This window comes from Salmo salar, chromosome ssa01, assembly GCF_905237065.1.
Source record: "Salmo salar chromosome ssa01, Ssal_v3.1, whole genome shotgun sequence".
Taxonomy (NCBI): domain Eukaryota; kingdom Metazoa; phylum Chordata; class Actinopteri; order Salmoniformes; family Salmonidae; genus Salmo; species Salmo salar.
The window spans coordinates 136896620-136968708 of NC_059442.1; the positions used below are offsets into that span (position 1 = coordinate 136896620).

Consider the following 72089-nt stretch of genomic DNA (forward strand, 5'->3'; position numbering starts at 1 on the left):
CTAATGTTATTGAATTGAAGCATCTGTACTACAGCATCAGGCAAAGCTAGGAGCCTGGGACTGAACCCCTCCCTCTGCAACTGGATCCTGGACTTTTTGTATTATTATTTTTTAAACTCTGCATCGTTTGGAAAGGTTTGTAAGCAAGCATTTCACTGTATAGTCTAAGCCAGTTGTATTTGCTGCATGTGATAAATAACATTTGAATTGTTTTAGTTTAGTTTGCTATTATCAGAGATGGTTCATAAACCATATAGTAATACAACCAAATATAACTATTTGTGCTATTATATTTGGTTTGTCTCCTAGTCAATCAAAATATCCAGGTCTGATTTTAATTAACATAAGGGGCCATGATTACTTATCATACATTTAATTATCCACCTGTAAGTCATTTTCTGTGTTGTACGTTTTTGTAGGTGCAAAAATGATTTATTTCCATTTCTCAGGCAGGAAAGTTAAGGTGTCTGTATAGCATTTCGAACCAATTAATTGGTTTGGACATCACCAATGCATGTAGAGGTTTTCACAACAGCTACCATTTTAACACGCTACAATGATAGCTGATAGTGAGTGAATACTTATTTTGTTTTATTCATATAATCACATATTAGAGTTAGGAAAAAACATGTAGGGCTAGTCACCCAAGTTATTACAAAAGTAATTCAGTTTTGTTTACCATATTGCTTATTATACCACAAATTGTATAAAGAGGAGCCAGGAGTAGCGTGTCTATTTACTGTGCCCCTACCAATATGGCCGCTCGAGATTGTCTGTGAAACCATAGAAGGCTGTACGTTGGTGACCAATTCTTGCGCGCGCAGCCACGAATACGGGAAAACAAGGAAGCAGACAGAGGGCTTGATGAAGTTCTGTAGATAGAAAACAAGTGAACAAAACACTCTAGCTATTTGAAAAGTCTATCACTACCGCGAAATGAGCATTTATTGGGGAAAATAGTTTTACGTTGATGTCACTTATTATTTTGTGTCCAGCAGTAATACAGGTGAGAGGTAATGTTTATTTAGCTAACAAGCTATGCCAGCTCATCAGGGGTGTATACCGCCGATTCGGTTATAAAACGTTTCTTAAACGGAAGCAAACGAAACGGGGAGGGGCCTACCTGAATTTGTCGAATAGAAACAACTGTTTTGCTCCGTTTGCTTCCGTTTGGTTATTAATTGATAAACGCTTTCCGTGATGAATACACCCCCGTTGAATGTAGCTAGCTAACGTGACTGTCTGTCTGTTTTTCCCACAGAGGTCTTCCCCTGTGTTTGCAGAGGTACTGAATAATTTATCATTCCTCCATGCGGGTCACGACATCGCTCTCCCAGGGTGTCGGACCCCTGCTTCGTGGGCTTGTTGGCTTGGCTGAGCTTATGGCTTCCCTTTGTGACCGGTGTGATGGTGCCATCCCCCTGGGGATCCACATACCTCATGTATTTACTGCCTGGGTATGAGCCTGGCAGAATTGGAGGCCATGCGCGACTGGGTTGGCCGGGCTCAGGCTGGGGACGAGCTCCATCCATCAGGAGTGGTGCGGCAGTGAGCTGTTAGTCCCTCTACTGGGCCCAGTACCCCTCCCAGGAAGCATGGCCGGAGCCACCGCAAGCAGAGCCCATCTGTTGCCAGTCCTGGATGTGGGCATGAATCGGACCGCTGGGACCACCTTGAACGGAGGGTGCATGCCCTGCCTCAGGAGGTTGATAGCTTCGATGGCGATGTTCCCTGTTGACCAGTAATAGGCTGTTCCTGGGGGACGGTGCTGGCACTGTTGACCATGAGCGGGGCTGACAGGCCATCTGAAGCCGCCAACGGGGCTTCATCGCCCCCAGTGGCTCGAGGCTATGAGGAGCCTACTCACTTGGGTAACCACTGCACTGGACATCAACTGGTGGATGGCGATGACTCTCCATCTGTCCCCATCTCTGCTGAGTTCTGCGAGGTCTTGCAGGAGAGCTGGGCCTCTGCCAGTGCGGAACCCATGACTGAAGGCGGGACCCCCCAGAGTCTTTGATGCGGACTTGAAAGCCACATATGGCCCTCAGCTCTCTTGGCTGCCTTACCAACGCGGCCATGCTGCTGCAGGACTACCTGCAGACTCTGTTTTTCTGGCTGCAAGAGGGCACATAGGAGCTCCTCCAGGAAGTGATGGAGGTGTCTTGCCTGCTTTCCCTGCTCCAGCGGGATGTGGCCCGCGCCAACGGACGGGCAACGGTGCAGGTGGTTACCTCCCAGCGCCATCTCTGGCTGGCCCAATCGCGTCTGCCAGCTGCTCTCCAGAGCACATTTGCCACTCACTCCATCACCCCAGGACTGATGACATTCTAGAGCAGACTGATAAGGTTCGTAGGGACTGGGAGACCCTGAGATGGTTCATGCCGCCGCCTCAGGCCCTGGGTCCAAGGCAGACGGACCGTCGCCACCCACCTGCACCTGAACGACGGTGGGGTCCCTCTCCCGCCCAATCGCCTCGTGCTAAGGACCGAAAGCGGGGATGGGCACAGCGTGCGGTGAAGCAACAGCCTGTTTTTCCCACACGGGTCTTCCCCGGTTTTTGCAGAGGTACTGGGTAATTTATCCCTCACTGGGTTCCTATTCCTCCAAGCGGGTCACGACATAAGCTCTCCCAGGGCGTCAGACCCCTGCTTCATGGCCTTGTTGGTTTGGCTGAGCTTATGGCTTCCCTTTGTGACAGGTGTGATGGTGTTAACCGACACTGCCATTGGGACGTGCCTGGGAGACCTAGGCGCTCAGGGCACCAGAGGAGAGGCAGGACCCCTGACACACCCTTCCTCGGCCGCTTCTCTCGGTCTCAAAGGGCAAAGTGGGATGAGGGTGTGGAGTCCCCCTAGGTGTTGTCCACAATGCTCGAGGGGTACCAACTCCAATTTCGGTGCCGGCCCCCGTCCTTCAGGGGCCTTATGTCACCACGGTGGCCGACCCCCTGAAAACCCTGCAGCTGGAGATCTCCTCACTCCTGGACAAGTGAGAACAACAGATTGCTCTTTGTCTGCTATGGTGAGAGAGTCCTGGGGGCTGGGCTATCAAAGCAGAGGCTCTCACTGGATCGTGGACACGGTTACAACAGCGTACTGCCTGGCTGGCATGCCAGTGCTGGGATCTGTGGTGGCACATTCAACACGAGGTGTGACTGCGTCCTGGGCTCTACTGAGACGAGTGCCCCTCGCTGAGATCTGTGTTGTGGCCAGCTGGGTTTCCTCTTGCACCTTTACTAGGTACTATCGGGTAAATGTGGCACCTCCCTCTGCGGTTGGTTCAGCGGTCCAGGGCATCGCCTCCCTTTCGGGGGACTATGGTGGGACCCCCCCACCCATTGACAGCCCCTGCGGCTCAGTCCCACTCTGGGACTTTGCCGCTGGCTGGCCAGGTCCCTCTAGCGTCGACTAATCTGGTACGGGTATACCAAACATAACAAAGGTTACATAAAGGTTACATATGTAACCATGGTTATGTGAGCTATATGGATCACTCCAATCCTCTACGGCGCCTCAAAAATGATGTCGAGAACGTGTGTCGCGGCCATGGGGTCTATATATAGGTGTGGACCCCAGCCGTGACACCGGTGTACACGGGAGTAAATATCAATATATTGGAGGGATCCATATAGCTCACATAACCGTGGTTACATACGTAACCTTCAATTTTTGCCCTCCCGCGTCACTTAATACACAGAAGAGCTCCACTAAACATAAAATCATATGGTTTCTCCGCCTTTCTGTGACCACCGATAACTTCAGAACAAAGTTGACTACAAATACAGTTCACAATGTCTTTTGCAATTGATACAAACGAAGACGTATAAAAAGATGATTCAAATGAAAACAGATGACTGCATTAAAATATAAATACATTAGACTTATAGGCATATTTCAATCATATTGCAATTTATTTAATGTTGAATCAATTGCTTTTATATTTAGCTACTTGTAGGCTACTTACTGTCTGTAATTTGTCTCAATATATTTCATGATGTGTAGCCTAACGTGCACAATTTGGCAAATCTTAATTTAGTACATTATTATAATGTAAGAATTAGAATAGCCTCCTCAATATGTGCAGCCATAGGTGATAACTTTCATTGTGGAATAATTATAATGTTCACGTAAGATTTAAATGGGGAAAGCTGATCCGAGAGCAGCGTTGCATTTTTTTTGACTCTATCAGTATCGACACATGCCTCAAAGACACTTATAGTGAACGTTCTCTTTGCGTGGTGTTGGGGCATCGTTAAAACGCTCGTAAACGAGCCTAAATTCCATCGCTATCGGGAAATCCGGGCCCAGGGTTGTATTCATTACGTCTTGCAACAGAAACCGTTTACCATTTTAAGAACCAAACTGAAGCAAACAGAACGGATTTTTTTTTTTTACTCGTCATCACACGCTGCTGCTACTGTTATTTTATTCCTAGTTATATGTACAGTATACCTCAATTACCTCATACCCCTGCACATTGATTCGGTACTGGTACCCATATATAGCCAAGTTATTGTTACTCGTTTATTTATTATTACGTGTTTTACTTTTATATTAGTTCTCTATTTTATTTCTCTCTGCATTGTTGGGAAGAGCACGTAATTAAGTATTTCACTGTTAGTCCTCACCAGTTTTTTACGAAGCATGTGACAAATACATTTGATTTGAAACGGGGAGGGACCTACCTGAATTTGTCCAATAAACTCGTTTTCATTGCAAAACGTTTTCTGTTTGGAGTAATAAACCGTTTCTGATGCTAAATGTTTTGCAACAGAGTTGGCGTAATGAATATACCTGCAGTGCCTAGCCTCCAAGTTGTGTGCCTGTAGCGACTAGCTAGTTACTCTGTCTGTACAGTACTTAGCTAGCTATAGCTACTTATGTAAGTTATAACTAGCTATGCATATATCGCTTTCTGGACACTAAGTTATATGGTCTATATGAGTTTGCATGTTATTTGAATGCCATTGAAGTTGTCGCCTTCTCCATCCTGACACAGCCCCTGTCTTGTAATGATGCCTGCACGCAGCACTGTTGCTGGTGGTGGGGTATCCAGTAACAAAGTTAAGTATTCAAGACTAGCTGGCGATGAGGATGGCTACATTGACTTGCAGGTGAGACACAGACAACCGGATGTTGCATTACATGCATATCTCTCTAACCTCCCAACCACCTATAGTTAAGCCTTTTTGGGTAATCTCTGTCATATCACATATCATTGTAACCTGTGGTTGTCTTGGTTATTATGAATCCAATCTTTTTACCTTTTATACCAAACAGTTCAAGAAAAGCCCTCCCAAAGTTCCCTACAAGGCTATTGCCCTGGCTACATTCCTCTTCCTGATTGGCTCCTTACTGATTGTAATCGGTGCGCTTCTCCTTGCAGGATCTATAGAAGTTTCGGTGAGTAGCTCACAGACATACATACACTACATAGCCAAAAGTATGTGGGCACCTGCTCGTCAAACATCTCATTACAAAATCATGGAGTTGGTCACCCCTTTGTTGCTATAACAGCCTCCATTCTTCTGGTAATGCTTTCCACTAGATGTTGGAACATTGCTGCGGGGACTTGCTTCCATTCAGCCACGGGCATTAGTGAGGTCGGGCACTGATGTTGGGCGATTGGGCCTGGCTCGCAGTCGGTGTTCCAATTCATCCCAAAGGTGTTCGATGGGGTTTAGGTTGGGGCTCTGTGCAGGCCAGTCAAGTTCTTCCACATCAATCTCGACAAACCGTTTCTGTATGGACCTCGCTGTCCATGTGGGCATTGTCATGCTGAAACAGGAAAGGGTATAGCTGAATTAGCCGAATCCACTCACTTGAAGTGGTGTCCACATACTTTTGGCCATGTAGTGTATATGACGTCATTGCAGTAGCTTGACTACATAAAACAACGGTGCCCTTTGGTGGGCTGATATCCTGGCTTGAAAGAAACAATCAGCAGCAACATCACCTACAGTATTATGTGATGACTTTGAAATTGTCCAGCTCCTCTACACTGCGTGCACAATTATTAGGCAAGTGAGTATTCTGATCTTATCATTGTTTCTATTCACATTTTCGAACTCCAAACCATATAAACTTGAATGCTTATTGGATTTAATCATTTTCAGGTGATATGTATTTGTGTAATGAGGGAGGGTGTGGCGAAAGTGAATAACACCTTATATCAAGGTGTGCATAATTATTAGGCAGCCTCATTACCTCAGGTAAAATGGGCCAAAAAAGAAATTTAACTGACTGAAAAACCAAAAATGTAAAATGCCTTTCAGACGGATGCGACACTCTTTAAATAGCTAAACTATTGAGGTGTGACCACCGGACATTCAAACGTTTTGTTGCGAATAGTCAACTGGGGGCGCAAAAAACGCATGGGGAAGAAAAGGCGCAAATTAACTGCAAAAGACTTGAGAAGAATTAAACATCAAACTACCAGGAACCCATTATCCTCCAGTGCCACCGTATTCCAGAACTGCAACCTACCCGGAGTGTTCAGAAGTACAAGGTGTCAAGTGCTCAGAGACATGGCCAAGGTCAAGAAGACTGAAACAAGACCACCACTGAATTAGATTCACAAGTTGAAGCGTCAAGATTGGGCAAAGAAATACCTGAAGACAGATTTTTCAAAGGTTTTATGGACAGATTAAATGAAAGTGACTCTTGATGGACCAAATGGATGGGCCCGTGGCTGGATCAGTAATGGACACAGGGCACCACTTTGAGTCAGGTGCCAGCAAGGTGAAGGAGGGGTACTGGTATGGGCTGCTATCATTGAGGATGAGGTAGTTGGACCTTTTCGGGTTGAAGATGGACTGAAACTCAACTCCCAAACCTACTGCCAGTTTCTGGAAGATTCTTTCGTCAAACAGTGGTACAGGAAGAAGTCCTCAGCATTCTAGAAGGCCATGATCTTTATGCAGGACAATGCTCCATCACATGCATCCAAGTACTCCACTGCTTGGCTAGCCAGCAAGGGCCTCAAAGATGCCTGAATAATGACCTGGCCCCCTTCCTCACCTGACTTCAATCCTATTGAGAACTTGTGGGCCCTTCTCAAACGTGAGATTTACAGTGATGGAAGACAATACACCTTTTTGAGCAGCATTTGGGAGGCTGTGGTTGCTGCTTCAGTGAAAATTGATCGTGAACAGATCAAGAAACTGACAGACTCCATGGATGGAAGGCTCATGGCAGTTATTGAAAATAAGGGTGGCTATATTGGTCACTGAATATTTTTGAAAGGCCAAAAATGTTATAATTGTCATTTTGTGATACTTATCTGTTACACTTACTCTAAAAATGGAGAATAAACAAGTGAGTTGAGAGAAATTATTTTTGTAATTTAGTGCCTAATAATTCTACACACTAATAGTTGCCTAATAATTGTGCACACTTATATATTTTCCTGAGAAAGACAAAACTCACTTTTCCTTTGTTAAACATTCAGGTTTGAGGTTCAATAACATTTTGGATTGACTGAGAGCATTGTGTTTGTTCAACAATAAAATGAATCCCGAGGAATACAATTTGCCTAATAATTGTGCACGCAGTGTATAAAAACAAAGTAATCTATCGTTGGCCCAGATTCACACACACTGAGGCAAAAAAAGGTTGATCAAATTGGAATGAAGGCAGGATCTTCATTGAATTGCAATGAAGAGTGGGCATTCATTTCCTGATTCCGCTTTGTTCAAGTTTATTTGCCGCTAGTCTGTGAATCTGTGACTGACAGTAGGCTGTTTGAGATTGCGCAGATTGAAAATGTGTCAGCCTGAATGGCATGATGCGCTGTTCCAAGTTGTCAAATGAGGGTTTGTAAGGTCATGAAAAGCAATGGAAATTAATTTCATAATTGTTAATGTAATTCATGAAAACACACTTAAATATGATCAATCAATAAAAAAATGACATATCAGCCATTACATTTTTTAATTTAGCCTTTATTTAACTAGGCAAGTCAGTTAAGAACAAAGTCTTATTTACAATGACAGCCCACTGGCAAACACGCAGCACCACAGACAGGCACACCCTCCCCTAACCCAGACGACGCTGGGCCAATTGCGCGCTGCTCTATGGGACTGCCGATCACGGCTGGTTGTGATATAGTCCGGTATCGAACCAGGGTCTGTAGTGACGCCTCTAGTACTGCAATGCAGTGCCTTAGACCGCTGCGCCACTCGGGAGCCCTTATTAGAATGACCCTTCAGTGCCTGTCTGTGGTGCTGCGTGTTTGCCAGTGGGCTGTTGCCCGTGGAGACAGAGCGCGACATTTCAGCAGCAAATATAAAATGACAGACAGACTAACTAGATCACCAATTCAAAACAACTTGTAGCAGTTCTCACTACTTAATTATAGCTAACTAATCATTCATTTCATTGTTGCCTTTTCACCAGCACTGTAGAGCCTAAATAAAAGCTGGGATTCCCCTCTATTACACAGTAACCATGTAATTACGACAACGTAAAACATATTCTAAGAATAGCCTAATTAACAAATAACTTGCTGTGCATAAACATGTATAGTTGGATACATTGCTTTGAAGTAGCATACCTTGTCCATTTGATCCATGATTTGTTGAATGAGGGAATCATTTTATGAAGACAAGTATTTGTTTGTAATGTTGAAAAGCCTGCACACCCAGGAGCTCTCCAGATGGAGGGTTGACCACATGCTGACAATGTGTGACTAACAGTGCAGATCTATGTGGGGTGCTAAGTGCCTTGATCAAGGGCAAAACGGCAGGATGTGGTTGGTCTACATGGGATCACACAGCAGCCTTCCATTCAAAATGCTTACTTTCTCATGTAGGCTATAGTCATGAAAATTTTGTTAAAAGTCATGAAAAATGTGTATAAACCATTAACAGTGAATAATCAGGTCTCTATAGCATAATGTCATTTGTGAATTTTGGTGGACATAGTCTAATGAACCGACTTGGAAAAAGACAGCTCCTGCACTACTTCCATCCCAAGTCATGCACTGTACAATACTATAATGTAATTGTAAAAGACAATGGCAGGTTATTCATCGCTTTCCTCTTCAGGAACATCCTAAAGGGGATCAATGTATCAGGTCTCCTAGGTTCCTCTACCACCTGGCTGATTGAGCTTGAAGTGTACTCCTTTCCTGGGTGTCTGTGCATTTCACATTCCCCACCCATGTAGATCAGTGACCATTCAATTCCAGATATTTTAAGAGTTTTCATCTCAACAGTGTGTGTGCGCATAACATTAAAAAAAAAACTAAATTAAAACCGATTTACATCATTGCATGCGATGAAACATGTAGTACTGTATGTGGTCATCAGTGTCCATTTCTAGCACACTCTCTCTAGTGTGACATCACTTGGAGAATAAATGCTGTGTGTGTTGACTGGCCATGTGGGGGTCAGTATGCCTACATAGTGCTTCCTCTTACAGCCCTGCCTTGTCAGAGGGTTGTAGTGTGGTGTTGTGTGATACATATGTGCCAAATTGTAATTTGATGGATAGAGTGCCTGTATCTGTGTGTGTGCGTGCCTCTCTGTGAAAGATACTGAAACACAGGCTAATTCGTTAATCAGGCACTGATTGTGATACATAGACTAAATAGGCAATTATCTTTCAGCACCCGGACCGTACAGTTCCAGTCCTCATCATTGGGATCCTTGTGTTCCTTCCTGGATTCTACCATTTACGAATTGCCTACTACGCCTCCAAGGGTTACCGCGGATACTCCTATGATGACATTCCAGACTTTGACGACTGAGCCACCCTTTTGCTCCTCTTAGCTGCATGAGACTGTTTCATTTACCTCGAGTATCTCCCAGACTGAGAAACAGCATCACCAAGTGGCTTAACTTTACTCTCTTTGTTTTATTGCATATCACATGTGCAATGCGACTGTGGCTTTGGCTTTAAACTTAACAGTATTTATTACTGATAGAGTATTATAGATTATGCAAGAGTTTAAGATATGCAAGGCCTGTTATATATTTATGTCATGACTAACTGTTTGTAATGCTCTCTAAAGATGTGTGATTGGTTGTAAAAGTTTACGTCACATATTTATGATAATAATAAAATAAACGATCCAAATGCATGGCTTTATACAAATACGTTATTTTTTTGCATCTTTATTTTTTCAATTAAAATAGGAAAAATTATACTTACCTTCATTTCTTGATAAACATGCTACTTGCAGGATGCATAGAGTGTCTTGCTAGATTGCACTAATGCACCTCATTTAGTCTTGTTTGAATGTCCTTTTGTTTTCAAGATTTTAAGCTGCAAGTAGCTCGTAAGCTTATACACTGAGTGTACATAACATTATAAACACCTGAACTTTTCATGACATCGCTTTCACCTGGTCAGTCTATGATCCATTTATTGATGTCACGTGTTAAATCCACTTCAATCAGCGTAGATGAACGGGAGGAGACAGGTTAAAGAATGACTTGAGACAATTGAGGCATAGATTGTGTTTGTGCCATTCAGAGGGTGAATGGGTAAGACAATATTTATGTGCCAGGGTAACCGGTTTGTGTCAAGAACTGCAACGCTTCTGGGTTTTTCACTCAACAATTTCCCGTGTCCGCCACCGAAATAACATCCAGCCAACTTGACGCAACTGTGCAACTCAATATTAGCAAGGTGTTTTGTAGTCAGTGTAGGTCTTTGCAATATCAGGATTTTACTGAGACTATAATTTGTCGAAGTGCCCCCTCTTGTGGTCTCAATCGAAACGTTTTTTATGACCTGCCCCTGTTCTGGAATAATAGCTTGAAGAAATATTCCCATATCATCTATTGAAATATTTTTGGGCCAAATCTTTGTAATAGAATGGGAAATATTATTTACAATAATCGGTAATGTGCTAAAATGCATTTGCACCAGGCTTCATTACTGTCAGGCAAACTGGAATAGCCTGCAGTTGTTTTTCCAATGGAAATATAATTTTCATAAAATAAAAGCATACATTTTGTGTGGATATTAAATTATTCTACTAGTGTAGCCTATTTTTCATTCAGTCTAATTTCACATATCTTTAATAGTTTATTTATTTGATAAGTTAGTTTTAGTCCATGCAGGAGAGCAACAGGTTGTATCACAACCGGCGGTGATTGGGAGACCCATCGGGCGGCGCACAACTGGACCACGTCGTCCGGGTTTGGTCGGGCCAGACAGTCATTGAAAATAAGAATTTGTTCTTAACTGACTAGCCTAGTTAAAAATAAATAAATAAACATTCAGTTCAAAGAAGGCCAACAAAATACAAATTTAAACTACACACGAACGTGCTAAAAAGGAGAAGAGACTGGAAAGTAAAAAGCACAATTGGTTCAAACCTTTTTCTAAAATTGTGCGTGCGTGCATGCAAGCGCTTGCCTGCGCGTGTGTGGGAGAGCGGGAGAGAGAGGGGGAGGTGATTGGTCAACCAAGCGGCTCAATGAAGAGGTGAGAGTAGAAACCTTCGCTACCGAGCATCAAATGTGCAGGGAAAGTTATTCTGTGCTTTTTAGGGGACTTTCTAACCTTGGAAGTATCGTAAATCTTCGTATACATGTTGGATATTACAGAGGAAATATGATGGATATACAACGCGTCTAGCAACTGTGTTTGAGAATTCAGCGCAGAATGCGCCATCATTGACCTGCTTTAAATTGCATACACTATTCGATGTTTCAGTAAGGATCAGCAAGTCTGTTTTTAACTTGAAACAACATATTTGCCACCTGAGAATAACACGGTGAAACACCTGTAACTTTTGCACTGAGGACTAGAGGAATTACTGAAAGAATACTTCAGACTGACGCACTAAATGGAAATACAACCTGCCTTTATTTGCATTAGTGTAAAACAGGTAAATTGTATTTTGCTAACTCAATTTGTTCCCGGACAACTTCAAGATACATGTTTTTATCTCTTCTGTATGGCTTTTTAAATATTTATTAATAGAACCTTCTAGGCTTTAACCTGTTCAAGGACTCAAATGTGGGTCTTGACCTATCTCAAGTTATTTTACAAGCCAGTTCTTTTTGAGCATCTTTATTTTAGACTAACCTCGACCTTGTACCTGCTCTGATGTCGCAGACATGACAAACAGGGAACTGGGATACTTGTTTAAGAGACCACTGGGTTCATTGTACTCTGAGCCAGTGTTTGCAGTTGACTACCATGCCAGCCTCATATTTATTATTTATGCTCAGGTTTAAAGTCCTGAATCACTGGAGTCACGTGGAGTGAGGTGACTTTACTCTTGCCTAAGTAATTTAGGACACACAAGAAAAGTAATTGTATAACAGCCTATTGTAAAATATGTACTAGCATTGCTGTGAATAGGGGTTGTGGGGGTTATGTTAGTTTACTGTAGATTTGAACCACATACTCCAATCATATACCATTTGATGCTTTTATATTGAGTGAAAAGGGGTAAAAATAGGCTATAAGTGTCAACTGCATCGGTCATGATGGGATTCCAGCCCACTGTCAAGAGATCTACTGGTAACTCTCCTCCAAACAGATATGTGAGAATGTAATCATTTCCCTGATGATTTCTAGGTTCAGGGAAAACCGTCCCTTTTATTATGCTATTACTCAGAAGATGCCCATATACCTTGAGGCTTAGAGAATGAGAAGCCTAATTTGTTCTGAATAGAGCACAATATCTCACCTGTGGGGTTCTGAGTGCTTTGTTTTGACTAGGAACAACCAGTCCTCAAACCACTGCTCGCAGGATCAACCTGCATTAACAGGAGTGTGTAATACAGCTGCTTATCCAGTCACCTCTGATGATCACACAAAGACACCTTTAGAATCTCTTATTTTGCTTGTAGAACATTTCTACATCTCTGTGCAACAAACACATACACATTTACAGAGCTTCTAAAAATACTTTCATGCACGGCATCACTCAGAGGTGTGGGATCTTTGTGACCTCTCTTAATATTGCGGCCAATGCCTCACCCCCAAAACCCACATGTGATAGGCCTAACCTGTCTCTTCCATTTCACATGAATAGAATAAGAGTGAGAAAATCTCTCTCGCAACCATAGTGGCAATGGATGAGTTGGAATCTTTCCCTCTTAAATGCACATCTGGCCAAAGCCTCTATTTTAACAGCATCCAGAGCTTCCTCTCTAGCCAGTGTCCAGGCAGGGTTATGGCCGGGTTATAGAGCTAGGTGAATGGTTAAGTATTCTCTAGTGGCTACAAATCAATCGCTGCCCATTTCCCTGATTAAATGTAGTAATGCACGTAGTATTTCACCAGTAACCCTTTCACTGCCCTCCCTGCTTTCCTATATACTGATAAATCAAAGATAGGCATGTTGACTGGGGCTGTTGTTTTTGCTCTACAAACACTGCAGGAGCGTTGTGTTAACGTCGACACTGCTTATTGGAGGCAGGAAGTGTACTGAGGGAATTGCCCAGAGACCAGGCCTAGGTTGCCACGGTTAAAGAAGCTTCACAGCTTTCTCTGGCTCTGTCTCTCTCTCTCTGTTTCATTCTCTTAGTTATGGTTCAATAATGAGTAAACACCTTTATTAATTAGGCCTAACACTTAACCAAATGAAAAAAACAACAGCCTTTTCCCAATGTTTTCGGACCTTTCACTAGTTTACAACTACTTTCTCTCTCTCTCTCTCTCTCTCTCTCTCTCTCTCTCTCTCTCTCTCTCTCTCTCTCTCTCTCTCTCTCTCTCTCGCTCAACTATCCCAGTATTGACTATTGCTCTGGCTCTGTTTTTCCTCTTGCAGTGCTGTTCCTTTGAAGAGAGATGCAATCTTTGCTTGCTTTAACAAATCATGGTCGTAAAACTGTACATTCACTATGTATGGCTATTGCACCACCCAAATCACCTCCGTTGTCACAGTCCGATTGTACACTCAGGGCTTACTTTGCATTTAGATTAGGATTCAGATTAGGACATCTTAGAATGAGACAGACCTACAGCACAGATGGATTATGTCATCGGTCTCTTTATGAATGCTTAGTTGTCTCTTCTGTGTGGCTGGCCTCCAGAACAGATTATTCTATCTACCTGACCTCCATGCTGGAGAGAGACGGGCATTTAAAAAGCACTGGGAGTAGGGTTTCTTGGAGTAGGGTCTCTTGGGTATTAGTCCTTGTTCATTGTGAGCCAAATACTAGGACAGTAGGTTTGCTGCTTAACCACAGAAACACAGTCAGCCCTGTGTGTACACACCAAGCCCTTCTTACTGACCAGTCAAACCTTTCATCTTCTCTCTGTTTGGGAGGAAAGATAAGAGGCAGCTTGCTTAGTAATGCAATTGAAATAGAGTGACAACAGACGAACACACTCAAAATGGTTATTACCGTAGTACTAGAGACTTCCTTATGATACTCAATTTACAAGACAATCTTATTTAATTGCGTTTGTCATCTGGACTTTGTGCAAGAGAGTCCTGTAAAGTTTTATGGTGAGTGTCAATTTGTACGTAGCCTATGACCTATTTGCAATTGTGTCACCAGGGTGAGTCTTGCTGCACGTATTCAGTTGGTCATTCAGGGAGTGGTCACTGTTGACCTTTTTCTCTCTCTCTCTAATACCGACAGTGAAGACCCATAGAAAATTACTTTCTATACATACTCAACTGTACTTATGCACTATTTACTATTGATACTTTTTACATTTCAATGCATTCAATATTTTTCATTGAAGTTAAAATGCATTTTGAATTGCTATGAAATCCTCTTCAGCTTGATTGCAGCTCTCTTTGGTGGACTTGTTGATTTGTGGGTGTATGCGTAGGATGACACGTGTCCGTGGGATTTGGTGAGTGCCGCTGCTCCCTCTAAGAATAGCCTTTGCTCTTGCGGTCTGCAGTGGCTCTAATTAACTTAGCGTAATAAGCTGGCATTAGTGGTGTGTGGTAAAGCGTGCTGGGGATGGAGTGTTGAGTGGAGTATTAGCCCGTTAAATCGCTCCCTCACACAAGCACGCCACACACGTCTTATGTGGTTAAGGACTCCAGCAAAGCAATCCGTCTATCTCTAGCTCTATGGAGGCATAGTGTAGGACGGGGTAGGCAACTAGATACAGCCGTGGGCCAATTTCTTTCAGAGTGGATGGTCGTCGGGGCAGAACGTAATTATAATACATTTATACACTGCAAATTGACCACAACTAAGCCCAAAAATAGATTGTATTTGAAAATAGCAATAACTTCATACCTTGATTACATTGAGACACGATCATAGATGTCTCTTTTTTATTAGAGGGGTATACTTGGGAACAGATATCCTAAATTAAACAATTTCTTTGCAGAATTCCAGGTGATTTGACCAAAAACTGGGGGGCCCCCCAAAAATTGTTTGCAGTCCGGTTTTGGCACACAGGCCGCCTGTTGCTGACTCTTGCTGTAGGGTTACTGTATAAGTTATAATAGTAGAGGTAAGCTCTGACTTTTCCCCTCCTAACTGGAAACCTTCATCATGGATTTAAGGTGGATCATAAAAACATGCACAATATCGTCTTTGACCTGCTTGAAGTAGCCTACTGCCAGCTTTATGCCACCAGTGACTGATGCACCACATGCAGTACAGTACTGCTGGCTGCTGTGTATCTGCTGACAGCCAACAAGTTCACTAAGCTCTCGGAGAAAACCACACTGATTCTTACTGGAGCTGGTCAGGTGCTCTGCATAACTGACTCTGTAGATTTATGTGACATTTAATGGGCATTGAAGTTATGAGAACCATGTAGGCTGGGAGGGTTTTGGCAGGGTTGTCTGTTGGATATCCGTTTGCGAAATGATATTTGGTGAATTCCAATCTTTAGAAAGGTACTTTAAGAAATCTAAACACATCTTCCATATGTCTATAAGCTAGACACAACTGTCAGTTCTCTCTTGCCCACTAGTTTGGAGAGAGGTGACAGGTGTCTGTTTTGTTTGCAAGATGCAATGTGTGACAAGTGTGTATTTTTGTCAACAGATCAAGTATGCTGGAGGCTGTTTGACTGGCAGCTATGGGACCAAAGAGAGACTCTTTTCTGGATGTTACCATGGTGACGGCACTATGCCTTCTGTGTGAGTGGAGTACTTAATGCTTTCCCTCTGTAATGAACTCTCTGTCATTCGCTCTCTCCACAGCCACATCCATACCTGTCCCTACATTCAGCCATTTCCCTCAGCAGGATTATAATAATGCTTATGTCTTTTTTTGTTGACCCTCATAGGGGTCACTCACGGTCAGAAGCCAGAGGTGCGTGCCAAGGTAGGGGGTGTGGTGGAGATGGCGTGTAGACTGCCACTCCCTTACACGGGTGCGTCTGTGCCCCTGCACGTGGTGGAATGGGTGCGCCAGGGATTCGACATCCCAGTCCTGATCAAATTTGGAGTGTATGCTCCTCGGGTGCATCCCAACTACGAGGGTAAGTCCGTATTCAGCCCATCACAAGCTCAACTGGGATCTAATTTTACTGTGAGACTGTTTCATTTCAGCCCCCTGTCAGGTCCGTCTCAGCACTTTGGTATCATCTGTTGCCCAAGGCTGAGGTTTCCAGACCCAAAACAGTATTTTCCAGAGGCCTTGTCCATTAACACTGTCAAACCCCCTTTCCTACAGTAAAAGTCCATCCAGACTTCATTCTACCTATATCCTTCCTTAACAGCTATCTTCACTCAAAAAACAACAGTAACTTATCCCTTTGTCAGCTTCAGTCCTCCTAACTGCACCACACCCCAATGGTCTGTGTGAGCTGGGGGCTTTGTGTTCGTTGGTCCTCTCAGATTGCATCATGGTCTATTGTCCCCATTCCGCCCTAGGGTCAGAGAACAAAGGCAGTCTATGGGGAAAAGGGATCTTCAATAGAGCAGAAATACCTTTTGTGACGGCTTCTGTCCTTTAAAGTCTCAGACAAAGGGCTTGACGTGGACAGAGGGAGAGCATGTCTGTGTGTTTTAGGACGAACCTAACTAGAGGAAGATCTGTCTTCCAACGGGCCGGTGGGAGTGAGATTTGACCTCTCTCTGATCATTGGAATTTGTGCACGGGTGCAGTGCATTCAAATGTGTGTATTGGCTAGGGCTCAGAAATCACACTATACACCTGTTCAGCCAATTCGTATTAGAATGTTAGAGCGCCAGATGACACACCCATGGCAACCAGACAGGGAAATACGATAACCATACAGACGTATGGTAATAAAGTCACTCAGCAGTTTGTGATGAGAAGACTGAGTGAGGATTGAGTGAACTGAGTGAGGATTCACCTCAGGTCAATAAAAGACACTAGCTCTTTGTCTCTGTCCTTGAAGAAGAACCTCAGTAACGCCAATTATGGCCGATTTGAAGTTTTGCGCTGAATTGCAGCTTCACAAGGACAGGGACAGCAACATAAGCTTCCCAATAGTGGAGGAAGGGCAATACTGTTCAACCTATTAGGTAGATGGTGTGTTGACACTCTTCTCAGGTGTCTTTTGCTAGACAGCCAGGTTGACTCAGGGTTGTATTAGAGGCTCAATGTCTGCTTGTCATATCACACACGGTAACTACATAGACGTTACTCACCTGTTAGATCGACCTGTATTTAACCACATGTTTAACCTGCTTCCTGAATTCAAAATGTCTGTCTATTAAGACATTGACACTGCTGTAGAGCAGACCTGCTATAAAGCCATTCAGAGTAATATGACTTGGTGATGAGGCATCCGTTATCTCTCAATCTTCAGTGCTGTTCTTGCCAAAGAAAAAGCAAGAAAGTAAATCCCTCAAATGTATCTACGAAGCCCTTTTTACATCAGCAGATGTCACAAAGAGCTATACAGAAACCCAGCCTAAAACCCCAAACAGCAAGCAATGCAGATGTAGAAGCACGGTGGCTAGGAAAAACTCCCTAGAAAGGCAGGAACCTAGGAAGAAACCTAGAGAGGAGAAAGTCTGACTAATGTCCTCTGGATAGGTCAGCCCTCTCCCCTCTATTACGGAGGAGGAAGAGCTGAATGGGTCTTTTCAGTGTTTGTTGTGTATATAGAGCAGAGGGGAGGGAGAGCGCTGTGTAGAGAGAGAGAAGTGATCCGGAGAAGAGAGCAGGTTGTTAGTTCTGTACACACAGAAATGCTGATTCAGACCCCAGGAGAGAGAATAGTCAATGCTTTGGGAAATACAGCTGTATAAATACTGTGTAACATAATGATATCCTGTACTCTACATTACTACCAGAGTGTCTACAAAGCAAATCAAAAATACATAAAGAATATCCCCACTGTACTGGCCTGTATATTTTCCACCATCTATGGACCAGCATTGGCTCATATTACGATTATTAGGCTACTGACTGTTATATTGAATGACTAATATTTCATTAAGGCATGCCTACGGCTCCATAGCCGTTTCCAAGTCTCTGAGTTGGTAGCCGTTAGCCAAACTGTGATGATTCAAATATCAAATAATCACAGCGTCTCTTAACAGGAGAACAACATGCAGACATTAGGAACTGAAGGGTTTCAGGAGGTAACTCTATCTGCTTTCTTCTCTGACCGAAACTAGAATACCAGCGCCTGGGAAACACATGCCAAAGGGTGACGACATGTCTCAAGGAAGGGATGGGGACCATAGATTCTGAATTTCATATCCGTAGGCACTTGGAAAGTCCCATCAGCAACAAAACATATTCAGATATTTACACATGCAAAGCTGTGATATTAGATTGAAGGCAGCCTGTGTGCACGTTTAGCATAACTTAGTGATCCAGATCTAATCTGTTTGATTGTTGCCATTCATCTACAAATTAAAACATAACATTATATTGGGTTGTAGTGTATTGAAATAAGTGCATTATTTGAGCAGAGCCATTGTCATGCATCTGTGCTGTTAGTGTAGATGCTTTTCCGTTGGGCTGTCACCTGAGAGCTGAGGCCATTGAAGGATCAAACCTGGCTGGGCTTTGTCTAGTGATGCATTCAGAGCAATGGGGTGTGGTCCAATTTTTTGAGTTGCTGAACTGGACATCCAATGGAAACATATTATTATTATTAGTCACATCGGACTCAGATGTCCCACACTTGTATCTGAACTAATGGGTGTGGGAGAGAGCGTTGTCCTGGATTAAACACACAGAGACTGACATGGCAGTCAACAAAAACATCAGAGTGTCAAAAGAGAGGAGGGACCGGCAAGTGGAGAACGAGAGAAAGAGGGGGAGGAGTGGTAGCCTCGCGAGCAGCTTGATCCTGCGAGCTTACATGAATGGTTCGCTGCAGTGTTAATAAGTCTGGTATATACGAGGCTAGAGGAGTGGTGGAGGGGAGTGACATTTGGTGGTTGCAGAGAATGCCATGATGTGGGAGAATGGCTGCCAAAGAGGAGGCTCACTGGGCCAGTCTTGTGATTGTATTTAAATCAACAATGCCTTCACTGAAACCCCACTCTAAGCCCCACTAAACTCATTACAGAGTTGATTTGTTTGCATATGCAATACCGTGCCTGTGTTAGTGCATACGTGCGTGTCTCTCTCTCTCTCTCTCTCCTCTTGCTTTCTCTCTCTCCTCTTGCTTTCTCAATTTACATATTATTCAAATCTAGAGATGCATTTTTTTCATGTGAACCTTTTCAAATCACAACAGCGGTAGGTGATCCAATCCCTAGTGTGTGTGTGTTTGTGTGTGTTTGTGTGTGTTTGTGTGTGTGTGTGTATATGTGTGTGTGTGTGTGTGTGTGTGTGAGTGGGTATTTTGCTCTGACCGTGACCCATGTGGATTTAGCCCCCATTCCATTTGGAAAAGTAAACAGCATGTGATGTCATAGTCTGTTCCTCATCTGTTATCACAGCCACCACCCCTTTAACTGCAGTAGCTTCCTGATCCCCACTGTGGGCATAGAAACGGTCCCTCCCTGTCGCTGGAGACAAGGACTGTGGTTAATGATTATCTCAACACACCTCAATGACTCAATGTCACAAACACATTAGCGCTACAGTGTGATGCATGCTCGTGTTCTTGTAATGTCTTGTATGTTTATGCAGCAGCTGTATGTGTCTGGATATTCTCCTCAATGCTTCACTGTCTGTGAAGACCAGGCTTATCACGCTGCTAAACTGCACTGTTTCAGTTATTTAGTTACAAATATGGCTTTATTGAATAGCAAAAGAAATGACAACTTAAGAGAAATTGAGTGAGGGAGAGATACGCCACAGGGAAGGAGGGAGGGGTGAGTCAGCAAACACCATTGCCACAGGGTGCAGTCACCTGGCAACCAGGAGATAACATTTCAAAGCTCTCGATGACGATCCCAGTGTGTGTGTGTGTGTGCGCGCGCGCCTGTTTGATGTTTGGCAGTGAAGGCTATATCTGTAGGCAATTGAAGTATCATAGAACATTCCTATCAGTTGTAAAACACATTCTTTGTATTGAACCTCCCTGAAATTCCTCATTATTTCCAATGGTTTGATTGGTTCTGACCCTGTCTCGTGCCCTCTCACCCCTGTGTCCTCCCCTGTGTCTCCAGGCCGTGTGTCTCTGGTGAGGAATACTGTCTTGAGGGTGAAGGGGCTCCTCATAGAGGACCAGGGCCTGTATGAGTGTCGCATCCTCCTGCTGGACAAAACCACAGATGAGACCCGCAATGGCACCTGGACCCTGCTCTCTGTCACTGGTGAGAGGAGGGGCTTGTGATGGGGAGGGGCTTTATTTTAAGGCCATGCAGTCCTACTATCCTCATCGTACCCTATCATATCATATACACACACTCCCTCTGTCTCTCTGTGACCTCTCTCAACAAAACAAGACTGCTCAGACAAACACACCCATATAGGACACTTTCCTGCTAGGAAGACTTTTGGTGGGGTGAGAGAGGAGCAGGAGAGGCGCAGAGGCATTAGGACAGATTAGCCAGGCACATGGCCTGGTCAACGGCAGGGTCACGTCTCAGGCTCATTGTCTAATAAGGTTAAGATGCCTTGGGAGGAGGGCCTGGAGCACACAGCCAGGCAGAACATCTCTCTCTGTCTCCTAAACAAACACATGCTTTACTCATGGTGAGCTGTACAGTAAATGACTGGCCTCTAAGGGATGTTTGCTTACCCCAGGTCAATCGCCTTCAGCCAATATGACTTTAACCTCTATGGGCTAGGTGGGACGCAAGCGTCCCACCCGTGGTGCACTCCATCAACAGCAGGTGCATTTCAAGAGCGGCAAATTTGAATCCAAATAAATGTCAAAATTCAAATTTTTCAAACATACAACTATTTTACACCCTTTGAAAGATAAACATCTCCTTAATCTAACCACGTTTTACGATTTCAAAAAGGTTTTACGGCGAAAGCATAAATTTAGAGTATGTTAGGACAGTACATTTACAAGAGTTGTGTGTAATGTTGTGCCAATTCAAAGACAGGCGTCACCAAAACCATAAAATCAGCTAAAATGATGCACTAACCTTTTACAATCTCCAACAGATGACACTCCTAGGACATTGTGTTAGACAATGCATGCATTTTTAGTTCTATCAAGTTCATATTTATATCCAAAAACAGCGTTTTACTGTGGCGTTGATGTTCAGGAAATCGTTTCCCTCCAATAACCGGCATTCAAGTCAGCACCACAAATGAAATAATTAAAATGAGAAAACATTGGTAAAATATTATATTGTCATTTAAAGAATTATAGATTTACATCTCTTGAACGCAATCAACTTGCCAGATTTAAAAATAACCTTACTGGGAAATCACACTTTGCAATAATCTGAGCACTGCGCCCAGAAAAATACGCGTTGCGATACAGACTAGCCGCCATGTTGGGGAGATCTAAAATCGAAAATACTATGTAAATAATCCATTACCTTTGATTCTCTTCATCAGATGTCACTTCCAGGTATCACAGGTCCATAACGAATGTAGTTTTGTTCAAAAAAGCTCATAATTTATGTCCAAAAATCTCCGTCTTGTTAGCACATGATCTAAGCCCGCCGGACTTCACTTCATGAACGAGGGGAAAAAATATATTTACGTTCGTTCAAACATGTCAAACGTTGTATAGCATAAATCATTAGGGCCTTTTTTAACCAGAACATGAATAATATTCAAGGTGGACGAATGCATTCTCTTTTATAACGTATTGGAACGAGGGTACCCAACATGAACTCGCGCGCCAGGTGTCTAATGGGACATCATCGTTCCATGGCTCTTGTTCGGTCAGATCTCCCTCCAGAAGACTCAAAACACTTTGTAAAGGCTGGTGACATCTAGTGGAAGCAATAGGAAGTGCCAAAATATTCCTCAGCCCCTGTGTTTTTCAATGCCATAGGTTTAAAGGTAATACAACACATCAGATATCCACTTCCTGTCAGAATCTGTCTCAGGGTTTTGCCTGCCAAATGAGTTCTGTTATACTCACAGACACCATTCAAACAGTTTTAGAAACTTTAGGGTGTTTTCTATCCATATATAATAAGTATATGCATATTCTAGTTACTGGGTAGGATTAGTAACCAGATTAAATCGGGTACATTTTTTTATCCAGCCGTGCAAATACTGCCCCCTAGCCCTAACAGGTTAAACTATGTCAAACCTGCTGATTCTGCTTTGTTTTTTGTGAGATCTTCACCTTTACAATCTGTTTAACTCTCTCTATGGAAAAGGGATAGAGGATGTTGTGTTGACTGTCTTTGTTGTTCTTCTGTAGCTCCTCCTATTTTCAGCAAGACCCCTCCCCCTGTCATGGAGGCTCTAGTGGGGAATCCTCTCTCTCTGGCCTGCGTTGCCCACGGTAACCCACCACCCACCATAACCTGGGCTAAAGATGGTACTCTCATTGGAGGAGACAAGGTTGAGGTGAGGAATCATGGTTCGGTCCTCGTGACTAAACATATAACAAAAAAACAAAAAAATCACCCCTACCATCCAACATTGCAATCTATCTCTCTCTCTCAATGCAAACTTTATTGTCCCTGCAGGGAAATTCATTGCTCTCTCTCTCTCGCTCTTTCTCTCCCCCTCTCTCTCTCTGTCTCAGGTTCTGAGCGGGACACTGTCTCTCAGAGCAGTGGACAGGGAGGCAGGAGGACAGTATGAATGTCTCGCCTCCAACGCGGAGGGCAATGTGACTCATGTGACAAAACTTAAAGTCAAAGGTCAGTCGCTATTTGTCTGTTTGTTTGTTTAGGAGTTCCCCGTCTACAGTTTCCCCCTGGGTCATAATGGAAGAATAGAAAAATTCAGTGGAATATTCTGTTCTTATTTTCTTCCAATGGTAATAGGAAGAAGTAGGCTTCTAAACAGCTTCTACCCCCAAGCAATACTGAACATCTAATCAAATGGCTACCCAGACTATTTGCATTGCCCCCCCCCCCTTACGCTGCTGTTACTCTCTGTTATTATCTATGCATAAGTCACTTTAATAACTCTACCTACACGTATATATTTCCTCAATTACCTCAACTAACCGGTGCCCCCGCACATTGACTCTGTACGGGTACCCCCTGTATATAGCCTCGCTATTGTTATTTTACTGCTGCTCTTTAATTTTCCTCTGAGTGTTGAATTGTTATCGCCATCTGGTGGTGGATGTGTGATGTTCAGTTACAGGTGAACCTAAGGGTTTATATGGTGTGTCCATACTGTGGATATTTTTCCTCATAAATTTCACTTATGTAATAAAATATTTTCCATTTATTTTTAAGTCACACTATGTTATGCCGCATGACGTCAATATGACCACGATATGCCGTTTAGATTTGGGTGTGTTTTTGGCAGTGACACCTGTTTGGATTATAATAAGGCTTTGATTTCTGGCTGTAGTCACTTTTTCAAATCCTTATGTAAGCCTATAAAACAGGCCTTCAAACAAATCCTCTAAGTATTTATCTCAATCAGCCATAATCTCACAACATGAATGTCACTGTCATGCTGTGCAGTGTTGCTCTCACCAGATAACTGATTGGAGTTTAGATATCTTGCTAATCTGCGATGTCCTGCTGACTTTTATCATAGAATAGATCAGGGATTTCTTTCCATCTCAAACAGGTCCTCCAGTCATTGTTATCCCCCCGAAGGACACCTCCCTCAACATGACCCAGGATGCCCAGCTGCAGTGCCAGGCGGTGGCTGATCCTCCCAACATGACCTATGTGTGGCAGAGAGAGGGAGAGAATGTCTACCACATAGAGTGAGTTTGGTCTATTTTGACCCGGTTTCTTTATATTGGATTTGTGTGTTTACATGGGATTTTGCAAATGTTGTAATGTTTCTAATGAGGCGTTTGCTCCATTTGAATGTCCTTTAGGGGTTGTGTGTCTGAATGTGTTTTAAGTTTTGTATTTTTTTTGTATTAGGGCTCTGAAGTCCCGTGTGAAGATCATGGTGGACGGCACCCTCCTCATCACCCGCATTACCCCAGACGATTCTGGGAACTATACCTGCATGCCCACCAATGGACTGTTGACTCCGCCTACTGCATCTGCCAATCTCACTGTGACACGTAAGTGTCTATGTGTTGATGCGTTCCTCTCCAATCTTCAGTCCCCACATAATGACACAAATCCTTCCTATCCATAAATCCCATCCAACCTTCAGTTTGTTTCCTGTCTTCCTCTCAGACCCTGCCCAGGCTCTCCTGATGCCACCGCAGACATATCTCCCCACAGGCCTGAGAGGTCTGGTCTCCTGCCCTGTGAGAGCTCAGCCACCCCTGCTCCGCGTCGATTGGACCAAGGATGGACAGCCACTGGATCTGGCCATGGTGCAGATCAGCCTCATATCTCCCCTCATAGAGATAGCCATTAACTGTGTGATGCTGCTGATTTGACCATTTCCATAAGGAATCAATATGTGCTGTAGGCCTACTACTCAACAGAGAATATGTTTCCATTTAACAGAGATGTATACAGTGCATTCTGAAAGTATTCAGACCCCTAGATTTTTTCCCCACATTTTGTTACGTTAAGCCTTATTCTAAAATTGATTAAATAGTTTTTTTCCCCTCATCAATCTACACACAATACCCCATAATGACTAAGCGAAAAGTTGTATTTCTTTTTGTTGCAAATTTATTTGAAAAAACCCCCGGAAATATTACATTTACTTAAGTATTCAGACCCTTTACTCAGTACTTTGTTGAGGCACCTTTGGCAGCGATTACAGCCTTAAGTATTTTTGGCTATGACGCTACAAGCTTGGCACACCTATATTTGGGGAGTTTCTCCCATTCTTCTCTGCAGATCCTGTCAGGTTGGATGGAGAGCGTTGCTGCACAGCTATTTTCAGGTCTCTCCAGAGATGTTTGATCGGGTTCAAGTCCGGGCTCTGGCTGGGTCACTCAAGGACATTCAGAGACTTGTCCCGAAGCCACTCCTGCGTTGTCTTGGCTGTGTCTTTTGGGTCATTGTCTTGTTGGAAGGTGAACCTTCGCCCCAGTCTGAGGTCCTGAGCGCTCTGGAGCAGGTTTTCGTCAAGGATCTCTCTGTACTTTGCTCTGTTCATTTTTGCCTCGACCTGACTAGTCACCCAGTCCCTGCCACTGAAAAACATCCCCACAGCATGATGCTGCCACCACCATGCTTCACAGTAGGGATGGTGCCAGGTTTCCTCCAGACGTGACACTTGGCATTCAGGCCAAAGAGTTGAATCTTGGTTTCATCAGACCGGAGAATCTTGTTTCTCATGGTCTGAGAGTCTTTAGGTACCTTTTGGCAAACTCCAAGTGGGCTGTCATGTGCCTTTTACTGAGGAGTGGCTTCTGTCTGGCCACTCTACCGTAAAGGCCTGATTGGTGGAGTGCTGCAGAGATGGTTGTCCTTCTGGAAGGTTCTCCCGTCTCCACAGAGGAACTCTCTATCAGAGTGACCATCAGGTTCTTGGTCACCTCCCTGACCAAGGCCCTTCTCCCCCTATTGCTCAGTTTGGCCGGGAGGCCTGCTCTAGGAAGAGTCTTGGTGGTTCCAAAATTCTTCCATTTAAGAATGAGGGAGGCCACTGTGTTCTTGGGGACCTTCAATGCTACAGAAATGTTTTGGTACACTTCCCCAGATCTGTGCCTCGACACAATCCTGTGTCGGGGCTCTACAGACTATTCCTTCGACCTCGTAGCTTGGTTTTTGCTCTGACATGCACTGTCAACTGGGGGACCTTATATAGACAGGTGTGTGCTTTTCCAAATCATGTCCAATCAGTTGAATTTACCACAGGTAGACTCCAATCAAATTGTAGAAACATCTCAAGGATGATCAGTGGAATCAGGATGCACCTGAGCTCAATTTTGAGTCTCATAACAAAGGGTCTGAATACTTATGTAAATAAGATATTTCAGTTTTTTTATACATTTGCAAACATTTCTAGAAACTGTGTGTAGATTGGTTAAGATTTTTTTTATTTGATACATTTTAGAATAAGGCTTGTAACGTAACAAAATGTGGAAGAAGTCAAGCGGTCTGAATACTTTCCGAAGGCGATGTATATAATTTTTGGGGCTTGGCACACTTAGCTTTATCCTCAGCTAAGACATTAGTTGCTGTTCATTGTTTACATAATTTTTCACATTAAGCTGAATTATAAAACTGTTGAAGTTCTCTGACCCCTCGCTCTGTTTTATCTAATCAGTACCCAGGATGGACGTTGACGACTGAAGGCTCGGTGTTCATGGCTACTGCCAATGATGATGCAACAGGCATATACACGTGTACCCCCTACAACAGCTACGGGACCATGGGCCAATCAGGGCCCACGACAGTCATCCTACAGGTCAGGGTACACCCAATGTTCTCTAGCAGTTTATTGTACAGTACAGAAATTACGTGGTAAAATGGTAATTGCACATTAATAACTTCTGCAATATTGGTTTGTTTCTTTAAAAAGTTATTGCTACCAATTTGGTAACAGGTAGTTGATTACTAATTTTGTGCAATTTAACTAGACTAGAATGTCCCATTTTTACCACTTAGGTATTTACCTGCAATTTACAAGGAAACTATGAAAACCGCAGTGTAAAATAAAATGCTGCCCAATTAAAAGTCTCTCTCATACTGAAGAGAGAGCTCTTATCTGAGATAGCCAATGAGCATTTTGATGACCTTCTTACACTCCTACTTGTCAGCCTGTTACATGAATTGAGTTTAATGTGGTCTGATTACAATAGCTCCTCTATATCAAAGTTAATTATGTGTCACAATGGGTGGCTTGAGGAATAAGGAGAGGTGGAGTCAGGCGCAGGAGACAGATGATTCCGGGAATAAACTTTTAATACATTTTCACATGGAAAAAATGAAAAGAACGGAGTGCAAGGTGTGCTAAATAAAAAGCACCACCCTCTTACGAACGATCACCAGGGACGCAGCCCAAATACAATACTACGTAACCCCAAGAGGGAAAAAACACAGATCCTCATAACCAACATACAATCCTGACAACAAACAATCCCGCACAACCCACAAACCTAACTAGCTAGCCTAAATACCCCTCCCCACTAACAACTAATACAAAACAGGTGCGTAACTAACCTAGGCCTAACTAACAGAACGTGAAACATAGATCAGTGGCAGCTAGTAGGCCGGCGACGACGACCGCTGAGTGCCGCCCGGGCGAGGAGGGGCGCCACCTTCCGTAGGTGTCGTGACATTATGGAGCTAATCCTTTTGTAAATAGAATAATCTTGGCTAAAGCTGAAGGTAATCAACTGTTTCACTCACTTTCTCTAATTGCAATAAACTCCTTGACTAAATGACACGGCTGGTTGTTTTGTTTTGACCCACAGGACCCCCCGTCACTCAGCGTGTGTCCCCGTACGGAGTATAGACAGGAGGTGGGGAGAATGCTTGTTATTCCCTGCCAGACCACTGGAGATCCAGCCCCTAGTATAACCTGGAGCAAGGTGAGAACACTCCAACAGACCCCACACCAAATGACTGTACTCTACTGACTTCTTCAGTCAACAAGCCAGCACACAGGGCTGTCAACATGTGAATACGATAGTATGAACTGTGGACAAACCCTGAGGCAGAAATAGCTATTATTTAACACACACCTGCAAGCAAGCACCCCTCTCCCGACAAACAGAGACAAACAAACACTTCACTGATTGCAGATTGCCCTTCATCAGCAATCAGCCCAGCTTGTGTGTCTGATCTCTCTCTATTCTCCCTGTCTGTAGGTTGGACCTGCCCTTCACTCTCAGTACTCTGTAGTCTGATCTCTCTGTCCTCCCTGTCTGTAGGTTGGACCTGCCCTACACTCTCAGTACTCTGTAGTCTGATCTCTCTGTCCTCCCTGTCTGTAGGTTGGACCTGCCCTTCACTCTCAGTACTCTGTAGTCTGATCTCTCTGTCCTCCCTGTCTGTAGGTTGGACCTGCCCTTCACTCTCAGTACTCTGTAGTCTGATCTCTCTGTCCTCCCTGTCTGTAGGTTAGACCTGCCCTTCACTCTCAGTACTCTGTAGTCTGATCTCTCTGTCCTCCCTGTCTGTAGGTTGGACCTGCCCTTCACTCTCAGTACTCTGTAGTCTGATCTCTCTGTCCTCCCTGTCTGTAGGTTGGACCTGCCCTTCACTCTCAGTACTCTGTAGTCTGATCTCTCTATCCTCCCTGTTTGTAGGTTGGACCTGCCCTTCACTCTCAGTACTCTGTAGTCTGATCTCTCTGTCCTCCCTGTCTGTAGGTTAGACCTGCCCTTCACTCTCAGTACTCTGTAGTCTGATCTCTCTGTCCTCCCTGTCTGTAGGTTGGACCTGCCCTTCACTCTCAGTACTCTGTAGTCTGATCTCTCTGTCCTCCCTGTCTGTAGGTTGGACCTGCCCTTCATTCTCAGTACTCTGTAGTCTGATCTCTCTGTCCTCCCTGTCTGTAGGTTGGACCTGCCCTTCATTCTCAGTACTCTGTAGTCTGATCTCTCTGTCCTCCTTGTCTGTAGGTTGGACCTGCCCTTCACTCTCAGTACTCTGTAGTCTGATCTCTCTGTCCTCCCTGTATGTAGGTTGGACCTGCCACACGCCCTCAGTACTCTGTAGTCTGATCTCTCTGTCCTCCCTGTATGTAGGTTGGACCTGCCACACGCTCTCAGTACTCTGTAGTCTGATCTCTCTGTCCTCCCTGTCTGTAGGTTGGACCTGCCACACGCTCTCAGTACTCTGTAGTCTGATCTCTCTGTCCTCCCTGTATGTAGGTTGGACCTGCCACACGCTCTCAGTACTCTGTAGTCTGATCTCTCTGTCCTCCCTGTATGTAGGTTGGACCTGCCACACGCTCTCAGTACTCTGTAGTCTGATCTCTCTGTCCTCCCTGTCTGTAGGTTGGACCTGCCACACGCTCTCAGTACTCTGTAGTCTGATCTCTCTGTCCTCCCTGTATGTAGGTTGGACCTGCCACACGCTCTCAGTACTCTGTAGTCTGATCTCTCTGTCCTCCCTGTCTGTAGGTTGGACCTGCCACACGCTCTCAGTACTCTGTAGCAGCTAACGGCTCCCTGCTGCTGCTTCCTCTCAGTAAAGACCACCAGGGGGAGTGGGTGTGCAGCGTTACAAACCGCGTGGCCACTGTCAAAGCCAGCACTCTCATCTCAGTGCTGGGTGAGTGGAACAGACTGACTGACTCATCTTTATTAATGTAGCTACTATGTAAAGTGTTCATTACCAATGTTCTCTCTGTTTTTCAGCACTGAGCAAATTTCAGGTCTGCTGAGTGCAAACATGGAAATAGCTGTTCTATCATGCAGCCAATGTGTGGTGTTCAATGTAGGCCTACATTCCATGAGACTTTTGGAAAAAAACATACAGGGCTTGACATTAACCTGTTTATTCACTTATCCGAAAATCTTGTTGTATTGTTTGATGAAAGAAACCACTTTACAAAAGAATATGCATTATTATTTCCATACCATTATTACAGAGAATCAGACAAATTATGCTACGTTCTGCCTATTGACTACTTAGCTTATTCAAGCCTGTCTCAAAATACAACACTGCCCCTTTAAGACAATAAAAGCTTTTTACCTGACTCGCTTTTCAAAGATGTCTAGAAATGTGCACGTTTTGTGCTCTTGCAGGAAGCAATCACTCCCCTATTGCTGACTACAAATGATCTATAACTGGGCTAATAACTCACTAACTAGTAAAGGATATGAACAAAATGTGGCTACATGCAGCTCTCACTTTGATCTCAAAACAAGTGCATCTACTCACGACCACTCGCGCTGTTAACACAGTCCAGTTCAAAGTAAATGGCACAGATCCATATATGGCAACGGTCTATTTGCATATTGGTCTACTACGGGCTTAGTCATGCATGTTAGTGCAATAGAATCCTACTCCGATGCAAAATCTCTTGCATAGTTAGTTTTGCATGCTAAGTCTTGCATAGTTTGTTTTGTTTCGGGTATGTTGCATTGAAAGTGACTAATATTGCATTGATTCGATCACAATTGCCACAGTAAAGGGAAACGTTGATAGTGTTAACAGGGAAATCTCTAGAACAGTGGTCACCAACCTTTTCTGAGTCAAGATCACTGAGTCAAAATGCAAGCCGGGGATCTACCACTCAGATGTTGTTTTTGCATGACTTAAAAAACGTAAGCCTATGCACCATTAACCTATTAAAAACAGTACTGTAGAAATGAGGTTTGTGCAGTAAGCTATAAACCCAATACATTATCACTGCATATTGGCTTTGCTGGAATTACCCTGCCAATACATTGTTCTGGCCATTAAAAAAAAAAAAAAAAAAATTTGAGCTAGGCTATATGATCATAAATCAAATTTTATTAGTCACATGCGCCAAATACAACAGATGTAGACCTTACAGTGAAATGCTTACTTACAAGCCCCAAACAATGCAGTTTAAAAAATACAAATAAGAAAAAGAAGTAACAAGTAGTTAAAGAGCAGCAGTAAAATAACAATAGCGAGACTATATACAGGGGGTACCGGTACAGAGTCAATGTGCGGGGGCACCGTTTAGTCGAGGTAATTGAGGTAATATGTACATGTAGGTAGAGTTATTAAAGTGACTATGCATAGATAATAACAGAGAGTAGCAGCAGCATAAAAGATGGTGGGGCAATGTAAATAGTCTGGGTAGCCATTTGATTAGATGTTCAGGAGTCTTATGACTTGGCGCTCCGGTACCGCTTTCCGTGCGGTAGCAGAGAGAACAGTCAATGACTAGGGTGGCTGGAGTCTTTGATAATTTCCTCTGACACCGCCTGGTATAGAGGTCCTGGATGGCAGGAAGCTTGGCCCCAGTGATGTACTGGGCTGTACGCACTACCCTCTGTAGTGCCTTGCGGTCGGAGGCCGACCAGTCGCCATACCAGGCAGTGTTGCAACCAGTCAGGATGCTCTCGATGGTGCAGCTGTAGAACCTTTTGAGGATCTGAGGGGGAATAGGTTTTGTCGTGCCCTCTTCACAACTGTCTTGGTGTGCTTGGACCATGTTAGTTTGTTGGTGATGTGGACACCAAGGAACTTGAAGCTCTCAACCTGCTCCACTACAGCCCCATCGATGAGCATGGGGGCGGGCTCTGTCCTCCTTTTCCTGTAGTCCACAATCAACTCCTTTGTCTTGATCACGTTGAGGGAGAGGTTGTTGTCCTGACTATTGTGGTCTGCTTAAAACATGTTGGTATTACAGACTCGAACAGGGAGAGGTTGAAAATGTCAGTGAAGACACTTGCCAGTTGGTCCGCGCATGCTTGCAGTACACATCCTGGTAATCCGTCTGGCCCTGCGGCCTTGTGAATGTTGACCTGTTTAAAGGTCTTACTCACATCGGCTGCGGAGAGCGTGATCACACAGTTGTCCTGAACAGCTGGTGCTCTCATGCATGTTTCAGTATTATTTGCCTCGAATCGAGCATAGAAGTAGGTTAGCTCGTCTGGTAGGCTCGTGTCACTGGGCAGCTCTCGGCTTTGCTTCCCTTTGTAGTCTGTAATGGTTTGCAAGCCCTGCCACATCCGACGAGCATCGGAGCCGGTGAAGTACAATTTGATCTTAGTCCTGTATTGACACTTTACCTGTTTGATGGTTCGTCGGAGGGCATAGCGGGATTTCTTATAAGCTTCCGGGTTAGAGTCCCGCTCCTTGAATGCGGCAGTTCTAGCCTTTAGCTCAGTGCGGATGTTGCCTGTAATACATGGCTTCTGGTTGGGGTATTTACGTAGGGTTGCTGTGGGGACTACGTCATCAATGCACTTATTGATGAAGCCAATGACTGATGTGGTGTACTCCTCAATGCCATAGGAAGAATCCCGGAACATTTTCCAGTCTGTGCTAGCAAAACAGTCCTGTAGCTTAGCATCTGCTTCATCTGACCACTTTTTTACACACTGATTAATAGATCCATTATTGTATTACTTGTGAGGCACAGCTGAGTGAGCATACATTTAAATAATTAGCTTTTTATTTATATTTTACTGGGCTGATGGTGCCTGCATCCGATGGTCAGTCTCAGCAGAGGGAGAGAGAAGCAGAGTGATGGTCTGCCTCTCAACATCCCTCCGCTCTCCCTTTCCTCCACTGACACTGACCAAAAAGGGACACCGTCTTCCAGCTGATGGCAAAACCACATTATTTCTGCCTCATGCACAAATTCATGCTGTTACTCCTATGAACAGAGAAAGTTAAATATTATTGATATTAAAAAAGACCCAAGCCGCTAATAATATCAACAACGCAAGCCTATAGATACACTTTCCTACTCAATAATTACTGCTGCACAGCTTGTTGTAGTGCTGAGTGGAAATATGAAGAACACACATTTTATGGCTTATAAAAGTGTTGAATACAAAGTGTTGACAGTGCTGAGTAAGAACTTAAACGTGAACTCACTCATAAAATCAGCAGCTCTTTGCTGTATTCATTGACAGTTTCTCTCTAGTCATGGTTTTAAACGTTTTAAGTCTCACAGTATCAGCTTTGCTGTAGTTTTCTTTTATGCTTGCTATGTTTCCGCGGACACGGTAATCTGAGCCATCCAATTGGACTCTCCGGGCCTGCTGGGTAGACAGAGTTTGTACCTTCAGACATTTGAAATGGTTAAAAATGGCAACAATTCACCTACCTGGCACGCAGGGCAGCTGAATCGGGTGCACCTATCGCCAACAGCATGAGACATTTTACAGAAATGTTTGGCGATCGACTAGGGATGCCTTGGAGATTGACTACTGCTCTAGAAAGTTGAGTAAAGTTCAATCTCGCGCTTCTCTGTGGGTTGATATTTATTCTGCATGGCAGTCCCCGGGGAGCTGCGCAGTAGTCTAGGCTACTGCGAACATTGTTCATGACGTTATGTAACCGCATCAGTATGTTACGAATCAATGTAAAATAATGACGCAACGCTCATCTTATCACTATTCTTCCCCTTCTTACTTCTCGCTCCCTCTTTCTCTTCTCCTCCTCTCTGTCAGGCACCAGTCCCCATGCTGCCACCCTGGTGTCTGTCACTCCAGGGGCGAAGCAGGCCAATGTCTCCTGGGAACCAGGATTTGATGGGGGATACACCCAGAAATTCACAGTCTGGTGAGTCATCTACTCTTCTACTCTATGTTCTGTCTCCCTCTCCATGGCCTTGTGCTGTGTAACCATATTAGCAACATATTAATATATTGCATTGAACGTCAGTGGAGGACAGCGCATCATCAGCGGCAGCAGAGGTAAACAATCACAAACGGAGAAACAGACTAAATGTATTGACACAGACGGGGACAGAACACAGAAACCCACCTGTAATTACTGATGCCAGATGGAGCAGTTTGAAAGACAAACCGCTTGACAAACCAGTGTCCTTCACCATGCTTTTTCAAGCTGTTTCTTTTACTAACATTGCCCCATCTCTTGAAAATAATGCTATTGTATAGAATCTCTACGTTATCATATAGATATATTACATTGTGCATAGAATATGCGCACACACTCTCTCGCTATCAATTCAATTTTCAGTTCAAGGTGCTTTATTGGCATGGGAAACATATGTTAACATTGCCAAAGCAAGTGAAGTAGATAATATACAAAAGTGAAATAAACTATAAAAATGAACAGTAAACATTCCACTCACAGAAGTTCCAACAGAATAAAGACATTTCAAATGTCATTATGTATATATAGTGTTGTAATGATGTGCAAATAGTTAAAGTACAAAAGGGAAAATAAATAAACATATATGGGTTGTATTTACAGTGGTGTTTGTTCTTCACTGGTTGCCCTTTTCTTGTGACAACAGGTCACATATCTTGCTGCTGTGATGGCACACTGTGGTATTTCACCCAGTGGATATGGGAGTTTATCAAAATCTGGTTTGTTTTCTTTCTATCTCTGTCTCTCTCTCCTTTCTCTCCATTCACTCTCCTTCTCTCTCTGCAGGTTGAAGCAGATGTCTGTGGGTGACAGTGGGGAGAAACAGGAGTGGCTCTCTGTGCCCGTGCCCTCCTCCTCTGGCTCCAGTCTGCAGGTGACGGGGCTGGTCCCTGCCACAGAGTACCAGTTCAGTGTCCTGCCACACAACAAAGTTGGCACTGGGCCTTTCAGCGAAATCGCCACCATCCGAACTCTGAGTCAGTACCCGTCGTGTTGAAGTGTCTTCTGTTTACAGTGTCTTTTTAGAGCCTGAATGACATTGTCTACTCTAAGGCCCAGTGGCTTGAAGATTATTCTCCAAATTATAGTTCCTAAGTGGTCTATTTTTTTCGAAGTGTGTTCTGTCTTACGCCTTCAGATCCACTCCCAAGGAGAGCGAAACTAGAGCCACCCACATCGCTGTCAGCCAATCAGAGCTTGGCAGGTATAGTCCTGCAGTGGTCCCCCTTGTCTCAGTTCCTGCCCATCACTGGATTCGTCCTCCAATCGCGCACTGAGCAAGGGGAGTGGTTCAATCTGGACGAGGACATCGGTGCCAATAGGAGTGTGATGATCGTTCCAGGTCTGCGCAAGGTAGCCACCAGTCCCTGTTCGTCACTCCCTCAGAGACCAGTCAGCAGACATCAGTCTTTAAGACTTATCTCAGTTAGACACCACAGTGGTATTTAAATTAGGAAGCCTCTCTCAGGCTTATCATATGACAGCGATCATCTTTCTTCCTTCTTTCAATCTATGTCCTTTCTCCCCTCTCTGTCTGCCTCCTCTGTCCCTCTCTCCTTCTCTTCCCTACATCTGAATTCAGATGAGCCTGATTAGCATTGCAGGCGCGATCCTATGTTGACAAAGTCTGGTTTCATCCCCCATCCCTCCGTCGTTCTCTGTGTGTGTAGGACTGTGTGTACGAGCTGCGGCTGCTGTCCCGGCGAGGGGAGTTGCTGAGCGAGCCCAGTCCATCAGTCAACGTCTCCACCATGGGTTAGTGTTTCAGGCTGGGGAGCCAGGCAGAACCAGACTCTGTAACATTACCACAGGCACCACAGGCCCATTACAGAATTAGAACAGCCCTCTGGAGAATACTGGTCTTTTAAGAGTCTGAATTATGAAATATTGCAGCTAATAACTTATTTAGAATTTGACCATATCTGGCTTTTTTAACAGGATATTGATATTTCACCATGGGACTTATTGAAGACGGATATATCAGAGATAGTGTCATGCTTTTATCACGCTGTGTGTTGGACAAGCTGCACTACTGTATTTTCTGTAAAGAATGCATTGTTAACATTTGGTTGTGGTAGAGTTCTGTGTTATGGATTCTGATGTTGTGGTCATGTCACAGGGATGGATATGTACCCTGCCACTTCCCGCTTCCTGGAGTTTGTTCCCGAGCCACTATTGGCTGGAGTGATGGGTGGCGTGGGCTTCCTGTGTTTGGCCCTCATCCTGGTCCTAGGGACAGTGTGTATCTTCAGTCACAAGAGAGACCAGCGACGCAGGAAGATGAAAGATGGTGAAACATTATCACTTACTGATCACGTGCACTATGAACACCATTATACAGCATGTAGATGGCTTCCAATACACTTTCCTAAATCATAGTTCAGTGCATAGACACATCACCATGCTTGTCAACCCCATTCCCCTTTCATTGTAAAATAAGTTAATTTAGTTTACATTGCTAGCTAATTAGGGTCATTCCTCATTAATGTGGCTGATTAATGTGAGTGTAATTAACTTTGAGGCACGGCCCATTGCTGTGCCTCCGGACATTTTTGTCTGCTTTGATTGGGCTCATATTATTGGGCTTGATTTTGTTTTTTCATTTATTTCCTTTCCATGGTGACTGTGTCATTGTGAATCATCATCCCCCCTTCAGATCTCCCTCCTGCCATCTATAAAAGCCCCCCCTCAACGTAAGTACCCTTCCTCCATAATATCATTAATTGTTCTCCCTCTCATTTTGTTTTACTTACTGTAGGCTGATTTTTTTTCTGACTTTTAGGAGATTTTAGTTTACCATACCCAGGATCGCCTTTGTCTTAATGTCTTTTTTTTTTCAAGACTGATATCTTCAAGACAGCTTAAGAAGTCTTCATAACTCGCTATAGACACATTTTAATTTTTTTGAAGACATGTCTTAAGATGACTCAAGATGTCTTCACAAAACATCTCAAGACATGGTGATGGCTCAGTAAAATGGCCCTCTCTCTCTCTCTCTCTCTCTCTCTTCCTTCCTTTAAACCCCTTCTCTCTCTCTCTCTCGTAGCAGGTCGCTTGCTAGCAGTCCAGACAGTGTGCTGAAGCAGAAGCTCCTCCCTCCCCACTGCCACCCCCACTATCCCAGCTCCCACTCCTCCTGCTCCTCCTCCCAGTCGGACCACTCCTCCTTCGGCAGACACAGCCACAGTGAATACAAGGACCAGCGCCAGCAGCTGCTCTCCTGCCCCCCACCTCCTCCTCACTATGCTGCCCACCACCATCACCACCTCCCCAGGATAGGCTCTTCCCCGAATTCCCCTCTAGAGTTTATCTCTAGAGGTCCAGACGGTCGCTTCATTGTGCAGCCCTACGACCAGGCCTCCGTCCCCTCCTCCCACACCATGAGATCCCTGAGGAAAGACTTCCCACAATCCACTGGGGTCCAGAGGTCAGTGTCCCTTCGCTCTGAGAAGAGCGTGGGGAGGGAGCCGCCTTTCGTCCTCTCAGTGGACCTACCCCCCTGTGGTGGAACTGACCCCAACCCCACGACCAGGGTCCGGGCCATGGCCAAACACCTCTCCCTCCACGGACGCTTCTACCTGGATGAGGAGCAGGGCAGTTATGCTGGACATCCAGACAAGTGCAGTCTCTACTCAGACAGTAACTCAGATATGTCCCCCCAGCCAAGCCTGGAGGAGAGCAATCCAGGATACCCATCCCTAAAGCGGGCCGTCCAGCCAGCCACCGCCAGCACCCTGGTCCTGCAGATGGAGCATGAGAAGGAGACTGGCAACCTGAGCAGGTGTCTGAAGCTGGCCCGGGAGAGAGAGGAGCTGGAGAGAGAGCTACGGAAGTACACACTTGATAGTAACGCTACTTTAGACGGGAAGAGAGAGGGACCAGGCAGCGACGAGGAGAGGTGGAGAGAGTCTGAAAAGTGCGATCCAATATGGAAACCTCAGGACAACACTTCACCACACAGTCACCCCCATCATCTCAGTCACCCCCATCATCTCAGTCACCCCCAGGTCAACAGGGGGTGCTCAAGCATGGCCAAAGGCCCTTCACCCCCATCCTATATTCACTGGGAGGCCAGCCCTCTCACATCAACCACCAGCCTTGTCCCAGCACATCAGACCCCCTCTGAGAGGACAGCGGCCCTCCACTGTGACCCTCTACTCACCCAGTGTCCCTCTCTGTCACCTGTCACACAACACCCCTTCAGGTCAGAGAGAGCAGAGTGTCACTCTAAGAGGAGGGTGAGCCACCAGCCACCAGACAGGCAGGAAGGGATGGACACTGCAAGGGTCAAGACACACACAGGGCTTTGTGATGAAACTCACATGTCAACAGAGTTGAAGAGAGGTGACTTGGAGTCACATGAATGGAACAGCAAGAGCAATCAATTTAATGTCAGCATTTCACACAAGTCTAGGCCAGATGTCTCTGTCAACAAAGTGCCTGGTTCATGGAGAGTGGAGTTAGCAAGGTCACAGCCATGTGAAGAGTCATCTCTACACACAGCGGTTGATCTCTCAGAATGTGTAGAAATGAGTGTGGATGAACCAGAGGATGAAGACTCAGTGGATCCTCCTACAAATCCCAGAAGACACCAGAGACATGCCCATCAGGTAAACAATGAGTCCCCATTGGCTGAGAAAGACCACAGAGGACCACAGACCATGAAAGACCACAGAGCCCATCCATTGGCCCACAGGAAGAGCCCAGTGCCTAGGGAGGAGCGGGAGAAGTGGCACAGGAGGTCATCTCGGAGCAGAAGCCCAGCTACCATTCAGCCTCCTAAGCCGGCGCTCAGGAAGGCTATCAGTCTAGGAGGCTTTCAGAACAGGAACGGCGGCAACCACCAGCGCAGCCAGAGTCTAGACTCCAGGAGACAATCCCTGGCTAACTTCCTGACGCCTGACGCCTGGGTCGACTCTCTCAGCCAGGAGAACTGCTCCTCTCCCTTCTCCTTCCGCCCAGACTCTGTCTTCTTTGAACCCGAAAACACCTTAGCTCCTGAGACCCCCACCCACACGGAGGCCACCCTTGCTTCTCTGCCTCCCCCTCCCCCGCCACCTCCCCCCCAGGACCCCCGACCTCCCAGCAGGGCCCCACAGCAGCTCTGTGAAGCATATGGGGGTGATATGCACATCCAAAGCATAAGAAAACCGGTGCTGGAGAGACAGACGCAGCTCCCCCCAACCCCTCCTTCAGTGCCTTCCAGCCCCAGTCATCCCCCCCACGACCCCAGGAAGAAGGCTTCCATCTTCCCAGACGCCTACAGGTGGCCCATCACCTACCAGGAGGCCCTGAGGTCGGTGCAGCGCATGGAGGCCAGGAAGAATGCATCTCTCCCCAGGGACCACAGGGAGCACCCCAGACCCCCAGACTGTAGAGGCAGAACCACAGCTCCCTCCCTGCTCAGGGGTTACAGCTGGCCTGCACCTCACCACACCCCTCAACCACCCCAGGAGGAGGAGAAGAAGCAGGAGGAGGTAGTAGTGGAGGAGGAAAAGGAGGAGAGGTATGGGGGACATGAGGTGGAGATTGGGAGGTATCATCGGGGAGTGCCAGACTCGGGGGGGAGCTACAGTAGCTATGCCAGCCAGAGCAGTGGCAGGGGGAGTCTGGAGCCTCCAAACGGGCGCCTATCCATCTGCCTGTCCCCAACCCTCACCAGCTCTCCTGAGGCCACCGAGGAGATGCAGGAAAACACAGTGGAGTCACACCTACAGGACATGGAGGCATTGAAAGGGTGAGTCTGTCCCTTGAGCTAGTATGTACTTCAGTCTCCCTTTATTTAGTATCTCTAATGCTCTCTTTCTACATTGTCCCTTTGACATTGAGCAACATGCAACATAATGAATAGCTGATGAGAGAACTTTAGCCATTACAAACTTTCCGCTTGTGCGTGTGTTTCTTCAGGAGAAAGGCCTCAGTGGATGAGAATTATGAGTGGGATTCAGCTGATGTGTCCATTCAGCTGGGAGATCAAGACCTTGAAGGCAGAGGTATGAGAGCTATAATGTTCTTTTAAGAATGGCATGCCGCTGTCTGAGCGAAATATGTTCAGAACTGAGTTTAATAACACTAGCTCTGTTGCTTAAGAACAGGCATGTCAAAATCATTTTGCCCTCGGGGCCACATTCTGTCTTCACCGAGGCTTCATGGCAAATTGGGTATATTGCCTTGTCAAGATCTGCAAAAAAATATGATTTCTATCCAATCTTTTGGGACTTTTTGATGGTTCCGGACTGTCTACACTCTTAAGAGAAAAAAAGGTGCTATCTAGATCCAAAAGGGTTCTTCTGCTGTTCCCATAGTAGAATCCTTTGAATAACCCTTTTTGGTTCCAGGTAGATCCCTTTCGGGTTCCATGTAGAACCCTTTCCACAGACGGTTCTACATGGAAACCAAGAGAGTTCTATCTGGAACCAAAAAGGGTTATCCTATGGGGACAGCCGAAGAAGCCCTTTGGAACCCTTTTTTCTAAGTGTAGCTTTCGTTTTGGGGATTGTTAGCAGGCTGAACACGGTAAAGACACTTACGTATTTTTTAAAACAATGTTCTTCAGAAATTGTTCAATTTGATTGATTGACACCCCTGCTTTGGATTATGTAAGGATATTTCTAATCCCTATCCAATCTTCTCCTGCTTTAGGCCTGTTCTCCTCAGTTAGTCTACTGAAGTCTACTCCCAGCATGCACCATTCCAGGGAGGGCCTCAAAGAGTTGGTCCACTTCCAGGGTCATCGCCATGTGACCAGCCGCCACTCAGAACCCGAACCAGAGACTGTGATGTTCTGACAGCCCCATCCATCGCTAAGGTCAGCTCAGAGCTCTCATCTCTGTTATTGTGTGTCTGCACAGGAGCATTGATCTGTGTGATTGGCTGTGTTTACCCATGTCTCTCCCACCGTATGTATTTAGCTTTACTCTGTGGCTCTTATTGTGTTGGTGTTCATCTCTTTGTGTGCATCTGTCAGTCTTCTTCTCCTGTTGCTTTCTACTAATATCTCAGTGAATGTTTGTTTTATTTATACAGACTTCAAACAAGGAGGTGAAAATAGTGTGCCTTCATCGGCAATTCAGCATGGATGTACAGTTGTCAAAACTCTCATCCATGGGATAACCCTGACTGACTGGACTGGTGGATGCTCAGGGCTGAGTAAAGTATTGGCTGGTGTTGTTCAGAGCTGTACCCACCAAAGAGGACTCTTACCACTTATTCATACAATTTAGTGGTTACATTGATTTCTCTCTGCTACTTCTATGGGATACTTGTACTATGAAACTTGTTACCAAGTAAGTGAAAAGGCAGGTACGATCTTTGGTCTTCCTTGCCCGTCATCATGGCACTGTGTACAAAAATACATAATTCATACTCTTGGACTCATGGAAGAACAGTTGGAGGCTCTTTTTATTGCTTTGAGAAAAGCAATCCACCACTGGGCTGGCACTTTGTTCCACTGCTACAACACTTTCAACTTATGACAGAACTATGACGTATGATTGATTTTTCTGTGAGATGGAGAGAGAGCGTTTGAGAGGGCAGTGTGACAGGTCCTTAAAATTAAGGAGGACTGATGGAGAATGTGCCGAAGAAGTAGGCTGCATCATGCCTTTTTTCACATTGTTTTGTTCCTGGTCTAGTGTGACCGCTTCTGCAGTACAACTATGAGCTCTGTGTAGACGATCAATAATATTACCCAGGAGGTTAACTCACTCGGGTTAATCAGATGTAGCTCTATGAAGAAGGATTGCTTTCTTTTCTACCCATATTCTCAATATGTAGCTAATCGAATCTCTCATTACTCTCTATTTTTAACCTCATTGATGTTGTGCAATGTTTGATCTGTCTAATGATTTTTTTTGTACCCAGAGTGCAGTAGTTTTTTTGTGTGTGACTGAGGAGGGTGAACGTTTGGCTGGTAATGATCACCTGTTGCTGGGATAAGTGAAGGACGTTTTTTCACCAAACATGTGTAAAATGAGTGTTATCAGTGCGCATTATCCGGTGAGATTTTTTTGCTGTGTCTAATTTGGAGATGGAAACCTAAATGGTATTTTTTCAATAAGTCAATCTCTGAGTCATCCTAGTCAGGGAGGGAGATGGGAATTTACAGCTTGTCTGAAGAGTTAATTATGCCCTAGAATGCCTTCCAGCACAACGTCTGGTGATAGAGGAGAGAAAGGAGGGGCGCCGTGGGTGTGAATGCCTTTTGAGCTGTACTCACTCTGTTATCAGCTTACAACACCAGATCACCCCACTTACCCTCCATTTTAATTCCATCAAACATTTGTATACAGAAATGACTCCCAGAGAAATGTCAGTTTGTCCACTTTGGGTTTTATATATGTGGTATGGCTCTCAATAGCAATACACTGCCAATATACATGTAATATTTTCTCAACAGTTTGTTCCGAATCCTCAGACTGAATGCAAATGCAGTTAGATGAATGACTAGCCTAATCATTACTGCTACTGTGCTTTTGTAAACATGCATTGTGATTGTATAAGGATAAAGGTGAACTATTTTCAAGGTTTTTGTGCACGTTGTACTTAAATATATCCTTTTTTATACAGAAAATTATTCATTGTTTTGTATAGTAAGACTAGTGTATTTCTTTGTATGATCTGTGCTTTGTTTGCTGATGATGCGCCGTACAAGATATCCTTATATAAACACATTTTCCATAGAACTGAAAATAAATACTTGTTCTATGCATGTTTTATTCAGTAAGTCAAAGCCATTAGCTGTCTCTTTTTATAATCCAAATGAGCATTTACTACTCGAACACATCGGCATGAACAACGAACCTGAAGTTGATGTGTTTACCTGAAATAATGAATTAGTAGCAACATCTTCGAACCCGTCTATCCCTCTTCTATTTCCTTGATATCACTTCTCACTTTTTCATGCAGTTGTGTTTTTTATCCCGCAGAAGCATTCCCTTGGTCTCATTAACAGTCAGGAAGAGGACATCATTATGAAGCCATTAACAGTGTCATGATGCAGCAGATAACACTTCAATGGGAGAATCTCATTTGCATACTCCTCTTGTCCTCTCCTTGTCTCCTCAAAACCCATTGGAGGAGAAGAGGGGAGGGATTTTGAGAAGGAGTTTCGAGAAGAAGGCGAGGAGAGAGGAAGCGAGGAGTATGCAATTGAGATTCGGCCTATTTGTCTGAAGGACCTTCGGTACCTTTTCCACTAGAGCGTGTTGTTACTCAGCATATTGAACACCTTGTTTATGCACCGACTCATAGAACAATAATGAACAAACAAAGGTATCAATGTTTGAAGTTTATCAGTAGGTGTGACATTTGATGCCGGATGTTTTATAGAATTATTTTAAAGAGCCATGCTTTAGACATGAAATTGGACAGGAAAAAAAGGCCATGTAAATGATGAAGCAAACTTTTCAGAGAATGTTATTGTCATAGATTCAAGACCGACTCATTCCAGTCTCTTCAAAAATACCCATAATATTTCAGGTAAAAGAGTTAAAAATACATAATTTAAGATCTAGATCAAGAATTGTGTGTTGACCATGGTCAGTTAAGTATGCTGTTGCCTTGGTGATGGATTGATGTTATGAATACATACGGTCGATTATAAAGCTGCCGCAGTTGAAAAATTAAATCACACGCATTTCCACTTCAACTTGCCCGGGTTATATGCTGTTCCTTGTGAAGAAGACACGTAGCTTGAAAGGACTAGACATACTGTGATGGATGTCAGATGATGCTAAATTAGGTTTCTCATAGCCTATTTCTTCCCTCTCTCACTCACTTCACACAGCCTATTACAATTGACTGGGGCCTTGAGCCCAGAGAGAAGCACATTGACTTGTGCGTTGTTCCTTCATTAGCTCGTCCTCAGTCAGGCTCACAGCACGACGCCATGCTGCATTAGTGAAAGGTGATGAGCATGGTTAAAGAGAGGACCCTGAGTGAACCTCCAGGAGCCAGGGGCAGCAGACAGGCACACGTGCACACTCCGCAAGGACAAAGCACACACGTGTACACGTGCACACACACAGACACATACGCATGCCTGCAATCTCCCCCTCTCTTTTGCATAAACTCTTCAGCCCTATAGAGAGAGTGCTATTTAAACCTTCAACCCAAAGTGTACTTCCTCTGTGAGTTCCATGTCACTCATGGAGTTGTTTGCCATCCGTCCCTTTCAAGTTCATGTTTCAAGTTTTGTTAGTCGTGTGTACGGGATAGTGATGGTATACACCGTCCAAACAAATGCTTGCTTGCAGGTTCCTTCTCGACAATGCAGCAACAATAAGAACTAATAAAAGATCAGTAGAATAGAATAAACATTTTAGCATATGTATAATACAGGCACAATTTATAGTCCAATATTTACATGTGTATTGGGGAAGTGGGGATTGGGGGCATGTGTTTTAAATTGTGCAGTATTTAACAATCATAATAAGAGTCTGGTAGCAGCAGTTGTGCATGTGTGTTAAGGTGCGGAGAATCAGAGCAGGTGATCAGTTCAAGTGTTCAGCAGTCTGATGGCTTGTAGATAGAAACTGTCTGGTATCAGACCTCAACTGTTGATATCAGATCTCATGCTCCGATATCATCTGCCCGACGGTAAGTCTGTTGAACAGCTCATGGCTGGGGCTTGCGGGGTCCTTGATGATGCTGCCGGACTTCCTCAGGCACCGTTTCGAGTAGATGGCCTGGATGGGTGGTGAACACGATCCCAGTGATGTACTGGGCCATCTTCACCACCCGCTGGAGGCCCTTGCGGACGTGGATGGAGCAATTTCCGTACCAGGTTGTGATGCAACCGCTCAGGACGCTCTTGATGGTGCAGCGGTAGTATTTGGAGAGGAATTTCTTCACCCGCCCAGGACGTAGATACGCTGTTGCACCCTCTTGACAAAAGTGGTGGTGTTGTTGGTCCTTGTCAAGTCCTCTGTGATGTGGATGCCGAGGAACTTAACTACTGAATCTATACTGCAGTCCCAGGTCCCAGGTCCTGTCCCCATGGTTCTCTGCAGCCCGGGATCCTGGAACCCTCTGAATGATTTCCCTTCACTGGCCCTGTCTGGGAAGAGCACATCCCTCGTTGGCAGACTGTAATTGGTTCAGAAAAAGGCATCCCTGCTTCTATCACTGTGACTTACTCAGTATCCCTCCAGGTCCCTCTCTCTCGCTCTCTCTCTCTCGCTTTGTCTTTCCTTTCTCTTGCTCTTTCCTCTCTCTCGCTCTCTCTCTGTCCCTTTCCCTTCATGCACCCAATCTATTTTAGTCTCTTTTTCTCCCTCAGCCCTTTCACATCCTTCCTTCTCCCTCTGTCTCTGTCTCTCTCTCCCTGTCCCTCTGTGTCACTGTCTCTCTCTCCCTGTCCCTCTGTGTCACTGTCTCTCTTTCCCTGCAGCATGCCTGGCTGCGTGGAACATTTCCTCACGGCTGAAAGCTTGTCAAGCAGCACCTCTCTGTCATCGACTGATCTGCTCACATCTCACAGCCACTAGTGAAGTGTCTCTGCCATTAAAGGTCAGCTTGTTGCCATCTGCCACCCACCACCATGCCAGTCTGTTACCTCCTGATTGGACAGGGGGAGGACAGAGAGTGGTACCTCCTGATTGGACAGGGGGAGGACAGAGAATGAGTCGAAGTGGGTGAAGTGCCCAAGGATGTTTTTTTCTATGGATGTTAAGGGTCTTTCCTAATGACCCTTAACATCCATAGGAAGTATCAGAGAGGCTATTATCTATAACTATATACTATCTCTCTCTCTTCCTCCAGCCTCTCCTTCTCAAGAATCCCCCCTGCTGTGCCGTTATCCTTCCTCTTTCACCATGACACAACTGCCTCTCTCCCCTCATGTCAACCAGATTTTCAAACCAATAACAATTTCTCTCCTGCCCCCAACCCCCCACCCTATCACTACATTATTACTCTGTTGCATTTCCAATTTTCTCCCATTCCCAGGCATCTCCCCCAAAGCTCCTCTGTTGCTAGCTTGCATCAAATTGCTGCAGAGTTGAGACAGGCAGGGGTTTTGTTGGGCTCGTCCCAATGCTCCTACTCCTAAGAGAGTCTTGCTGGGGCCGCCAAGTGCCAATAAACTTCAGAGAAACCTTCCCTGTGCCAGCCAATTATCCTCGGCCATTGTTGCCACCGTATGCAGAAGTTGTGCTGCAGTTTGAGTGTGATGGGCTACAGCCATAGGAGAGAGACGGAAAGTGTTGTTATTGATAGGAAGCTTGCCCTTGAGATATGAAAGACTGTGCAGTACCTTTTGCAATGTTGATTGTTGTCCATAGGTCAGATGTTATGTAGTAGGTGAGTTGAATGACCTGGTAGCATTTGTGGTTACACAATCTTACCATCACAATAGCTAACGACACATAGATACGGTAGGGAGTCTACCATATGCCTTGTCTTTTTTCATAATTTCTTGCATGGCTGCAGGAATTACAATATGCTATTAGTAAGGCAATCAAGCAGGTTCCTGTGGCTGTCATCAGAATGCATTGAACTCTCCATTATTAATGAAAACCTCAATGTATATTAATGGTCATGCATGTTAAATGGTATGGATTTTAGAGTGCCTGAATTGAAAATGGATTAAACATTTTTCTCTCACCCAAGTGAAAACAAGTTTTTAGACATTTTTGCACATTTATGGAAAATAAAATACAGAAATATCTAATTTACCTACTGTAATTATTCACACCCTTAAGTCAATACTTTGTAGAATCACCTTTGGCAGTGATTACAGCTGTGAGTCCTTTTGGGTAATTCTCTTAAGATTTTTCCACACCTGGATTGTGCAACATTTGCCCATTAATTATCTTCAAAAGTCTTCCAGCTCTGTCAAATTGGTTGTTGATTATTGCTAGACAACCATTTCAGGTCTTGACATAGATTTAAGTCAAAACTGTAACTCCGCCACTCAGGAACATTCACTGGCTTCTTGGTAAGCAACCGCAGTGTAGATAGATTTGGCCTTGTGTTTTGGGTTATTGTCCTGCTGAAAGGTGAATTCATCTCCCAGGGTCTGGTGGAAAGCCGACTAAACCTGGTTTTCCTCTAGGATTTTGCCTTTGCTTAGCTCCATTCCATTTATTTTTATCCTGAAAAACTCACCAGTCCTTAACAATTAAAAGCATACCCATGACATGATTCAGCCAACGCTATGCTTGAAAATATGGAGTGGATTTGTCCCAAACATACCACTTTGTACTCAGGACAAAAAGTGAATTGCTTTGCCACACTTTTTGCAGTTTTACTTTAGTGCCAAACAGGATGCATGTTTTGGAATATTTTTTTCTGTACAGGCTTCCTTCTTTTCACTCTGTCAATTAGGTTAGTATTGTGGAGTAACTACAATGTTGTTTTGTATATATAGTATATTTTACATCGATCCAGACAGTTTTTAAATGGATACTTCAAGATTTTGGCATTGAGGCCCTTTATCTACTTCCCCAGAGTCAGATGAACTCCTGGATACCATTTTTGTCTCTGCGTGCAGTTTGAAGGACGTTGCTAACTAGCGTTAGCCCAATGACTGGAAGTCTATGCGTATTCACCAGATACCCATAGATACCCATATACTTCTAGTCATTGTGCTAATACTAGTTAGCATTGGCTCGCAAAACTACCTCAATCTTCCTTCATACTGGACACGGAGACATAAAACTTTTATCCATGAGTTCATTTGAATCTGGGGAAGTAGATAAAAGGTATCATTGCCAAAATCCGAAGTATCCCTTTTCTAAACTGTCTGGCTCGATCAGTCAAGGCCAATGTAAAATACACTATATACACAAAAGTATGTGGACACCGCTTCAAATTAGTGTATTCGGCTATTTCAGCCACACCCGTTGCGGACAGGTGTATAAAATCTAGCACACAGCTATGCAATCTCCATAGACAAACATTGGCAGTAGTTGAAGAGCTCAGTGACTCAATGTGGCACCGTCATAGGATGCCACCTTTCCAACAAGTCAGTTTGTCAAATTTCTGCCTAAGTGCTGTTATTCTGAAGTGGAAATGTCTAGGAGCAACAATGTCTCAGCCGCAAAGTAGGCCACACAAGCTCACAGAACGGGACTGCCGAGTGCTGAAGCGCGTAGCTTAAAAATCGTTGGAAGCAACGAACCTTTGGAAGCAACGTCAGCACAAGAACTGTTCATCAGGAGCTTCGTGAAATGGGTTTCCATGGCCGAGCAGCCGCACACAAGCCTGAGATCACCATGCGCAATGCCAAGCGTCGGCTAGAGTGGTGTAAAGCTTGCCGACTCTGGAGCATTGGAAATGCATGATCTGGAATGATGAATCATGCTTCACCATCTGGCAGCCCGACGGATGAATCTGGGTTTGGCGGATGCCAGGAGAACGCTACCTGCCCCAATGCATAGTGCCAACTGTAAAGTTTGGTGTTGGAGGAATAATGGTCTGTGGCTGTTTTTCATGGTTCGGGCTTGGCCCCTTAGTTCCAGTGAAGGGAAAACTTAACGCTACAGCATACAATGACTTTCTAGATGCTTCTATGCTTCCAACGATGAGGCAACAGTTTGGCGAAGGCCCTTTCCTGTTTCAGCATGACAATGCCCACGTGCACAAAGCGAGGTCCATTCAGAAATGGTTTGTCGAGATCGGTGTGGAAGGACTTGGCTGGCCTGAACTCAACCCCATCGAACACCTTTGGGATGAATTGCAACGCCAACTGCGAGCCTGCCCTAATCGCCCAACATCAGTGCTCAACCTCACTAATGCTCTTGTGGCTGAATGGAAGCAAGTCCCTGCAGCAATGTTCCAACATCTAGTGGAAAGCCTTCCGAGAAGAGTGGAGGCTGTTATAGCATAATAATGCACATGATTTTGGAAAGAGATGTTAGACCAGTAGGTGTCTGCATACTTTTGGTCATGTAGTGTACATTTAAAAATCAACCATCCCTTTGAAACATAAAAATCATATTTTTGTTAGAAAATAATTACCTGTATATATTTGAGGTTTTGGTTATGTATTATCGACTGACCGGATTACAGTCCACACAATAACAGGTTAGCCTTAGTCTGGTCTTTGACAAAGAAATATATATACTTTCATTGACGTAGACAGGAAGGAAAAAGCGAATGATGTGGTCTGTTCACAGTGGGGTTTTCCGCTTCCTTCCGTTCCACTCTATTGCTTTCTCTCTTTCGCGCTCTCTCGCTCTCTTTCTCTGTGAACTCACACATCCACACACAAACAAATTCTCAATAGGCATGGTTTCTCTCTCATATTTTTCAGTTACTCTGTCCCCATTGTCCCTGTTATCCCTGTTATCCCCATTGTGCTCCTGATTAGAAAGAGATTGTCACCCCCAGCCTCGTACTGTTTTACCAATATTGTGTTCCCCACCATGCCCTGGCACCTGCCTGTGCATTCTATTATAATGGTTAGAATTTACAAAGTGAACAGGCATCCCTCCCCCTTTCGCAGCTTTCATGTCAGAGCTCACTCAGTTATAATTGAGGCAGGCATGGTCTGAAATGCAGAGTGCAGTCTGATCTGGAAATCTGTTGCAGTTGTGTCATGAGTGTGAATATTAGAATGGCTTTGTCTTTCCTGGTTTCACATATTGCCTTACAGCTAGAGTCAGAAATGGTGCCTGCATACATATGAATTAATAAATAAATACTGGCATTTCTTAACAAGGGGGAGGTTGGGAAGGGAATCAAAATGCCGTCATGATTTGGCTTAACTGACAGCTTAATGCTTCTATTTATCCAAAGGTATTGAAAGTGTATCACGAGCCAGAACACAAAAAAAATAAACTGCAAATGCATCCAACCATTTTGTAGAGTCACAATCTTGATGTAGTCATTGCTTGCAAGGAATATGGGACCAAATACTGAACTTTTGACTACTTTAATACCCTATAAGTGAATTTGTCCAAATACTTGTGACTTTACATGGGGGGACTAGATACAAAAAGTGCTTTCATTTCTTAAAGGTACAAAAGATATGTATGAAAATCACCATCTTTGGGGGTATTTTCATCTCTAATCCAAAATGCTCGATTTATAGAGCCAAAGAAAAAAACGTTGCTTCACTGTCCAAATACATATGGAAGGGAGTGTACATTTAGGATGTCTCGATCCATACACCCTCCTTTTCAGATCCGTACACCTGGCTACCGTGTCAGTGTGCATTGTGCCCGGCCCGCCACAGGAGTCGCTAAAGCGCGATGGGACAGGAACAACCATGCCGGCCAAACCCTCCCCTAACAAGGGCGACGCTGGGCCAATTTGCACCGCCCCATGGGTCCCCTGGTCGTGGCCGGCTGCGACAGAGCCTGGACTCGAACCAGGATCTCTAGTGACACAGCTAGCAGTGTGATGCAGTGCCGTAGACCACTGTGCCACTCGGGAGGCCCCGGCATGGTTTAGTCAGTTTGTGTGCTTGTTGATTTCACCTTCCTCCCTAACGTGGCCTCCTGCTGTATTCCAGCTGCTTGACATTCCCAGGAGCACCCCAAGCTGTCACCTGTAGTCAGACCTCATCCACCCTGACAGAACAAAATGGAGGGAGGGGGCCGGGGGATGTAATGACTAGGGGGCTTGACAGCTGGGACTCAGGAGGGGGGCGTCTGGTGACATTGAAACGCCATCCTTCTGCGAAGAGATAAGAGACGGGAATGGATGCCCTGACAGACAGACAGAGAGACAGACCGACCGACGTGTGTACTAGAAGGGTTTGTACTGCCTGTTAAATCAGGTTGCACGGTGCACCTGAGTGTTTGTCTCAACATCACTACCTTGGCAGAGTGACAGGGATACATCATTGATGTTTATTACCACCCTGTTGTCTCACTGCTGCTGGAACATTGTTACTTTGTGTTAGTTGTCACTGTCTGGGTTTAGTCAAGCCACAGTATATGGTGAGTTCGGGGATAAACAGTATATCTAATAGGATATCAACTTTTGGGTTATTCATCCAGACCATTAAAACCCCCCCATGTGGTTACAATCGTGCATCTCCTACATGGTTCCTATCAATATAAGGCTAGAGGTTTTCTAGGTATTCTTTTGCTTTCTTTGTGTTTGGTTTCTATTACATCAGGTTGTTTCAGAACTGGAATATTGCGGAAAGCAATCAGCTGATTACTTTATTTTCCTGCTGCTTTGTCTGGCACTCGTCTATTCTATTCCTTACTCAGTATTGCTCAGTGTGTTGCCTGAACGTCTGAGCCCGTTCTGTTGACAAAAGAGTGGTTCCTTGGTAATATTTTTTAAGTATGTTTCACCATGTTAGGGGAAAATCACGTGCTATAGTTTAAACACATTTGTATTCTAGTGTGTTTCCCATGGGGGCTTTGAATTTATTGCGTAATTAGTTGTGTAAAATAAACCAATAAATTTACCTCCAGCTCCTTTTCCTTTTCACTCTATAGTTAAGTTTACATTTGGTAATGAATTAAACAGCTCTATGCTATTAAAATGAGCTTTTGCTGACATCTTTATAAGCTGAGGATAAGCTTAATCAGAGGAGTGCAGACCAAGCACATTAGCCTACGTCCAACCAAACAAGGTCGAAATAAGTTAATTGTATATCAGGTTTATTTTTCTATTGCTCTACTAACCAACTAGACTTCTCTGGATTTTAGATCTGTTTTTGTAACAATTATTTGAACAGGTTGTAAAAAACAAACAAAAGGAAACAGGAGACAGGTCACACTGTTTAAATAACATTGAGATGTAAGCCACGCGAATCAACATATGACAAATGTAACACTGCATGTACAGTAAGCTATTGAAACCAAACCACACTAGCTCCAGTAATCACTGTAACCTTTGCCAATAGGGAAGGAGAACTGTCAACGTAGATTGTATGCATGTATTCCTTCTAGTCCTTTGGATTTGTGCGGACTGAAGAACTGTCTCCACACCTTCTCATCACCTCATACACACACTTACCCACTTCTCATGCTTACTCCCCCATAGTGTTATGTCACGCCTTCAACATGGCATGGCCCACTCTTTGACAGCATTACTGCTATCAGTCAAATGCTGTGGGGGTACTGGCGTTACTGCCGTTTTGTAACTACCCAGCCATCCTGATGGCTTCCTCATCCTCATCCCATCGTGGTGTAGGGCCCCAGGGAGAGCACAGTTCCTCGTTTCTCCTGCCAGCAGACAGGAGGGTAAATATGACAGTCATCATCCGTGGGTGTCAGTTCTGTTTTTCCCTGTTATTTTTTTGCATGTCCCTAGTCCAACAGTTTGTTCACATCCCATTGGGAGGCCTGCCCAGAGCTGAAACTCAATCTGTATGCCAGGAACTTTCTCCCCATCAGATCAAATGCAGAGTCATTTGATTCTGCTGCCTATGTCCTTGTCCCTGGAGAGAGGTGAGCTTTTATGTACAGATGAGTCGAGTGCATACAGTTCGCATGCAAAGACGGTAAGTAACCATGGTCACACTAGCCTCCCGGCCCCATTCCCTACGTGTGCCTCTGCCGCTGGGATTGTGTGTGCGTGTACACAGGTTCTGTAGAGTAAATTGGCAATGCATTTACTAATAGTAGACGTGACATGAATAACAGATGTTTAGAAGTAACATGAATGTCCCTTTTAAAGCTCCAATAATGTAGCTGTCTGCGATATAGAGAATGTTGCATCTCTATCTTTATGATTTGCATCCTCATGTCACATAGCCAAAAAGGAAACAAGATGTATTTTATATGTGAGTGTTTCACCTCAGGTCAGTTGATTCTAGGAAGAAGAGATGATTCAGAGAGGCAAACGTCTGTCCATGTGAGGTCTGTCCCTAATGGACTGTAATTAAGCTTCTTGCTTCCTGCCAGACCATTTAAAAAAATGTGGTATATGATCACACTGGTAATATATAATTTGTTGCATTACTTGTGAGGCACAGCTGAGTGAGCATACCTCACCATCCCTCCATCCCTCTTCCAGCTGATAGCCAAACTCAAGTTGCACTGCATTATTTCTGCCTCGTGCGCCAATTCATGTTGTTACTGCTATGACCAGAGAAAGTGAAATATTCCTCAATATGAAAAAAGCAGCAAACCTCTAATAATAACAATGCAATCTTATCGGAACACCACGATGGGATTCATTGCAGCTGCACTGCTGGTTGTAGCATGAGTGGCTTATAAAAGCGTTGAACAAATTGTTGACAATGCTGAATAACAACTTAAATGTCAACTTACTCATAAAAACAGCAGATCTTTGCTGTATTTGTTGAGTCTCTCTGGTCATGGGTTTAAAAGTTTTGAAATCTCACAGTATCAACTTTGCTGTACGTTCAAGGCTTCTTTTTACAGTCTATGGCTCGAAGAAACTGTGCAGACACAAGAATCTGAGCTATCTGATTGGCCAGTCAGTGGTAGGCCTATAGGTGCACTTGATTTGCTCTCTGGACCTGCCGGGTAGGTGGAGTTATGCCTTCAGACTAGTGGTGCAATGGATCACAAAACTCACGGATCAGATCGCGGTTTTGAGTCACGGATCGGATCATTTTTCGGGTCATCTCCCAAAAAATGGGAGACTTTGCTTTCCATTTATTATTTAAAGAACACTTAAAGCAAGGAAATGTTGAAATAAAATCTTAAAATAAAATATTCAGTACTCAATTGTTAAATTAAAGTGCAATATGAGGCATGATACCTTCTTCCTTTGAACAATAGTGAATGAAAAAATAGCCTGTGTCCACATCATCAAACAAAAGTAAAAAAAGAGAAAGAACGCAAAGCAGACCTGAGCTTATAACTTCTAATTCTTTTTCAAAAAGGTGAGGATGTCTACATTGTTTGGGGAGAGGGTAGACCTCTTCGCAGTCACTATGTCCCCTGCCATGGTGAACACCCTCTCGCTAGGAACTGACGCAGCCAGTTAGAGTCTTGCCATCATGGCAATGTGAGGGTATTTACACTCATTGCTTTTCCACCATGCCAGTGAATCACCATCCACTGGAATGCCACTTGCTGCCTTGTAGGATGCCACCTCCTCTTTTGATGGTGTTGGAAAACATCTTGTCTGTGCCCTTGCTCGCAAAGGTCTCCCCGAAAAGCTCCTTCATGGCCAAATTATTTTGTGGAGGAGATGCCTCTGAATCTGCTCCTGTCGGCTCTGTGGCTTGACCCTGCAGAAAAAATGACGATTAAACGAACTAATTATTTATTTTCTTATTTCATAGAACTATAATTGTGGCAATAATATTTTAATAAAAGCCATTATTATTCAAAATAAAAAAAAATATGATTCTAATAGCAATAGCATAGATTAAGATTAGACTGCAGTATATTTATTAAGTAATTCACTCTTATTTAATTTTTTTACCTCTTCAGTGGCCGCAATCTCAGTGGTGTCTAGGTGAGACAGGGACTTGATCCTTGGATCCAGTGCAGTAGACCTATGAAGGTAGTCCTGTACATTAGGGGGGTATCTGGGGTTCAGGTCCTCTCTAATGGCAGCCTTGACATCTCTAGTGATGGTGCTGTCTTCCTCACTTGGGACCATGGATTGTAGAATCCTTGTTTTCAGAGGTAGGATCATGGACACAGACGGTGCAGTTTCAGTGCTCAATAGAGTTGTAACCGTTTTGAGGGGTTTGAGCACCTGGAGGAACTCCTCTGCCACTTTCATGTCATCATCAGACAAGGTGACAATGTCTTTATTTTTTTTCCAGGCTCTTGTCTGTCAGTGCAGAGTATATAGCTGCCTGCTGCTCAAGATAGCGCTCCTACATGTCATAAGTGGAGTTCCATCTTGTTGTGACATCGTGTATGAGCTTGTGGGTCGGTAGCTGTAACATTTCCTGCTTGGTCTTAAGCACAGGAGTGGCTGTTGTGCTTCGGTGGGAAAAGGAAACCACCTTCCTGATCTTTCCAAGGAGGCGGTCCATCTGGTTCACTGAGATTCCCCTTTTGGATGCTAAATAGATCACATGTGCTGGACTGTGGCCCCAGTCCAGCTTCTATCACTGCATTTACTTGGTTCTTGGCATTATCTGTGGTGATTGGGATATTGCTATTGGGCCTCTCAAGCTTCCACTCTGCTACTGCTCCTAGCAGTACCTGCACCAGATTTGTGCCTGTGTGACTCTCATAGAGGGGGAGTGTCTGTAGCACCAGACTTTGCATCTCCCACTCCTCTGTGGTGTAGTGAACAGTCACAGTCACGTAGCTTTCCGTTGCCCTGGAGGTCCACTCCTCTGTGGTGTAGTGAGCAGTCACAGTCACGTAGCTTTCCGTTGCCCTAGAGGTCCACTCCTCTGTGGTGTAGTGAGCAGTCACAGTCACGTAGCTTTCCGTTACCCTGGAGGTCCACTCCTCTGTGGTGTAGTGAGCAGTCACAGTCACGTAGCTTTCCGTTGCCCTAGAGGTCCACTCCTCTGTGGTGTAGTGAGCAGTCACAGTCACGTAGCTTTCCGTTGCCCTAGAGGTCCACTCCTCTGTGGTGTAGTGAGCAGTCACAGTCACGTAGCTTTCCGTTGCCCTGGAGATCCACTCCTCTGTGGTGTAGTGAGCAGTCACAGTCACGTAGCTTTCCGTTGCCCTAGAGGTCCACTCCTCTGTGGTGTAGTGAGCAGTCACAGTCACGTAGCTTTCCGTTGCCCTAGAGGTCCACTCCTCTGTGGTGTAGTGAGCAGTCACAGTCACGTAGCTTTCCGTTGCCTTGGTGAGGGCAACAGAGGATGCCTTGGATAATTTGTCGACAATTTTGATATTTTCCTGTTCATAAAGATCTGGCACGATCTTCATACTGAAGTGGGGGGCGCGAGGTGATATCCTAGCGTGGCTCAAGCACTTTCCCCATATTTTTAAACCCTTTGTTTTCCACAACAGAGTATGGCCTCATGTCTGCAGTGATAAACATCCCAATAGATTTGGTGATGTCTTTAACCCAGTCTGATTCTGCAGCAAAGGGCTGCTTAAATGTCGCGGTGAGAAGTTGTTGTCTCTTGGCTGAGTTGGCTCCCATCACTGACACACCAGGGTGATGCCGCTATAAATGTGTGGCCATGCTCGATGTATTTCCATGATCATACGGCTTTCTTGTGGCACAATGCCTACACACCGTAATAGTGTTGTCTACCACCCTTCTTCCGTCATCATGTTTGACAGGGAAGCCAAAATGCTCCCAAACAAGAGACTTAAATAAAGCGGGAGGCTTTTCCAGTTCTTCAGCTCCTCCGCTAGCCATGGCTGTCACTGTTTTTTTTCTCCCTCTTTGCCTTTTGCAACGCGAGCATCCAGGATTGATTCGTCATGATTCAACATGCCTGTTCACGTGAACAGTACACACAACTGCTTTTAAAAAAAAAAATCAAATCAATCGTCAGGCTTCAGAATAAAACACTTGTCTTGTCTTTATCTTTTCACTGCAACTCTGCATCGAGATTTAGGGAACTGTATTTCACACTATGATGGTTAAACTTTGCAATTGATCCGCGGTTCACATGCGGGCCGAACCGTACGGATCAACTACGGTCTGTTACACCACTACTCCAGACACATGTAATGGTTCAAAATGGGAAACCTTTGCATTCCTGGCGCTAGGGTTTGCTGAATCAAGTGCACCTACCGCCAACAGCGCTTTATTGTTGGGTTTCTTACAGAAATGTTTGGTGATCGACTAGGTATGCTTTGGAGATTGACCAGTCCGTCGCGATCAACGTATTGGTGACCACTGCAAACAGAACCCCCTGCCTGCTCCTCACGCCATCTTTCTTCTGACGGACAGACAGTATTTAATCCACCAAATTAAAAATGTCTCACCAAATCCTACTTACTAGTTAGTCACCGTCCCTCTTGAATTCAGAAGTTCAATCCATTTTTATTCACATATAGGCATACTGATAAGAATTTGTAGATAGGAGAGAGTTTTGTATTGGCAGGTATTCTACCATTGGCGTAGTCAAAGAGATATATGACTGCACTATTTATGCTGGGCTCCCATTTTCCCTTATTATGTCAACCTCTTATGACTCCGGTAAATAATGTAGTTTCCGTTGTTATATCAAGTTCATAACCCTGCCCAGTGACACACAAAATCACACCAATAATCTCTTTCAAGCTGTGCATATCCTTCTGTGTTGTAATACCCACTGTGTGTGTTATATGACTAGGTAATACATTTCAAAGAGAATACTTACAAAACCAAAGACTCCTAATTACTGGTAGAATAGAGGGGGCTGTTTCGAAATACACCAACTAGTCAGAGTAGCCTCTAATGTCTTGTTATCTTGTATCATATTGTTTTTGTTTTTCACTACTCTCCCCATATTCTTTGGAAATCAAACCTCACTTATTTTGAAATGTTTGAAATTATTTTTTACAGTACACTTCTATCTTTCTTCCTTTGTTTAAATAGTTGTTGTGTTGTTAATGTGAGAGACATTTTAATTTAATTACTGTGCAACTGTAACGCCCTGGCCATAGAGAGGGGTTTTTGTTCTTTATTTTGGTTATGCCAGGGTGTTACATTGGGTGGGCGTTCTATGTTCCTTTTTCTATGTTTTTGTATTTCTTTGTTTTGGGCCGTGTGAGGCTCCCAATCAGGCACAGCTGAAGCTCGTTGTTGCTGATTGAGAGTCACACATAAGGAGCATGTTTTTCCTTTGGGTTTTGTGGGTAATTGTTTCTGTTAGTGTTTGCACCTGACAGGACTGTTTTGGCTGTCAGTTTTCTTGTTTTTTGTATAGTGTTCACATTGTTCTATTAAAATTCTAATGATGAACACATCCTCTGCTGCACCTTGGTCTACTTCCACAGACAGCCATTACAGAATTACCCACCAACAACGGACCAAGCAGCGGAGGAAGGAGCAGCACAAGGAGAGGCACCAGGAGAAAAGCTATCTGGAGTCGTGGACTTGGGAGGAAATCCTGGATGGGAAAGGACCATGGGCTCAAGCTGGGGATTATCGCCGCCCGCAGTGGGAGATCGAGGCGGCGAGAGCTGAGAGGCGCTGGTATGAGGAATGGGAGCGCAACGGACACGGGAGGCAGCCCCCAATTTTTTTGGGGGGGGGGCACACGGGGAGGTTGGCGGAGTCAGGCGGTAGACCTGAGCCATCTCCCCGCGCTTACCGGAAGCAGCGTGGTACTGGTAAGACACCGTGTTATGCTGTGGAGCGCACGGTGTCCCCAGTGCGCGTTCAAAGCCCGGTGCGCTACATACCAGCCCCCCGCAAGTGCTATGCGAGTGCAGGCATCGAGGCAGGGCGCATGGTGCCAGCTCAGCGCGTCTGGTCTCCAGTGCGCCTCCTCGGTCCAGGTTATCCTGCGCCGGTGTTGCGCACTGTGTCTCCAGAGCGCTGGGAGGGTCCAGTTCGCCCAATGCCTGCTCTCCGCCCGTGCCGGGCCAAAGTGGGCATTCAGCCTGGAGTGTGGGTAAAGAGCTCCAGTGCTCCCCCACAGCCCGGTTTATCCTGTGCCTCCTCCTCGGACCAGGCCTCCAGTGGGTCTCCCCATCCTGGTCCATCCTGTGCCACCTCCCAGGACCAGGCCTCCAGTGGGTCTCCCCATCCTGGTCCGTCCTGTGCCACCTCCCAGGACTAGGTCTCCAGTGGGTCTCGCCAATCCGGAGCCGCCAGAGCTGCCCGCCAGTCCGGAGCCGCCAGAGCCGCCCGCCAGTCAGGAGCCGCCAGAGCCGCCCGCCAGTCAGGAGCCGCCAGAGCCGCCCGCCAGTCAGGAGCCGCCAGAGCCGCCCGCCAGTCAGGAGCCGCCAGAGCCGCCCGCCTGTCCAGAGCAGTCAGAGCCGCCCGCAAGCCCGGTGAGTCCTGTGCCTACGCCTAGGGCCAGGCCTCTTTCATGTCTCCCCAGCCTGGTGAGTCCTGTGCCTGTGCCCAGGGCCAGGCCTCCTTCATGTCTCCCCAGCCTGGTGAATCCTGGGCCAGAGCCGCCAGAGCCGCCCGCCAGCCCGGAGCCGCCGGAGCCGCCAGAGCCGCCCGCCAGACTGGTGCATCCTGTGCCTGCGCCCAGGGCCAGGCCTCCTTCATATCTCCCCAGCCTGGTGAATCCTGGGTCAGTGCCGCCGAGGACGCCCGCCAGCCGGGCGCGCAGGAGCCGCCAGCCGCCAGCCGGGCGCAGCTATCGCCGGCCGCCAGCCGGGCGCAGCCATCGCCGCCCGCCAACCGGGCGCAACCAGGGCCGCCCGCCAGCCGGGCGCAGTCAGGGTTGTTGCTGATTGGGAGTCACACATAAGGAGCATGTTTTTCCTTTGGGTTTTGTGGGTAATTGTTTCTGTTAGTGTTTGCACCTGACAGGACTGTTTTGGCTGTCAGTTTTCTTGTTTTTTGTATAGTGTTCACGTTGTTCTATTAAAATTCTAATGATGAACACATCCTCTGCTGCACCTTGGTCTACTTCCACAGACAGCCGTTACAGCAACATGATATCATAGGAAAATGTAATTCTGAAGTGTTTGCTAAAAAACATCACAACATAATGCATCAACTAATTGATGTTTGTCAATACATTGCAGTAAATGGGGGGGGACATCAATCTATTGACGTTTATGTCAATGCATCAAAGTAAATGGAAAAAAAGTGCATCAACCAATTGACGTTTATGTCAATACATTGCAGTAAATGGGAAAAGCGTCAACCAAATTAAAATAGGAAAAGAAGAGCGTCGACAATTGATGTTTATGTCAATACATTGCAGTAAATGGGAAAAGATTAGCATCAACCGTCTTTCACCTCCTCCACCCTCACCCCCCTCTCTTCCTCCCTCTCACTCTTCTATCTCTCTCCCTCCCCCTTCTTTCACCGCCTCTGCCCTCTCCCCTCTCTCTCCCTCCCCTCTCGCTCTCTCTCCCTCCCCTCTCGCTCGCTCTCTCTCCCTCCCCGCTTGCTCTCTCCCCCTCCCCGCTCGCTCTCTCCCTACGTCTCAATACCTCTCTCTCAATTCTATTAATTATTTTCTTCTCATTCTCTATCCCCTTTATCTCTCTCCCCCTTCTATTATCTCTATCTCCCTCCTTTCCCTCCCTCTCATCTCTCCCTCCCTCCCTCCCTTCCTCCTCACTCCCAACTCTCTCTCCTCTTTCCCACCTCCACAGACTGGATATTGGATGCATAGAAGTTAATACATTGCATTCAATGCAAAAGATATGCATTAAGGATATTGATGTATAGGTTTGCATCAATAGATTTGACGCAGAAGTCAATACATTGCATTGAAGACAAAAACATTGGTCATAAAGCTGCAATAGGTAAATTGGTGAAAGACTAGGGCTGTTATGGTGACCGTATTACCGCCACACACGATGTGACCTTTTAGTCACGGTAATTAGACTTCTCCAAAACCGTGCTCTGATGCTGCTGATTGTCATTAGTAGCCTACCAAACTTGCTAACTGCCTGGTACTCAGCACTTTTTTTTATCCAGAGCGACTTACAGTAGTGAGTGCATACATTTCATACATTCTTTTTTTCCCGTACTGGTCCCCCGTGGTAATCGAACCCACAACCCTGGCATTGCAAACACCATGCTCTACCAACTGAGCCACACGGGACTTATGTTGCGCAACATTTCTATGTGAGAAAACACTGATGGCCCCTATTATAAAGAGGAGGAACCTATCAGCTTTCTATAGGCTAGGCCTACTATATTTATTTTTCAACCATCCTAATATTAAGCACATTGCTTCTCTTTAAAACAGCAGTATACCTGGTTGGCATGACAATAAACCACGGGGAAAGCGTCCTCCTTTCGCTATTTAAGTGCATAAATAACATGTCTTTTTTTCCGCTGCCCCTGTTTTGATACAGGTGCGTGATAATGGTTCATTCTAAGTCAAAACAAATTTCACACATATATTATTTATATTATTTAGTATATGTAAAGACAAGATTAAATCATGAATAGTCTGATGGGTGACAATATTAGCCTATCACTTGTGAATTATTACAACAATGCCCATTTATTTTTACTTTTTCAAATCATAGTCGCACTCCTCATGTAGCCTAGCCCATAGGCCTATATGTTTTGTTAAGGTTTGTATCACAACTAAAGTGGATACATAACTTCTTAAAATGAAGGACATTAATCCGCTTTACAATGGGTGTAGAGCCTAACTGACTTACATATGCAGCGCGTAAGTTTGGGGAAGATCGTTTTCACCATAAAAACACAGCTTTATAATAAAAGCATTGCATGCATGATCTGATTTGTGGTCACTTTTGAGAATGGTGTTTTCCTGCTAATGGAATATTCGCACTTATAGCCTACTGCCGTGTGCGCATTGCTGCTCTTATAATGTGAAGAAATAGCCTAATAGTTTATCAACATTTTAACATTTCATCTGTTGACTTATTGCTTTTAAAAGCCTTATTGCTTTTAAAAGTTGTTTTGATGCTAGTGGTTGTATGAATTTGGGATCTATCGCATCCCACAACTGTCCCGGACTACAGTATGTTTGGAATATATATTTCTCGAACCAAATAGAAAGGTAAACTTTTGTAATATGTGGGATAGTAGATTGACATAGGCTAGTGCTTTTTCTGTTTGTTAAGCCTACTCATTTTGTTGGCTGACGAAAGTAAATGTGGACAGTTCTTCCAATATCGTCAATATGCACCTCGGAATTGGATAAGGATGTGCGCAGTTGTGTCCCTGATGTGTCTGTCTTCACTTGTAGCCTATGAGACTGAGCGCCATGTGAGTGAGAGGTGCTTTGGCATGCAGCGGGGAGAAGGGAATTATAATTGTTATGTTCAGCCCAAGGGTATAACAGCCTCTGGCCGCAAAAGGCATAGATTGTTTTAGGGGGATTATGGCCACACAAAGGGTATATCAGCCAGGAAATTCAAGGCATTATCAAGTGCTTGTCAAATTGTGAATGAGAGACTGATGAAGTGTGTACAGCCTGTGCCAGAAACATTTTTACATTTTACATTTTAGTCATTTAGCAGACGCTCTTATCCAGAGCAACTTACAGTAGTGAATGCATACATTTCATTTTTTTTTCCCCGTACTGGTCCCCCGTGGGAATCGAACCCACAATCCTGGCGTTGCAAACACCATGCTCTACCAACTGAGCCACAAAACAAAGCTCATGCCTTTCATGCAACTTTTTTCAAATCATCATTATAGTCGCATCATGCAGCCTTATAATGTATTAAGAATCAAAAAATATAGCCCAACATTTGTATCACAACTAAAGTTACATAAATAACTCTTAAGCATATATGATTACCTGTTTCTTTGTTAACCGCTCAACAAAGAATAGCCGCATGTGAGCACTCCCTCAAATCGTTTGGAGAAAATATCCTTTCTATTTTATGTTCAATTGTATTCTTCATACTATAAAATACTATAAAATAATGACACAGAATTCTAAGCAAATCTTGTCTGCTAAATGAACTAGTGTAGCCCACAGCCATATGGCATAGCCAGTTCAGGGCCAATGACAGCGCAGAATATGCTATTCTGTTCTTCTGAAAAATACTACATTTTCTTCATATCATGTTTCTTTAGTTCTGTCTGAAATAAATAATTGATTTATTGTGATGGTGTAGGCTATATTACATGGATTTATTAGACTCATTAAAATGTAGATGTTCCAAAGATCTGCATCAGTGACATGTAGACTATGTGTGGAAGACAGGAGATGCTAAATGTGTTTATGTTAATTAACAGTCAATTACTGTGAGACCGGCTGTTATTTGCTTGACAATCACTGTCTGACAAAATTTCATGACAGACACAGTCCTATGAAAGACTCACATAGACAGACAGTGACATCTGTGACAGTTTTCTGGCCTCCTTTCAAAACAAAGTGCAGGCTATCTACCAACAGCTGCAAAAGTCTTATCCTTCATCTGACCCCCTCACCCCTCTAGGACTGTCTGACTCGCCACCTGAGAAGATACAATGCCATCTCCCTGAAACCATCATCAATTCACTATTTTCTAAATCCAACACCACAACCTGCTCCCTTGACCCCATGCTCTCTGCCTTAGTGAACAATAAAACCGCTAAGACGGTCCGTTTTCAATTTAGTAATTTTAATAACTTAATTTCAATAAAAACCTTGAACCCACTTGTCCCACTTTTCCATTACTTTTCCTAAATAGGTGTATTTTACACTCTAGCAGTACTTTCAGACAAATATCATAAAATACAAAAATTCCTGAGCATTTCATCCTCAAAGCGCCATGACCGTATGCATTTTTACAATAGAATAGGTGTACCAGTAGCCATGTTTACAGTAGAATAGGAGTACCAATAGCCACCACCAGTCTAATAAATCCTTTGTGCCAATGTAATTTGGTTGTGTTTATGTAGATATAAGGTAAAATTTGAATATGAAATGTAAATATTTGAAAGAGCATGATAACATTTTCATTAGTTTATGTTGCTGTAGAATACAGTGAGTGCCATCAGAAAGTATTCACACTCCTTTACTTTTTCCACATTTTGTTGTGTTACAAAGTGGGATTAAAATGGATTTAACAATCTACACAAAATACCCATGTCAAAGTGGAAGACAAAAAAATATTGAAAATATGAAGAGTTGTACAAACATAATGCTTTGTATTCAGGACAAAAAGTTAATTTATTTGCTATTTTATTGTGCAGTATTACTTTAGTGACTTATTGCAAACAGGATGCATGTTTTGGAATATTTTTATTCTGTACAGGCTTCTTTCTTTTCACTCTGTTATTTATGTTAGTATTGTGGAGTAACTACAATGTCGTTGATCCATCTTCAGTTATCTCCTATCATAGGCATTAAACTTTGTAACTGTTTAAAATCACCATTGGCCTCAAGGTGATATCCCTGAGTGGTTTCCTTCCTCTCCGGTAACTAAGTTATGAAGGGTGCCTGTATCTTTGTAGTTACTGGGTGTATTGATAAACCATCCAAAGTGTATTTAATAACTGCACCATGCTCAAAGGTATATGGCGCTGGAGGGGATAGCTGCCTTCTTATCGGCTCATAACCAACCATGCTATTTTTTGGGGGGGTTTTGTGTTGTTCGTAACTTGTTTTATACATGTTGCTGCTACAATCTCTTATGACCGAAAAGAGCTTTGAATGCTCACCTCAAATTGGACGAAGAGTTTTCTTCAATGAGTCGGATGAGAGGGATATACTACAGACACCCGACCAGGCCCTGATCCCCGTCATTCGCTGGAGAAGGAAACAGAGATTTTGCGGAAAATGATCAGAGTGCCTTGTGAGGATCAGGCGATGAGTGACTAATCTGCATTGGCCTTCGGTCCTGCAAGCTAACGTTCAATCACTGGAAAATAAATGGGACGAACTAAAAGCACGTATAACCTATCAACGGGACATTAAAAACGGTAATATCTTATGTTTCACAGAGTCGTGGCTGAACGACGACATTAAGAACATACACTCTATCGGCAGGATAGAACAGCAGCCTCTGGTAAGACACGGGTTGGGAACCTATGCTTATATGTAAACAACAGCTGGTGCACAATATCTAAGGAAGTCTCAAGGTTTTGAGGTAGAGTATCTCATGATAAGCTGTAAACCACACCATCTAACTAGAGAGTTCTCATCTGTATTTTTCGTAGATGTCTACATACCACCACAGATTGATGCTGGCACTAAAATCACACTCAATGAGCTGTATACTGCCATAAGCAAACAGGAAAATGCTCATCCAGAGGCGGCGCTCCTAGTGGCCGGGGACTTTAATGCAGGGAAACTGAAATCAGTTTTACTTAATTTCTAACAGCATGTTAAATCTGCAACAAGAGGGAAAAAAATTCTAGGCCACCTTTACTCCACACACAGAGATGCATACAAAGCTCTCCCTCACCCTCCATTTGGCAAATCTGACCATAATTCTATCCTCCTAATTCCTGCTTACAAGCAAAAATGTAAGCAGGAAGCACTGGTGACTCGGTCTATAAAAAAAGTGGTCAGATGAAGCAGATGCGAAACTACAGGACTGTTTTGCTAGCACAGACTGGAATATGTTCCATGATTCTTCCGATGGCATTGAAGAGTACACCACATCAGTCACTGGCTTTATCGATAAGTGTTTCGAGTACGTCGAGCTGCCCAGTGCTACGAGCCTAACAGACAAGCGAAGTAACTTCTATACTCGCTTCGAGAGAAGTAACACTGAAACATGCATGAAAGAACATCAGCTGATCAGGATGACTGTGTGATCACGCTCTCCACAGCCGATGTGAGTAAGACCTTTAAACAGGTCAACATTCACAAGGCCGCAGGGCCAGATGGATTACCAGGACGTGTACTCCGAGCATCCGCTGACCAACTGGCAAGTGTCTTCACTGACATTTTCAACCTCTCCCTGTCTGAGTCTGTAATACCAACATGTTTCAAGCAGACGACCATAGTCCCTGTGCCCAAGAACACGAAGGTAATCTGCCTAAATGACTACCGACCCGTAGCACTCACGTCTGTAGCCAGGAAATGCTTTGAAAGGCTGGTCATGGCTCACATCAACACCATTATCCCAGAAACCCTATTCCCACTCCAGTTTGCATACCGCACCAACAGATCCACAGATGATGCAATCTCTATTTCACTCCACACTGCCCTTTCACACCTGGACAAAAATAACACCTATGTGAGAATGCTATCCATTGACTACAGCTCAGTGTTCAACACCATAGTGCCCTCAAAGCTCATCACTAAGCTAAGGGACTAAACACCTCCCTCTGCAACTGGATCCTGGACTTCTTGACGGGCCGCCCCCAGGTGGTAAGGGTAGGTAACAACTCATCTGCCACGCTGATCCTCAACATGGGGGCCCCTTAGGGGTGCGTGCTCAGTCCCCTCCTGTACTCCCTGTTCACTCATGACTGCACGGTCAGGCACGACTCCAATACCATCATTAAGTTTGCTGATGACACAACAGTGGTAGGCCTGATCACCGACAATGATGAGACAGCCTATAGGGAGGAGGTCAAAGACCTGACCGTGTGGTGCAAGGACAACAACCTCTCCCTCAATGTGATCAAGACAAATGATCAAGTCATAGACTGTTCTCTCTGCTTTCGTATGGCAAGCAGTACCGGAGGGCCAAGTCTATGTCCATGAGGCTTCTAAACAGCTTCTACCCCCAAACCATAAGGATCCTGAACATCTAATCAAATGCCTACCCAGACTATTTGCATTGCCCCCCCCCCCCTTTTACGCCGCTGCTACTCTGTTATTATCTATGCATAGTCACTTTAATAACTCTACCTACATGTACATATTACCTCGACACCGGTGCCCGCTATTGTTATTTACTGCTGCTCTTGAATTATTTGTTATTCTTATCTCTTACTTTTTGTTGTTGTTGGTATTTTCTTAAAACTGCATTGTTGGTTATGGGCTTGTAAGTAAGCATTTCACTGTAAGGTCTGTTGTATTTGGCGCATATGACAAATAAAATGTGATATTCAATGTCTGTTTTTTTACCCATCTACCAGTAGGTGCCCTTCTTTGCGAACCATTGGAAAACCTCCCTGGTCTTTGTGATTGAATCGGTGCTTGAAGTTCATTGCTTGACTAAGGGACCTTACAGATAATTGTATGTGTGGGGCACAGAGATGGGATAGTCATAAAATATTTTTAAACACTATTATTGCACACAGAGTCCATGCAACTTATTATGTGACTTAAGCACATTTTTATTCTTGAACTTATTTAGGCTTTCCATAACAAAAGGGTTGAATACTTATTGACTCAAGACAGTTCAGCTTTTCGTTTTTAATACATTTTTGATAAAAAAATGTTTTTATAATTCCACTTTGACATCATGGTGTATTGTGTGTAGATCAGTGACACAATATCTCATTTATTCAATTTTAAATTCAGGCTGACCCAACAAAATGTGGAAAAAGTCAAGTGGTGTGAATACTAAAAACATATCATTTCAAGTGTAAAGTCTATTTTATTCGTGGAGTGCCTTTGTTACAACTTTGAAACCGAAAGCATGTGTGTTGAAACACTTCTTTTTATAATGACAAAATAAATATATAAATACTCAAACCCGCTAAAAACACAGTCAATGAGGAAAATATCACAAACAATCAGTAGCCTAAACATCAGTTGAATAGTGAAAATCAGCACATAATGAATATAAGTGTTGATATGACAGTGGTCAAAAATAGTATATTATTTTCAGTTACTGGACACATTATTTGTGGCCTCGCTCGAGCTTACAGTATGGTGTGCGTCTTCACACAACAGTTGGATCTCATTTAGCTGTTATCCGTTGTCCTAACAGTCACCACAAATCTTCTTCACTTTCACTTGATTGCAACACTTCCCACAAACAAGTTGCTTGCAGCTGAAACAGGTGTCGTGGGTTCTCTTCCAAGTGCATCTGACCATCTTGCAGTTTCTCCCCCTTGTGCAATGGCTCGCGTGGAATATTTGCTGCTGCCTTGGCCCTCATACAGTAATGTCTCTCACATAGCCCGTGCGCCTGACTCATGAAGAAGTCTCTCCTGCTCATGGTGTTGTTTAGTGTGAATATGTATGCGGATGACTCAACACTATACACATCAGCTACTACAGCAAGTGAAATCACTGCAACACAAAGAGCTGAAGTTAGTTTCAGAATGGGTGGCAAGGAATAAGTTAGTCCTAAATATTTCAAAAACAAAAAGCATTGTATTTGGGACAAATCATTCACTCAACCCTAATCCACAACTAAATCTTGAAATAAATAATGTGGAAATTGAGCAAGTTGAGGTGACTAAACTGCTTGTGAGTAACCCTGGATTGTAACTGTCATGGTCAAAACATGTTGATACAACAGTAGCTAAAATGGGGAGAAGTCTGTCCATAATAAAGCACTGTTCTGCTTTTTAACAACACTATCAACAAGGCAGGCCCTACAGGCTCTAGTTTTGTCGCACCTGGACTACTGTTTAGTCGTGTGATCAGGTGCCACAAAGAGGGACCTCGGAAAATTACAATTGGCCCAGAACAGGGCAGCACGGCTGGCCCTTAAATGTACACGGAGCGCTAACATTAATAATATGCATGTAAATGTCTCATGGCTCAAAGTGGAGGAGAGATTGACTTCATCAACTACTTGTTTTTGTTAGAAGTGTTGACATCATGAATGCACCGAGGTGTCTGTTTGAACTACTAGCGTACAGCTCAGACACCCATGCATACCCCACAAGACATGCCACCAGAACAGACTATGGGAGGCGCACAGTGCTACATTGAGCCATGGCTACATGGAACTATTCCACATAGTTCCATGGCAAATGCAAGCAGTAGAATCAGATAAAAAAACGGATAAAAATACACCTTATGGAACAGTGGGGACTGTGAAGAGACACACGCAGGCACAGACACATACGCATGAGAAGACATGCACTCTACACACACATGGATTTTGTATTGTAGATATGTGATAGTAAAGTAGTGGCCTGAGGGAACACACTTAATGTGTTGCGAAAATTGTTATGAAATGTAATGTCATGTAATATTTTTAATTGTATATAACTGCCTTAATGCTGCTGGACCCCAGGAAGAGTAGCTGCTGCCTTGGCCGCAGCTAATGGGGATCCTTAAAAACAATATCAAAATAATAATAATAATTGTTCATGCACTGCTTAAACAACGTTTGCGTTGATAACTGCCAAGTCAAGCATGTTGTAGAACACAGCAACATGCCAATGGCAAGTTCCTCCTTCAAACTAGTACAGCCGTGGCATCTGACCCAAAACATTATCCGCCACTCGTTTACCTGCTGCCCGATATGGATTCTTTCCCAGATATGGAAAGCCGTTCAGCATGAATTAGAATAATCATCATCAGAGATGTCATGATCCATTTCTTCCCTGCCATCCGAGTCATTTTCATTCAGATCTTGTAGCAACACTTAGGCTGCATGTGCATCCATTCGTCTTGGTCTTGTCATTGTAAATTACACACACTCTCTACTAAAAGTAGGCCTAGAGTGGACTAATAAGACTGCTTGGATTCAGTGGACTGATATAGGGTACACGGTTTTGAGATTATAATTACAATAGAATGTCCCACCCTGTTCTTCATTCACAATGGCTGATTACATAGTTATGCGTCGTTCGCTTCCCCTCTCTCATGAACTCACCCATTCTCCCCATCATACTATACTTCATTTATTGAATCTGTTGTTGTTATATGTGCAATTAGTTTCAGTATAGTTTAGGTTCAGTTTTGAGGAAATTATCGGGGTGATTATCAACTGGGCATGCCAAACTCAACTATCGGAGAAGGAGTGGAGCAGGCCGGGGAAAACCATAAAAAAAATGACATGCCCTCCTAAAACTGGTTATAAGAATTTGTTCTATTTGTGATATTAAAATCAAGGACAGCGTGTTATATAAACTTATTTAGGAAAAGTTAAGGACGAGGGGAACATGACTTTAATCGATCGATCGATCAATCAATCAATCACATTTATTTGGGGCGGCAGGGTAGCCTAGTGGTTGGAGAGTTGGGCTACTAACCGAAAGGTTGCAAGTTCAAATCCCTGAGCTGACAAGGTACAAATCTGTTGTTCTGCCCCTGAACAAGGCAGTTAAGCCCTAGGCCGTCATTGAAAGTAAGAATTTGTTCTTAACTGAATTGCCTAGTTAAATAAATTTATAAAGCCCTTTTTACATCAGCCGATGTCACAAAGTGCTATACAGAAACCCAGCCTAAAACCCCAAACAGCAAGCAACGCATATGTAGCAGCACGGTGACTAGGAAAATACTCCATTGAAAAGCTGGAACCTAGGAAGAAACCTAGAGAGGAACCAGGCTCTGAGGGGTGGCCAGTCCTCTTCTGGCTGTGCCGGGTGGAGATTATAACAGTACATGGCCAAGATGTTCAAACATTCATAGATAACCAGCAGGGTCAAATAATAATAATCACAGTAGTTGTAGAGGGTGCAACAGGTCAGCACCTCAGGAGTAAATGTCAGTTGGCTTTTCATAGCCGAGCATTCAGAGTTAGAGACAGCAGGTGCGGTAGATAGAGAGAGTCGAACACAGCAAGTCCGGGACAAGGTAGCACATCCAGTGAACAGGTCAGAGTAATTTAAAATGTAACCTTTTCACACATACCAACACATGGGTGTGATCATTCTATAGTGGTCCCTGCAGCATACGCTCAAACTGGTGTGATTAGAATGCTTATTTAGAATGTCTAGTTTCGATCAATGCAACAGTCAGCATTTGAGCTGGCCACACTGTTTTTTTCACAGAAACATTTTGCACGAACACAGTCCTTACAAAGTTATGTCCTAAATGTGACCAGTTTATTTTTGGATGCAATGTTCATACATTCACAGAAGTAGCGATAGCATACACAATCATTCAAAATGGAAAATGAAGGCTAAATTAGTCCTAGCGCTAACTGAGGAAAGATTGAAAGATTATAATTCTGCCCACAATTCTGCCCACAAGCCGTTATGTTTAGATAACTCTCGGCTGACAGAAACCACAATATGAATTAGCTAATAGCAATTACTATTTATAATTCATCACATCACGGGTGAGCTCACCATTGGTCTAAATAATTGAGTAAAACACCTTCTAGAAAGCGAAAGTAATCCGATGATGGGTAGTTTGTGCACGCTGCCATATTTGTTTTTTCACGTCAACCAAAGATATTAAGAGGAGACGATCATTCACGTCTACGATCATTCACGTCCCTTCATTCACTTCCTGGAAGTTTACTTGTAGCCTTCCCTGTAGCTCAGTTGGTAGAGCATTGTGCTTGCAACGCCAGGGTTGTGGGTTCGATTCCCACAGGGGGCCAACACAGAAAAAATAATGTATGAAATGTATGCATTCACTACTGTAAGTCGCTCTGGATAAGAGCGTCTGCTAAATGACTAAAATGTAAAAATGTAAATGAACCATTCCTTCACCTCCTTAAATCATCTTTGGTCTGACAGATGTTTACGTGACACCCATAATGCATTGTATAATGTAAACATACATGGCACCACACATAGCTGTCAAATTGTTTAGCATTAGCTCATTATAATCAGTACAACATTCAAAAAAGGATTTTACACACATCATAGGTGTCCATTACAATTTATGCAATAATCGGAATGTATTATTTGTCACCAGTACTTGAAAACGTGACTAAAACTGTAAATACATTATGCTCCATAGATACATACAGTACATTCGGAAAGTACTCAGACCCCTTGACTTTTTCCACATTTTGTTACATTACAGCCTTATTCTAACATTGATTAAATTGTCTTTTCCCCCCTCATCATTCTACACACAATAACCCATAATGAAAAAGCAAAAACTGGTTTGCACATTTATATAAAATTAAAAACCAAAATATTACATTTACATGAGTATTCAGACCCTTTACTCAGTACTTTGTTGAAGCACCTTTGGCAGCGATTACAGTCTCGAGTCTTCTTGGGTATGATGCTACAAGCTTGGCACACCTGTATTTGGAGAGTCGGTGAACAGCTATTTTCAGGTCTCTCCAGAGATGTTAGATCGGGTTCAAGTCCGGGCTCCGGCTGGGCCACACAAGGACATTCAGAGACTTGTCCCAAAGCCACTCCTGCGTTGTCTTGGCTGTGTGCTTAGGGTCGTTGTCCTGTTGGAAGGTGAACCTTCGCCCCAGTTTGAGCGCTCTGGAGCAGGTTTTCATAAAGGATCTCTGTACTTTGTACGTTCATCTTTGCCTTGATCCTGATTAGTCTCCCAGCCATTGAAAAACATCCCCACAGCATGATGCTGCCACCACCATGCTTCACCGTCAGGCCAAAGAGTTCAATCTTGGTTTCATCAGACCAGAGAATCTTGTTTCTCATGGTCTGAGAGTCTTTAGGTGTCTTTTGGCAAACTTCAAGTGGGCTGTCATGTGGCTATTACTGAGGAGTGAATTCCGTCTGGCCACTCTACCGTAAAGGCCTGATTGGTGGAGTGCTGCAGAGATGGTTGATCTTCTGGATGGTTCTCCCATCTTCACAGAGGAACTCTATAGCTCACTTCCCTGACCAAGGCCCTTCTCCCCCGATTGCTCAGTTTGGCCGGGCGGCCAGCTCTAGTTAGTCTCGGTGATTCCAAACTTCTTCCATTTAAGAATGATGGAGGCCAATGTGTTCTTGGGGACCTTCAATACTGCAGACATTTTTTGGTACACTTCCCCAGATCTGTGGCTCGACACAATCCTGTCTCGGAGCTCTACGGACAATTCCTCCGACCTCATGGCTTGGTTTTTGCTTTGACATGCACTGTCAACTGTGGGACCTTATATAGACAGGTGTGTGGGATATACAGTTGAAGTCGGATGTTTACATACACCTTAGCCAAATACATTTAAACTCCGTTTTTCACAATTCCTGACATTTAATCTTAGTAAAAATTCCCTGTCTTAGGTCAGTTAGGATCACCAATTTATTTTAAGAATGTGAAATGTCAGAATAATAGTAGAGAGAGAATTTTATTTCAGCTTTTATTTCTTTCATCACATTCCCAGTGGGTCAGAAGTTTACATGCACTCAATTAGTAGCATTGCCTTTAAATTGTTTAACTTGGGTCAAACGTTTCGGGTAGCCTTCCACAAGCTTCCCACACTTTTTCAGTTCTGCCCACAAGTTTTCTATAGGACTGAGGTCAGGGCTTTGTGACGGCC

At 44.2% G+C, this 72089-nt stretch overlaps 2 protein-coding genes across 5 annotated transcripts; both read left to right on the plus strand.

The window, feature by feature from the left end:
• The first annotated feature begins 802 nt into the window (after positions 1–802).
• tmem230a (transmembrane protein 230a) lies at positions 803–10100 on the plus strand. 2 transcript variants are annotated; one of them, XM_014132195.2, is made up of 5 exons: positions 809–1006; positions 1262–1285; positions 5002–5116; positions 5283–5405; positions 9613–10100. In XM_014132195.2, exons 3-5 carry the CDS (start codon positions 5015–5017, stop codon positions 9751–9753), a joined length of 366 nt encoding a protein of 121 aa, XP_013987670.1. In that variant the 5' UTR covers positions 809–1006; positions 1262–1285; positions 5002–5014; the 3' UTR covers positions 9754–10100. The 2 variants fall into 2 exon arrangements, with proteins under 2 accessions (XP_013987679.1, XP_013987670.1); XM_014132204.2 differs by lacking the exon at positions 1262–1285 and having other exon boundaries at positions 803–1006.
• A 1273-nt stretch (positions 10101–11373) lies between these two features.
• igsf9a (immunoglobulin superfamily, member 9a) lies at positions 11374–42220 on the plus strand. 3 transcript variants are annotated; one of them, XM_014132168.2, is made up of 22 exons: positions 11374–11441; positions 15944–16038; positions 16188–16382; positions 20455–20601; positions 22629–22777; positions 22959–23076; positions 23969–24110; positions 24277–24422; positions 24541–24683; positions 26540–26680; positions 27690–27806; positions 29346–29496; positions 33330–33441; positions 34282–34472; positions 34634–34848; positions 35166–35250; positions 35615–35785; positions 36152–36188; positions 36542–39232; positions 39403–39488; positions 40138–40303; positions 40522–42220. In XM_014132168.2, exons 2-21 carry the CDS (start codon positions 15978–15980, stop codon positions 40281–40283), a joined length of 5244 nt encoding a protein of 1747 aa, XP_013987643.2. In that variant the 5' UTR covers positions 11374–11441; positions 15944–15977; the 3' UTR covers positions 40284–40303; positions 40522–42220. The 3 variants fall into 3 exon arrangements, with proteins under 3 accessions (XP_013987643.2, XP_013987633.2, XP_013987656.2); XM_014132158.2 differs by lacking the exon at positions 11374–11441 and adding an exon at positions 11448–11847; XM_014132181.2 differs by lacking the exon at positions 11374–11441 and adding an exon at positions 11448–11847 and having other exon boundaries at positions 36545–39232.
• The last annotated feature ends 29869 nt before the right edge of the window (positions 42221–72089 follow it).

Bases quoted from the DNA above. Each gene is read 5' to 3' on its own strand.
- tmem230a (XM_014132204.2), top strand. From the start codon at position 5,015: ATGATGCCTGCACGCAGCACTGTTGCTGGTGGTGGGGTATCCAGTAAC. The intron at 5,117-5,282 runs GTGAGACACAGA...TATACCAAACAG, and splicing joins ATGGCTACATTGACTTGCAG to TTCAAGAAAAGCCCTCCCAA. The intron at 5,406-9,612 runs GTGAGTAGCTCA...ATTATCTTTCAG, and splicing joins CAGGATCTATAGAAGTTTCG to CACCCGGACCGTACAGTTCC.
- igsf9a (XM_014132168.2), top strand. From the start codon at position 15,978: ATGGGACCAAAGAGAGACTCTTTTCTGGATGTTACCATGGTGACGGCA. The intron at 16,383-20,454 runs GTAAGTCCGTAT...CTGTGTCTCCAG, and splicing joins GGTGCATCCCAACTACGAGG to GCCGTGTGTCTCTGGTGAGG. The intron at 34,473-34,633 runs GTCAGTACCCGT...TTACGCCTTCAG, and splicing joins CGCCACCATCCGAACTCTGA to ATCCACTCCCAAGGAGAGCG.